The sequence below is a fragment of the Lactuca virosa genome, chromosome 9 (assembly GCF_052849685.1).
Source record: "Lactuca virosa cultivar CGN04683 chromosome 9, Lactuca_virosa_CGN04683_v6, whole genome shotgun sequence".
NCBI lineage: Eukaryota > Viridiplantae > Streptophyta > Magnoliopsida > Asterales > Asteraceae > Lactuca > Lactuca virosa.
Genome location: NC_136434.1, coordinates 213,437,185 through 213,509,273, shown reverse-complemented (window position 1 = coordinate 213,509,273; position 72,089 = coordinate 213,437,185). Strand labels below are relative to the sequence as shown.

Sequence of the window (72,089 nt, the reverse complement as noted above, 5' to 3'; positions counted from 1 at the left end):
GGTGGCCCTGCATGAAGCGGGACGTCGCCTGGTACGTTGAGAGGTGCCTGACCTGCAGGAAGGTCAAGGCGGAGCACCAGAGGCCGCACTGCAAGATGCAACCGTTGGATATTCCCGTGTGGCGACGAGGACGCTAGCGGCTGATGGCTTAAGCTAGTGGCACCGTTAACGGCTAGGAACAACAGCAACACCTGCCCGACATCGGACTTCATCTGCCTAGGTTCCTCCGGCGGCAACTTGAGGTGGCGTAGAATCGGAGATAGCGGCAGCAGCAGGTTCGTGGTGGCGGCTTCAGTGGTCGACGGTCTCAGTGGTGGTGTTGCGGCGCCGGAAGGTGAAGAAGTAGGGGTGATGGTCGGTGAGGGAGGTATAAGGCGGGGTGACGGCTGTGCTCTTGCTAGGGTTAGGGTTACGGGGCCTTTGATACCCGACTCCACTCAAAGTTTTTCCATAATGGCAACAACAGTCCCTCCCCTTCCTTTTTGTTTCAAATGTAATCCAATATTTACCCTTTCTACCCTGGCTTTGGAAACCTCCTTCAAATTAAATCCGATATTTACTCCTCAGCCCCCAGCTTCCAAAATAATTTCAAATAAAGTCCCAAAAGTTACCATTTAGCCCCTGCCTTCATAATACTTACAAAACCAATCCGGAACTTACACTTTTAGCCCCCTACTTCCAAAATTATGAGAATTAGCTCTCCGAGACCAACCTTTGATATATAATTATTTATTTTAGGGCTACTATTCATTCATTAGTTTTTATCTATTTAATTATTTAATAAACGGGGTGTTACACCGCTTTCTCTTTCTATTTTGGAGCATCTTTCAATTTTAGCCATGCTTTCACATACGGAAAAGCTTTGCGGGTTGGCGTTATATTTTCTGTAACATCCGGATTCCCAGGTATATTAATTATTTATTCATTTTGAGGACTATTGAGCAACTCGGCGAGTTGGTGCTACAACTCGTCGAGTAGAGTCGTGTTTGGCCACGTGGGATTAGTAACCTACTCGACGAGTTAGAGAGTTGACTCGCCGAGTAAACGCTGAGTGATGAAACTCTAAATCACCGGGTTTGGGGCATATTTAAGGACACTTATAGCCTCATTTGCGGCTCACCAGCTGCCCAACTTCACTGAGAGAAATCCTAATCAGCCATTGAGCTAAGAGAGAGAGTATTGAGCTAACCTTGAGTGTTTGGTGCATCTTTTGAAGAGAAGGGAAGGATTCCAAGCCAAGGGACGAGAAGGGGCTATTAGATCCGTGGATATCTCATCCAAGAGATCTGTGAAAGGTAAAAAGTCCACACCTTTCTCATTTTATTGTGTAGATCTCATGACTTTGGAGTTTAGGGCTTTTTCCATCTAATATTGGGACTTTGAGTGTATTGAGTTCATATAGAGGGTTGGACTTCAGATCTGGACCTTGTGAGCTCCCTAGAGTCCAAAGGTCCCTGCTTTATTCAGCCACAATCGAGCTCTTGAGTGAAAAACCCTTAATAGAGCATGTTCTTGGCATTTCAAGCCCTAAGTGCCATGCAAGGACATAAAGCTCTTGGCTTTACGTGATAAACGAGCCTTGAGAGTTTAGATCTAGGGTTTAGGAAGGTTTTCTACCTAGAAATCGTCTGAATGAGAAATGAGTTTGAATGAACTCGACGAGTCGGTTAGGGTTTGTTCCGATTAGCCTGATCATGCGATAACTCGGCGAGTTGGGGGATCAACTCGACGAGCTGAGCTGGACTTTCATGAGACTTCTGAGGAAACGAGGGGACTCGACGAGTTGCATAAGTACACTCGACGAGTTGGGTCAACTTTGACTGTTGACTCGAGTTTGACTTCTGTTGACTTTAGGGTTTGGTCAAACATGAGGAATGGAGGCCATGGAGGGGTAAAATGGTCTTTTACTCACTCCAAAGAGTTAGAGAGAGAGAGAATAACCTTTGGTTTACTTAGAGTTGTGAATAGAGTATTAATTAGAGATATTTATCGTATGTGTTAGGCGGAGGCTAGAACGGTGATTCGAGTTCGAGGTTGTCCGAGTTCTTACAAGGTGAGTCTTCTCACTATACTTACCTAGAGTGGTAACCTTTGTGTGACTGGAGGGTCTTATGTGCTTATATTGAGTATTGTGATATCCTGCATTATGTCTTTGTGATTTATGTTGTGTATTATTATGAGCTTTACTGAGTTAGGACCGGAGGGTCCACCCAAGTTGTGGGACCGGAGGGTCTTCACTGAGACGCAGGACCGGAGGGTCCATGACGAGTTATAGCCATGAGAGGCTTATGAGACACATGACCGGAGGGTCTTATCTGAGTTATAGCCATGAGAGGCTAATGAGATATGTGTGGTATTTTGGGGAACTCACTAAGCTTCATGCTTACCGTGTTATGTGATATGTGTTTCAGGTTCTTCTCAAAATCGCGGGAAGGCGCCGGTTTGATTGCACACACACACGAGATGGAGTTATGTTTTTGAGGATCCTGGGTTTTGTGTTTTACATAATGTGACAATTGGATATTTTTGTTAAATGTGTTAATGACTTTTATGTGAAATTAAAATGAAAATTTTGTTTGAAAATTTACAGTGTTACAAGTTGGTATCAGAGCCTTGGTTTGAGGGATTCGGATGTACTTTCGGTGTGTCTGAACTCAAACTGAGGATTTGAGAAAAAATTTCAAAATAGATGATTTTTCTAAATTGAGAAAGAGTTTTAAGAGAATACGAGTTGGAGCAGTGTGTACAATCAGCTAGAGCCCGAATGGTGATTTCCCAAAATACCCTTACTTATTTGTGTTATGAGATATTTATGAGATATTAGTGATGCATGCTAGAGGATAGGCTAGGTATTTCATATTCTAGGGCTAGAAATTCCTGATTTGTGATGCCTTAGCCTAGGAGTTGTTGCTATCTGTTATATGCCTTGACTATATGCTAAGAGTATCTAGCAGGAATCTTTTAGAGAGAGCTTTGAATAGTGGAGTAATCTAGGAGAGATACCTAGATGAGCATTTGAGGAGTCTACCGAGGGAGTAATGAGATACCCGCGAGAGGTAGGGTTGCCTGAGTTCGGTGATACCTTTTGAGTGTGATTAGAGCAAGTGGAGTTGTAGCCTGGAGTGGTTTTACGTGTTGGTGGAGATTATTGGATCCCCGAATGTTGCTTGCTTTGTGCTTTGTGGAACTGTTGATGATAGGAGTCAGCTACCGAGTGAATATGATGATATTCAGGAGGTAGATGGTTGGCATCATAAGGAGTTCTTCAGCAGCTGATGGCGGAGAAGTGTGAGAACCTAGGAAGAGCCTAGGAAGATACCTTAGTCTGATGAGTACGCTGATAGAGGAGAGTATTCGCTGGAGAGCGACCATGTGTAACGGGATTGGTGATCGAGAGGGTTGAGCAGCTACTTAGGAAATCTGGGACGATCCGTGTGGAAAGTATGGGTAGATGTGGCAGGTAGTATGGGCCCATACTACTGAAAGCAGATGACCCATACTCGAAGCAGGGAGAATCCCATGGGTTCTAAGTAGCAGATTGAGAAGATAGAACATGGTTCGAGTACCATGATTCGCAGCAGATTGAGAAGAGAAAACATGGTTCGAGTACCATGATTCGTAGCAGATTGAAAAGAGAAAACATGGTTCGAGTACCATGATTCGTAGAGAATTGAGAAGAGAGAACATGGTTCGAGTACCATGATTCGTAGCATATTGAGAAGAGATAACATGGTTCGAGCACCATGATTCGTAGCGGATAGTACTTATGACTTTACCAGTTGTCCTGTTGTGATTGTCTAGACAGAGGACGGATATGATAGAGTGTGGGGCCAGAGGGCCATGTTGAACGAGTTTGAGTGGGACATACCTGGAGAGGGTAATCGAGTTAGTTATGAGAGATTTCATTGGTGAGATGCCAGTTGGAGTCGCAAGACTCAGGGACGAGTAGAGATGAGACCTTATTACGGTCAGAGTTGAGAAATCGACCGATAGTTGAGATGTCACTTTTTGTGACGAGAGTTCCGCTATTCCTGTTTCATGGGAGAAGTAAAAGAGATATCGAGCTTCCGGTTTCAGAGTTCGAGGTAAACCCTATGGGGTAGCATATGGTTGCGACCTTTTCACCAGAGTATTTGAGCAGCATGTCTACTGCGAAGTAATTCTTATACCATGAGAGAGTCGTTAGTGGGGACTGAGATGAAAGAGGACAAGAAAGTACCTTCCTGGGTGAGGCATACTTTTTAGCAGCAGTTGCAGGTGATTAAGAGGAGTATACCGGGGCGGTGGCCCTCGTTGCTTATGTTGTGTATCGGCTGTGAGAGTGAAGTCTCCTGTTGCTATGATGATCCACACGATGGGACGTTGGATGAAGGATCGGAGACGAGGTGTGTGATTGTGCATTATTTCCAGATTGAGAGTCAGAACTAATTCGGGACAGTTGGAATATCTGGCGGTGTGTCGGTCTGAGATTTCGAGATGACTAGCGGCAGTCATGTTAGGAGGATTATGATATTTTTGTCTGGGTTACGGGATACTTGGAGTTATTTGGTTATTATCCGGAAGATCATCGAGTGCTGTGTGGTACATTTCATGAGACGGAATTGGTACATCTGGCGAGCCAGTCTGTGGGGTAGACTGTGGTATGTCAATTGGTGATGGTTCGAACCCTGAGTGGGGGAGAACTGGTTCTTTTATTGAGAGGATCAGAGATTTGTTTAAGCGCGGTTAGAGAACTGGATATGGAGATCTGCGATACGAACACATGAGGCTTGGGTTATAGGTGGATGAGGTAAGGTGCAGAGCGAGATAATGCAAGTTGTATGTGTTTAGAAGAAGACAAGGTTCAGATTGTCACCTAGGTGTTCTCAGTCATCTTTGATTCCTCCGTGCTTCAAATCAGGAAATGAGGTATTTCGAAATTACGAGATGTGCGAGAAGGAGATCCATGGTCGTAGCGAGACATCGTGAGAATTGTGAAGGGGTACCGAGGTATCCAAGTATGAGACTCTAAAATTTTGGACTATGTTGAGACTCGAGTTATGAGATGGCAAGTGGAGTACCGAGTGACTATTGTTCCAGTGGGAACCCATCAGTTAATTTTCACCGGAGTGGGACTGTCTAAGGGTGTACCTGTGTTGAGAAAAGTGCCTTACCTACGAGAATTTATATCAGGAGTGGTGGTGCATAAGTTGGGTGGGTGTGTGCACCTATCTATGTTGGGCGGTGGAGCATGAGTTAGTGAACTCAGTGTGGTGATGACTTGATGATGAGATTATGGGGTAATAAGAGAGCAAGTGGAACCGAGTGGGAGTCATCACTTGGGATTATCAGGGGGAAACCATGGAGTGAGCCCATGGTGAGTCAGTGAGTGAGAGAGTGTTGTAAGACTACGGGGAGCCGTAGCATCTATGAATCAGAGAAAGGGTATCATGTGACTGCGGAGAGCCGTAACATACGTGAGTCGGAGAAAGGGTATCATGTGACTGCTGAGAGCCGTAGCATACATGATTCAGGAAGAGAGCATGAAGTGACTGCGGAGAGCCGTAGCATACACGAGTCAGAGAGAAAGTATCGTACGACTGCGGGAAGCCGTAACATACATGAGCCCGATAGAGAGTCGTATGATTATGAGGAGACGTAACATACATGAGTCAGAGAGAGAGTCGTATGATTACGGGGAGCAGTAACATACATGAGTCGGAGAGAGAGTATCGTATGATTACGGGGAGTCGTAACGTGCGTGAGTCAGAGAGAGAGTATCGTAAGACTGCGGGGAGCCGTAGCATTCGCTAGGCAATAAGAGAGTACCATAGGACTACAGGGAGCCGTAGCACTTGTTAGTCAGTGAGAGAGAGTGTTGTATAACTGTAGGGAGCCGCAACCTTACTAGTCAGAGTGAGAACGCAGAGCGGCTTGAAGGATTGGGTAGCCTTACCAGAGGAGTCTGTGAGAACCTGGTGGCCCAACCAAGAACGAGATTGGGGTCGCGGCAGTGATCGAAAACCATTGTGTTTTGAGTTAGAGAGGGGTTGTCGCGAATCGGATGGATCGAGGTGTAATTGTGACATCCCCATTTTCACGGCCAGAAAAGACCGATTTTGTTTATGTTTTATAAAAATCAGAGTACCTCTTTTAGTGAAAATGTTGCGGAATTTGTTCCCAGTAAAACATGATAAATACGTTATCAAAGCATTTCCGAAGAAATATATTTTTATTCATTTTAAAACATTTGGGATGTCATCGTCAATATAGAAACATAAGCATATACAGAACTTACATTCATTTACACTAGTGATCTACATCTCTTTAATCTCTCAGTGTAATGTAACTTCGTATCGACACCTGTGATACAAATAAGCTTGAGTAGGTCAGGTTGGAAAACCTGGTGAGTACATAAGGATTTCAATCCCACAATGTTATCATATATATAATTTATAACTCACAAAATATACAATTTCACCATATATAATATATATATATATATATATATATATATATATATATATATATATATATATATATATATATATATATATATATATATATAAGCAACTCTTACCCCACCCCGTTAATCAGTGGTGGACGCAGACTGTTTTAGTAGGGGTGTCCCTCGTACTTCAAGCGGGTGCACCTAATAGAAAAAACCAAAAAAAAAAAAAAAAAAAAAAATTTACACTGCGTGCCGAAAATTGAGCAGTGGCCCGGGACCCCAAATGCCCCACTAAGGTCCGCCACTGCCGTTAATCCTTACAACGAGACTATCCATACTCTCGGACCTTAAATTTTACCTCTTACTTAACCCATACTCTCGGATCTAATTCATGCTCTCGGATCAATAACTGTGCCCATTCCATACTCTCGGATTAGGGACAAGTGTCTATGTGTAAATCCATTCTCCCGGATTAACGACGAATGACTATGTACTATCCATACTCCCGGATTAATGACAGTTAGACTATGTCCAATCCATACTCTCGGACTAGGGACAATGACTATGTCTAATCCATGCTCCCGGATCAATGACATATACTAAAGTTCTATTCTATGAGTATAACTCACTCGTACTCGTAAGAAAATACTACCCAATATTCCTCATAATTAATTTAGGTTTACTCTTTATCCTAAATCATCATATATAATCAGGCATGTTCTTTAACACGTATTTCAGGCAACATCAATTAACTCGCACATAAACATATAATTAATACTTCAATCAATACTTGTATTAAAATCATGTTCATGAAAGGGACTATGCACTCACCTGATAAGGTGGTGACTCGGTACTCGGACGGCACTTCGTTTACTTTAAACAACTCCTTTGACAGAACCTAGTATCATTACCACTAGAGCTTAGTCTAATGCTCGACGAGACTAATTAATAGTCTAACTATTATTACTATTATATAAGCGTTAACACAATTTCACCCACTATGTACAGACAGGGGCCAGACATGGAACACCGGAGGGCAGGATCGTTTTGGCATATTGCACTTCTGAAATCCAGCAACCCAAGCGGCCCTCCAAACCAGATTCCCCGTACCGTGAGTGGTTAAAAAGATATTATAACGACACGTATATAACTCATAATAATAGCCCAAATATTTATTATAAGGTCTTAATAACATTACTATATTTAAAATAGCGTAGGCGTATCTTACCTACGAGGGGGCTTGGCTAGAAGCCGGGCTCTACAGGGGCAGAACTTCCGAGCCGAAATCTCTTCTTCTCGGAGCCGTCGGGCGCTCCGGGGCTTTCTTCTAGCGCTAGGGAGTTTTAGGAGGTTTAAAGAGAGTGTAGAGAGAAGAAAGAATGGGAAAGGTGTGAAGAAAATGAGGGTGGGAGAGGTTCTATTTATAGGGTGAAATATGGCTGAACTTGGTGCCACATGTCACCATCTGGTGGCAAGACTTGGGGAGAAAGCAATGGCCAAGATTGTGCCACATCACCCATTTTCGCACAGCACACTTCCGACTTCTAAAATCCGTAACTTTCGCATACGAGCTTCGTTTTTGACGTTATTTATATCCACGCGTAGGTAAAAATATGATCTACAACTTTCATTTTGACTCCGTCGGCTAATTCTCGACCGATCTTAAATTTAACAGTAGGAGGAGATTATACTGTTAAATGACCCCGAAAAATTCGTAACTCTTTCATACGGACTCCATTTTCGTCTGTCTTTTTATCGTTGACTTCATATTAATGAGATATTCAACTCCCATTTAGGTCACGTAGGCCAAAAACAGTTCGATCTAAAATTCGAGTTTCGGGTAGTGCACTGCTATGCCAAATGTTAGAAAATTCATAACTTCCTCATACGAAGTCAGATTTGGGCGTTCTTTTTATGCACGCTCTCGGTTTAACGTATACTACAACTTTTGTTTAGATCAATAAGTCCAAAAAGTCCTCTATCGTAAATTCACTATTTACGTCTCCCGGTGTCGTTCCGGTTTTGCCGTAAAACTTCGACGGGCCATAACTTTTTCGTTATAACTCGGATTTCGGCGTTCTTTATATGTAAGGAACCCTTGTAACATATACTACCACTTGGTTAAGATTACTCATTCTAAATAATATTTCATCAATAACTCATTTTTGATGCTTATTGTCTCTAAATTGACTAGCCCGAATCTATGGGCGTTACAATTATCTCCCCCTTAGGATGATTACGTCCCGGAATCATCAACGAAACAGGGCTGTATAATGACTCCATACGTTATCTCTTCATCCTAGGTAATAATCGTAATAACTATGTTTCGTCGAATGCGTATCTAACTCCTGGTCTTCTTGACTGCAAGCGGTGCTTGATCTTGCACCCGTTCTCTATGTCTTGTTACACTTTCAATCATGAGCTTCATGTCACAAACTCACTCTTTATCAGAGACTCCTTCTTATTCTTAACAAACTTAAGATAAGTTTATTTGATTTCCATGATAGACCGATGGGTCACGTTCTAATGAACTCTCATCGTATGTTGCAACGATCAGACTCAGGTCTCTTAGAGTCAAATTCCGAAATGGAATATACTTTCCTTCATATTCTAATGTGATATAATCACATTTTAACATGTAGCATTTCTAGCTACCAACTTCTTTAACTAGCGCGATACTTCTATTGACCGCTTCGATTATCTTTCACTTCAATCTTTTGGCTTAAATTAGATGTTACATCGAACTTGGTTCTCTGAACCACGTAACATAATCATTTTAGTCGGACTCCATTTGATATGACCACTAGGGTCGAAACAACAATCATCTTCTTAATCATTACCGAAACGATGGTAACGACATACTTGAATAAAACGAAATCAATTACTAGCTTCTTGGTAACCTTGTGACTTTCACTGATCCAAGTGCGAGTCCTGTGCTTTCGGTAGTATAGGCCTCTACTACCATTCATACCTACTCATACTCGTCCCAAGTATTGTCTCGCAATTTTCCAAGTCATCATACAAGAAAATCACACAACAGCTTAACACATCAGATAGTAAAACGAAGGTTTTATATTATTCCTTGAAACGATTACATGGGTGTTCAAGTTCACCCTAGATTATGCCTCTAATAGGCTACACCTTAAGATACTATAACTTGATCTTCGAATATCCATCCTCACTCCTGATTCCTTGCATTGTCAGCTGCTTCGTCTAGTTACATATGGAATGCTCTTGCCTTCGGTTTTGGTGGCACATTTGGCTTTGCAACTTCTTCTCTCCTTGGGCAGTTTTGCTTGTAGTGTCCTTCTTCACCACACCTAAAGCAGACTTCTCTCTTGGTTGTGCATTCGCTGGCATAATGACCAGTCTTCCCGCATTTGAAGCAGGTCATCTCTTTAGAGCATCTCCCAATGTGCTTCCTTCTACACTTGTCACACCATTGTACTCCTTCTCTAGACTTTGAGAATTTTCTCTTCTCGTCGGACCTTATGGATCCTTCAAACTTTCTCTTATCGCCAACTTCAACCTTGTTGGTGGCTCTTCCCTTGATCATATCTTCAATAGACTTGGCAGCCCAGATAGCTGCCTCTAGAGTAGGGGCCTGACGTACCGGCACCGCATACTCCCAGGGAAGTCCCTTTGCGTACTTGTCGAATTTTGTCAGCTCGTCTGGGACAAGGCGCAAAGCAAACTCCATTTTTTCCGTGAAGTTGTTGGTGTATTCATCGATGGACATGCTCCCTTTCTTCAAAGTTAGGAATTGGTTCTCTAGCTCGAGCAGGTTTTGGGCTGAGCAATACTTGCGCTTGAAATGCACCAAAAACTCTGCCCAAGTCAGTTGCAGGGGCTCATTGGGGCTTAGAGTCTTCCCCAAGGTGTTCCACCAGCACACAACGCCTCCTCGGAACTGACGTACTGCAAATACGGTCTGTAACTTGCCTCTGCATCCACACATCATGAAGGCCAACTCCATCTCCGAGATCCAATCCATAACTCCGATCGGATCTTCCTTTCCAGTGAAAGTCGATGGCTTGCAAGTTAGAAAATCCTTGTACTTGCATCCGTTCCTCTCGTCTCCGTCATCTTGGTTGTTTCGTCGAACTATTGGTGGGTTGGCTTCACCAACGGTCCCACTGTAGTTCCCTCCTTCCGACTGCCCATCATTCAGTTCGGGCTGTTCGATTGGTATTGTAGCTTCCTCTCGATTCTGTTGAAGAAAACGTCTGGTTTCCTCCATTTGACGATCCAACATCATTTGGATCATCGCTTGTACTCCGGCCATCGTGATGGGCTCAGGAGTGGCTACCACAACAGGTATTTTCTCAATCACTGGAGGTTGATTCCTGTTTCCGTTCGCGTTCCCGACTCCACTTCAGGTTCTTGCATTTCGATCTATACACCAATTCAGACGTTCGGTGTGTAATGACGAGAATTAAGATAGGAAAGATTTTATTTACGATCGACGTGTAAATCTCCCTATCACTCCGAAAAGTTATATGCCAGTTCTAATACCGCAATTAAACGTTTAAAAACCTGAACACATAAAGTTTCCAGATCCGGTCGGCAACAGACCATAGATCCGATCATATAATGCATATCATAAATCATTTAGCACATAAAAGCATGTTAGGTATTTTCCCTAAATAAGCTAGTGTTTGTGTCTATTCAGGTGTATTACCTAAATTTTATTAGACACACTCCTCACAATCATTGCTTAGAATTCTAAGTTTAAGTCTAGAAATAAATCCATATTATCCATATTCCTAGTTCGCTTAAACAAATGCTCTGATACCAACTGTGACATCCCATTTTCACGGCCAGAAAAGACCGATTTTGTTTATGCTTTATAAAAATCAGAGTACCCCTTTTAGTGAAAATGTTGCGGAATTTGTCCCCAGTAAAATATGATAAATAAGTTATCAAAGCATTTCCGAAGAAATGTATTTTTATTCATTTTAAAACATTTGGGATGTCATCGTCAATACAGAAACATAAGCATATACAGAACTTACATTCATTTACACTAGTGATCTACATCTCTTTAATCTCTCAGTGTAATGTAACTTCGTATCGACACCTGTGATACAAATAAGCTTGAGTGGGTCAAGTTGGGAAACCTCGTGAGTACATACGGATTTCAATCCCACAATGTTATATTATATATATAATTTATAACTCACAAAATATACAATTTCACCATATATATATATATATATATATATATATATATATATATATATATATATATATATATATATATATATATATATATATATATATATATATATATATATATATATATATATATATAAAAGCAACTTTTACCCCACCCCGTTAATCCTTACAACGAGACTATCCGTACTCTCGGACCTTAAATTTTACCTCTTACTTAACCCATACTCTCGGATCTAATTCATGCTCTCGGATCAATAACTATGCCCATTCCATACTCTCGGATTAGGGACAAGTGTTTATGTGTAAATCCATTCTCCCGGATTAACGACGAATGACTATGTCCTATCCATACTCCCGGATTAATGACAGTTAGACTATGTCCAATCCATACTCTCGGACTAGGGACAATGACTATGTCTAATCCATGCTCCCGGATCAATGACATATACTAAAGTTCTATTCTCTGAGTATAACTCACTTGTACTCGTAAGAAAATACTACCCAATATTCCTTATAATTAATTTAGGTTTATTCTTTATCCTAAATCATTATATATAATCAGGTATGTTCTTTAACACGTATTTCAGGCAACATCAATTAACTCGCACATAAACATATAATTAATACTTCAATCAATACTTGTATTAAAATCATGTTCATGAAAGGGACTATGCACTCACCTGATAAGGTGGTGACTCGGTACTCGGACGACACTTCGTTTACTTTAAACAACTCCTTTGATAGAACCTAGTATCATTACCACTAGAGTTTAGTCTAATGCTCGACGAGACTAATTAATAGTCTAACTATTATTACTATTATATAAGCGTTAACACAATTTCACCCACTATGTACAGACAGGGGCCATACATGGAACACCAGAGGGCATGATCATTTTGGCATATAGCACTTCTGAAATCCAGCAACCCAAGCGGCCCTCCAAACCAGATTCTCCGTACCGCGAGTGGTTAAAAAGATATTATAACGACACTTATATAACTCATAATAATAGCCCAAATATTTATTATAAGGTCCTAATAATATTACTATATTTAAATAAAAACTATATTTAAAATAGCGTAGGCGTATCTTACCTACGAGGGGGCTTGGCTAGAAGCCGGGCTCTGCAGGGGCAGAACTTCGGAGCCGGAATCTCTTCTTCTCGGAGCCGTCGGGCGCTCCGGGGCTTTCTTCTAGCGCTAGGGGAGTTTTGGGAGGTTTAGAGAGAGTGTAGAGAGAAGAAAGAATGGGAAAGGTGTGAAGAAAATGAGGGTGGGAGAGGTTCTATTTATAGGGTGAAATACGGCTGAACTTGGTGTCACATGTCACCATCTGGTGGCAAGACTTGGGGAGAAAGCAATGGCCAAGATTGTGCCACATCACCCATTTTCGCACAGTACACTTCCGACTTCTAAAATCCGTAACTTTCGCATACGAGCTCCGTTTTTGATGTTATTTATATCCACGCGTAGGTAAAAATAAGATCTACAACTTTCATTTTGACTCCGTCGGCTAATTCTCGACCGATCTTAAATTTAACAGTAGGAGGAGATTATACTGTTAAATGACCGCGAAAAATTCGTAACTCTTTCATACGGACTCTGTTTTCGTCTGTCTTTTTATCGTTGACTTCATATTACTGAGATCTTCAACTCTCATTTAGGTCGCGTAGGCCAAAAATAGTTCGATCTAAAATTCGAGTTTCGGGCTATGCACTGCTATGCCAAATCTTAGAAAATTCATAACTTCCTCATACGAAGTCAGATTTGGGCATTCTTTTTATGCACGCTCTCGGTTTAACGTATACTACAACTTTTGTTTAGATCACTAAGTCCAAAAAGTCATCTATTGTATATTCACTATTTACGTCTCCCGGTGTCGTTCCGGTTTTGCCGTAAAACTTCGACGGGCCATAACTTCTTCGTTATAATCGGATTTCGGCGTTCTTTATATGTACGGAACCCTTATAACATATACTACCACCTGGTTAAGATTACTCCTTTTAAATAATATTTCATCAATAACTCATTTTTGATGCTTATTGTCTCTAAATTGACTAGCCCGAATTTGCGGGCGTTACAGTAATGCACACGTATAATCGTGGAACATGGGTAATGAGTTGAGTGCTAGATTGGGACGATTGGTTCCAATTCTGCGTCAGACTAGACTCTAATGAGTGAGTTTGGCTCTATCTGTGTGGAGGACGAGCAGGTTGGGATTTCGGGTGGATCTCATTCTGAGAGGGATGTGTTTATGTCTGATGTTTTTGATGGGTTTTGCGCATTCTAACACTCCTAAGTGTACATGCAACCCTAAATACCTTGGATCTATGTTTTCTCTATTATACATGCAATTATGAACTTTCCAAGGTATTACCCTATCTAGCATACAATATTTGATACTTGGGTAATCAAATGGATAGAATACATACCTTTGTTTGATGTAGCTTGTCTCCATGAAGCTTGAGTGCCTAGTGCCCCGAGTGTGACACCTCAAATGGTTCACACAACACCAAATGCACATGGAATGACTTGAGAGAAATGAAACACTCCTTGAAATCGTCTAGCCCTCATATTCACACATTAGTGCACGATTTCTTGAGCCATGGGATTCTTTTATATGGTGGCTATTAGGGTTACACCATGTAACTCATAACTTTACCCATTCCTTATGCTCCATGGATTTTAACCTCCATGGAGTATCCATGGGTCACTCCATGGACTTAGTCCAACATAAGGAATCTTGGATCACAAACCCACATATATAAGAATGAATGATTTACACAATCAACCCATATATTTAATTAGTCTCCTTTTGATCACTTAATTAATTCCAAATTAACTCTTGATCAATACTAATTAAATAACCTTATTAATACATTAGAACTTATAATATATTAACCAACCTTAAGTGTTATTTCTCTCATTATAGTCTATCCAAATGCATGATGCCATGCAACCCAAATGGACCATGCCGGGTCGGGTCAAGTCTTACCAATTATAGTTATGGACTTAGACATTAATCCAACAGTCTCCCACTTGGATAAGTCTAAAACTATTATTGCGTATGACTTCAGGAACCGATCAGCAATCGTAGCTCTCAAAAGCTTCTGTCGAACTCTGACCTTGTCGATGAACTCTGACCTTTGTCAATGACTTGTCCATTAGATAAGGGATCATATATTCCTCCATTCTAGATATCATATGGACTGAGACATGGATTATCAATCATTCTCTCTGTCCATTTGTTGTTTCCCGATTTCCGATTCATGATGACTGACTGATTGAACAAATCAAATCAGTCCTGGCTTGGCCAAGCACTCACATGTATCATCTTTAAATCATCGAGGGGCCCACAGATATCGCTTTTATCCCGAAGGTAAAAGGAATGGATAAACTTCGACTCATATGGCTTGTTCTACTACTTGTTGAATTATACACAAAGGCACGTTTTATAACATCGAGTTACCGAATGCGTTTTCGTGCAATCAATGTACAACCAACTCATAGTAACAACTCATATCTCTAGGTTTGAAGAATATAAGATATTATCGTCTCATGATCACTCGTGATAAAATCCATGAAGTGATTCAAATGAGCGCGGGTTGAATCCAATACTCAGAACTTATGAGCACTCATGAGTGTTGTAGCACCACTTTGTCCACCAACTTGGACCTCTACAAACCAACCCATGACAGTCTTGATTCATATCTACTTCCAACATATGACCGACTGTGGATGGTTTGAATAACTTAATCATTCAGGAAGAGCGACTTAGTTATTCTGGAAGTCAAAACATGCAAAGTGAAACACAAGAATAAATGAATCAAATATGGTATCAAACCCTATGAATATAAATAAACACTTTTATTTATTACCATACTGATTACTCATTATTCATTGTTTCGGTTTTATCAACTTTATACTTGAATTAAAAACACTAGTTGTCCCATGCTCCAAGCATGTACACTATGTTTTTCTTAAACAATAGCTTTGCCATACACCAAGTATGCACTCTATGTTTGTCTATGATCCTTACTTTGTGAAATAAACCAATTGAACATAATTTCAATGATTCTAATTTCACACTCCCAAATCCTTATCGAAAAATGTGATAATTTCAAATTCCTATCATTTATCGAAATCTGTTTAGATTTTAAACTTATATGCACTGACCCTCCTGTAATGAATATGTACAAAGTCACAAAGACTTGTCAACAGTCATTATAAGGTATTCCAATGGAGATCAACTCCATGGAAACTAAGTCTCATATTCAAAGTACATTGCTTTGGACATGCTTCTTGCATTAAGTTTTCTAATCTTACACAGATAACTTCCACCTATGGAGACAACTCCATATTCTCATTTTGACTATCACTTCTGAATAAGAGATGCCTCTTTTCAGAATATGTCAATATGGTCCTTCCAAAATTAGCACTATACTTCCAACTGTCCCTGAGCAACCAATCTTTGGTAAACCTCAAATTATCCTCGACAATTGCTTAATCATTTTAGTCATATCCAATTCTAGACCTTTTCCCTTCTTAATGCCTCTCGGCATTTGGAAAAATTTAGAAATGACAAATATTATAGCACATGCAATCGATCCTGTACCCAAAGCAAATGGTACACGATTCATGATGTCTCACATAAAGACATGATTCTAGACCAGTCTTTTGCTACAATATTTTTATTTGCCATGTTTTCAAAATTTGACTATGAAGAGGGATGTCGTAATCATAATCGAATTTTGAGAACGCAATATATAGAATTTCCTTAAGTTGAACCAATCCAACATGAAATTTATATATATATTCTTGACTAAAGATGATTAAGGTCTCAATCTAAGCCTTTAGAACTGAAATGAAATATATCCTCTCCCTTAATTATAGCAAAACAACTTTTTTAATCCCTGCAGCCTCACGAATTGAAACTTTTGTTTTCTATAATTAACATTGCTAACTTGCAACACTAACAATAATTATCATGCTCCCACTAACATGATGATTATTAGCATAACACTTATGCTCCCACTAGCTTTGACATGTACTCAGAAATCAGTTGGACTTCTAGAAATCAATACTTTATTGACTTCCTTACCAAAGTTCAGATTTCTGATACGAGATGCTTTGATAAAACTTTATCAAAATCATACACCTTTCCTTAGATAGCATGCATGTGTGTCTAAACAATTTCAGAACTATGAAAAGGGATGCCGTAATCATAGTCTCAATTGTTTAGACCTTTTGCCATCTGCTTCAAATCTACTTGGTGGAAGTGTTTCCTCACCATCATTTTCATGAATCGGAGAGAAACCTTATGACCCTTAGATTTTATGGTGTATGTGTTCTTATCCATGTGAATCATCAAAACCATAGTCACAAGACAAGGATAATGACAAATCCAAACTCATATGGACTGAACTTATGCAATCTTAACTTCTTGCCACCTGGCAGTACAGGGCCTGCCATTGCTTCCAAGTTGTTATGCAACCAATTGAGAACTTTCAGAACTCCTATGCAAAGCCAACTTTAACTGGAATGGGCACAGAATATGTCAACATGATAGGTTATAAACCTCAAGTCGTGTGCTAGTGAAGAACCTCAGGTTTTATTCTTGATTAGTTCTTGAAATTCTTTTTAGGATCTTTAAGACTCCCACTGTCCTCTTGACATATAAGACTATCTTGCCAAATATTCAAGAGATAGTGCGGATTCTTTATCAAGACAAACACTTCACACAATTGGCCTTAGTTGGTCTTTGTTTAATCCAAAACATCACAACTTACCAACTTCAAATGTACAAGAGTAGGACACTTTTACTCTTACATTTGACAAGTGTTATAAACCTTTCTTTAAGATATGTCACTCAACTTATAGTCTTGGAGTATGACTCTAAGACTTGTTTTGAAACGAAGTATGACTCATCTTCTTGATTTAACCATTTCAACAATTCATGACTCCTCTTCTTAGTCATAAGAATGCACTAAGATGTCCTTAGAAGACCAATTGTGATGTGGTTCTTTAATCATTAAGATGATCACAAAACATGATACTAAAGTACTCTCCCATCTTTTCAGATTTGAGAAACTTTTATCTGTCTGCCTAATTTGATTCTTCCCATTCGTTCTGCCATACATTGAGACTTTTCCAATGTTTCAGAATTATACTTAAACTTGTAAGTATAACCATATTTACTAAAATTTAGTAAATCATGACGAATAGTCTTAACGAGCTTTGTGGTGGACTTGACCAGTGCACAAGAATGTGTACTCGATCCCTTTAGACCTTAACTTGACTCACACATCCATGTGAACAAGTCTTAATTTTCCAATGCTTGAAAGTTCTCATTCATCATACTATTCAACTTGTATGATTCCAAGTTTCTATCCAACTGAAGCCTTGGGAATGAGAATCTTTCCTTATTTGGTAAATTATGACACTACCACAAACGAAAGAATCAAGTCCATTTTTTTTTCAAATATTGCTATCAATGGAATCATATAAACAACCATTTTTCACAAATGCCACTTGTAAGGATATTTAAAATAAATATAAAATTAAAAACTTTTATTTTATTTCAAAACTTTGCGGAAAAAACTTATCCTTATAGTGCAAATGCATACGGAAAAACTTGTTGTTATCTATTCCTAAGCAATATATCATAACTCCTAAGTAACAGCTTCAAAATTCTGATGCGATCGAAATCCACCTACGCGATCAGAATCAGCATATACTTCCTTTAAGCTTTCTCTCTATTCTTTGATTCTTAAAACATGAACATGTGACCCAGTCACATCATGTAATGAGGATCTTAGAATAGAAACTTAACAGAGTTAGATAATGGACTCTACCTGAAGTAGAGTCAGACTTATTGACTTTAACATCCTTAGGTAAACTTGGCAGCTTTGCAATCAACGCCCCTTCCTTTGGCAAAATAAACATATGGACCCTTTGGTAATAGGACTATCTCAGACTTAGCCTTTCTCCTTACCATTTGGTCAACCGGGTTGACTATGGCCAATCCCTTTCCATTGGGAAGAGAATGCTTTTTCTGGATTTCCAGTGTCACCATTGTCACTGTCCATAAAGTTTTTGGGAAGTTGATCTTCTAATCAAATTTACTTTACTATCGTTCCAAATCATTGCTGATTCAGCAGCACCAAGTAAATAGATATGATCATTAAGGTTCATGTCATAGTCTGTTTCATAGTAGTCCCAAAGGAACTCACTATGTGACTTAGAAAGTGATTGAACATCCAACTTTCTCAAGACTTTGACACCCAACTGTCCCAGCTTGTCAATATGTGACTTCATCTCTAAGATGTGATCACACATAGACCTTGCTTTCCATTAGGGCTTGAGTGACCTTGAACTTGTGGGTTAGGGAGAATAATTGGAGGAGGTGGAGGAAGTAAAGTTCCAAGAGATTTGGGAAGATCATAGATGTCTGAACTAGACATCTTTTGGGAGATATTCAAGATAGTTGATCTAAAGTCCTTAATATAACACCCAATATGAAATATTAAGGCTAGGATCCAACAACCTATTTATAACTGGAAGAGGGATTTCGTAATCCGAGTTATAAAATAGTTGAAGGTAGGTAAATGACGATTTACTAATTTCCACCATGAAAAACGAAATAATGTAATTAGGTTTTTAATTGGATTTGAAACTCCTAGATCTTTTGAGATTCATTGAACTTTTCAATGGCATGTTTCAATCTCGAGTGTGCCCTTCAGGTTTTGTGACTGGGATGCCGAGGATCACAAAACAAGGTGTGAAGTAACCATGCAAATATACTTGGTACCCTTAATATTTACCCCTCAATCGATGTGCCGGTTAACCACACGAGCTCCACCGATACTATGATAAATATTAAGTTACCCTTTGCCTACTTTGTTAAATCCAGGTTAGTGTGCCGGTTAACCACACACGCTCCACTAACGGTTTAAACAAAGTGCAAAGTGTAATTTCATGGATTAGCACCTTATTCACATTTTCCTAAGTAACTAAGATTGGGAATTTATAAGTGTTTAGTTACTTAGTATTTATCATTAATACTTTTAATGAAGGGAGAATTATAGTCCTTGTCCTACCCATTCGGCTAACGACCCTCCACCAGTCAAGGAAGCGGTGGGTGAGAGTGGACACCCATTAAACTGCCATTTTATAGGCAGTAACCTTATACCCCCCTTATAGACCGGCTTCGTGAATGAGGCCTATTAACGGTAAGACTGACTTGCTCTTATACATATATTTATTATTAACTTATAATATTATAAAGTATAAGGGTTGAATTTTAACTTTTAAAATTCTAAGGGCTAACTTGGAATTAAAGTATTCATGGGGAAAACTTTACAAATTCCAAAACTTGAGGGCAAGTTTTGAAAATATTCAAAACTAATTAATTCCATAACTTATGTGTTTAAAGTAGTTTTAATTTAAAAAAAAACTCTTCAAGTTCCATAACTTGAGGACAAGTTATGGAAGACTTTAAACTAATAAAAGAATGTAACTTTTCTTTATTTTTGTAACTTATGGAACTAATTAAGGTTACACATTTTATCATTTAATGAAGTGGCTCTTGAACCTCCATAACTTGAGGACAAGTTATGGAGTCATAAAACCATTTAATGAGGACAAGACTCTTCATTTTTGTAACCATTGCCAACCTTTTATGAGTTTTATGAAACTTAAATGTGACTTTTCATATAACTTGAGGATAAGTTACAAAAACACATTTTAGAATCAACTCTTAGATTAAAATGGATTGAAAACACATAATCAATTAACTTTTCTATTAATCTAATAAATTCATATGAACAAAGATAATTCACATCAAATTTTTTTTTCAAGTAATTAGCATAACTTTTAAACTAATAAAATTCGATTTTTCAGCTAATTTTGCAAGTATAACAAGAAAACAAGCCTTGGCTCTGATACTACTGATGGGTTTTGCGCATTCTAACACTCCTAAGTGTACATGCAACCCTAAATACCTTGGATCTATGTTTTCTCTATTATACATGCAATTATGAACTTTCCAAGGTATTACCCTATCTAGCATACAATACTTGATACTTGGGTAATCAAATGGATAGAATACATACCTTTGTTTGATGTAGCTTGTCTCCATGAAGCTTGAGTGCCTAGTGCCCCAAGTGTGACACCTCAAATGGTTCACACAACACTAAATGCACATGGAATGACTTGAGAGAAATGAAACACTCCTTGAAATCGTCTAGCCCTCATATTCACACATTAGTGCATGATTTCTTGAGCCATGGGATTCTTTTATATGGTGGCTATTAGGGTTACACCATGTAACTCATAACTTTACCCATTCCTTATGCTCCATGGATTTTAACCTCCATGGAGTATCCATGGGTCACCCCATGGACTTAGTCCAACATAAGGAATCTTGGATCACAAGCCCACATATATAAGAATGAATGATTTACACAATCAACCCATATATTTAATTAGTCTCCTTTTGATCACTTAATTAATTCCAAATTAATTCTTGATAAATACTAATTAAATAACCTTATTAATACATTAGAACTTATAATATATTAACCAACCTTAAGTGTTATTTCTCTCATTATAGTCTATCCAAATGCATGATGCCATGCAACCCAAATGGACCATGCCGGGTCGGGTCAAGTCTTACCAATTATAGTTATGGACTTAGACATTAATCCAACAGTTTTAGACTTGAGTAGTCTAGTTCGTTGGTTTAGGAAGGACTGTGAGACGCATGGAACTAGTGAGTAGTAGACGACAGAGGTCGGGAGTGAGGCGACCTTAGATGGGGTTGTAGTATTCGCTTGGGGTAAAGCGAACTTCGTGACTTGTGAGTCACGACGGACAGAGATAGTCATTGTGAGAAGGAAGCCGGTAAGTCGTTTTATTGGGTACGCAGTGGGTAACCTTTGGAGGTTCAACTATTGGGTCGAGATTTGACCTGGTGCTTAGTGTTGAAAGGGATACATGAGAGGGAACTGGGGCTTATGCTCATAGAGGTCTGAGGATACTTCTGAGCGGGCACGATTATTTTCTTGTGTCTGAGGACAGAGTTTGAGGTTTCTTCTTCCAGATGAGTTTTGATAGCTGTCTAGGTGGTGGGTCCTTGGTAGGATGTGACCCTTCCGTTCCTTTTGAGATATGATCTGGATCGATTGGTATATCTTATATGAGTAATCGGTAGCCAATTATTGGTCAATGACTTGTTTCCATCAGTCGCAACAAGAGAATCAGAGTTGAGCCAGATTCATAACACCTTCCACGTGTCTCAGTTGAGGAAGTGTGTCGCCGATGAGATGGCAGTGGTACCATCAGAGGACATTCAGGTAGATGCAAGTTCGAAATACATCGAGAGGCTGATTGCGATCTTGGGTCGGAAGGTGAAGGTTCTGAGGATCAAAGAGGTGCCCCTGGTTCAGGTCCAGTGGCAACATCGGAGAGGGTCCGAGTTGACTTGGGAGCCGGAATCCGAGATGCGAGAGCAACACCCCGAGCTATTTCCGAAGAATGACTTCGAGGGCGAAGTATGATTCTAGTGGGGGAGAATTGTAACATCCGGACTTCCAGGTATATTAATTATTTATTCATTTTGAGGACTATTGAGAAACTCGGCGAGTTGGTGCTACAACTCGTCGAGTAGAGTCGTGTTTGGCCACGTGGGATTAGTAACCTACTCGACGAGTCAGAGAGTCGACTCGCCGAGTAGACGTTGAGTGATGAAACCCAAAATCCCCGGGTTTGGAGCCTATTTAAGGACACTTATAGCCTCATTTGCGGCTCACCAGCTGCCCAACTTTACTGAGAGAAACCCTAATCGACCATTGAGCTAAGAGAGAGAGAGAGAGTATTGAGCTAACCTTGAGTGTTTGGTGCATCTTTTGAAGAGAAGGGAAGGATTCCAAGCCAAGGGACGAGAAAGGGGTTGTTAGATCCGTGGCTATCTCATCCAAGAGCTTCTGTGAAAGGTAAAAAGTCTACACCTTTCTCATTTTATTGGGTACATCTCATGACTTTGGAGTTTAGGGCTTTTTCCATCTAATATTGGGACTTTGAGTGTATTGAGTTCATATAGAGGGTTGGACTTTAGATCTGGACCTTGTGAGGTCCCTAGAGTCCAAAGGTCCCTGCTTTATTCAGCCATAATCGAGCTCTTGAGTGAAAAACCCTTAATAGAGCATGTTCTTGGCATTTCAAGCCCTAAGTGCCATGCAAGGACGTAAAGCGCGTGGCTTTTTGTGATAAACGAGCCTTGAGAGTTTAGATCTAGGGTTTGGGAAGGTTTTCTGCCTTGAAGTCGTCTGAATGAGAAATGATTTTGAATGAACTCGCCGAGTTGATGAGCCGACTCGAAGAGTCGGTTAAGGTTTGTTCCGATGAGCTTGATAATGCGATAACTCGGTGAGTTGGGGGATCAACTCGACGAGCTGAGCTGGACTTTCATGAGACTTCTGAGGAAACGAGGGGACTCGACGAGTTGCATAACTAAACTCGACGAGTTGGGTCAACTTTGACTGTTGACTCGAGTTTGACTTCTATTGACTTTAGGGTTTGGTCAAACATGAAGAATGGAGGCCATGGAGGGGTAAAATGGTCTTTTACTCACTCCAAAGAGTTAAAGAGAGAGAGAATAACCTTTGGTTTACTTAGAGTCGTGAATAAAGTATTAATTAGAGATATTTATCGTATGTGTTAGGCGGAGGCTAGACCGGTGATTCGAGTTCGAGGTTGTCCGAGTTCTTACAAGGTGAGTCTTCTCACTATACTTACCTAGAGTGGTAACCTTTGTGTGACTGGAGGGTCTTATGTGCTTATATTGAGTATTGTGATATCCTGCATTATGTCTTTGTGATTTATGTTGTGTATTATTAAGAGCTTTACTGAGTTAGGACCGGAGGGTCCACCCGAGTTGTGGGACCGGATGGTCTTCACTGAGACGCAGGACCGAAGGGTCCATGACGAGTTATAGCCATGAGAGGCTTATGAGACACATGACCGGGAGGTCTTATCTGAGTTATGGCCATGAGAGGCTAATGAGATATGTGTGGTATTTTGGGGAACTCACTAAGCTTCGTGCTTACTGTGTTATGTGATATGTGTTTCAGGTTCTTCTCAAAATCACGAGAAGGCGTCGGCTTGATTGTTCACACACACGAGATGGAGTTATGTTTTTGAGGATCCTGGGTTTTGTGTTTTGGATAATGTGACAAATGGGGATTTTTTGTTAAATGTGTTAATGACTTTTATGTGAAATTAAAATGAAATTTTTGTTTGAAAATTTACGGTGTTACATTTTCAAATTGGTCCGAAGCCGCCTTGAAGACATCGAAATCGTTTGACCCGCTTTTTCGTATGTTTAGGAGGTTGTTGTAAATTTCTCCAAATTTCGTGCATTTTAGTTGAATATCGCGCCACTTCGAGCTAATTTGATCGCGATTTCGTTTTTCACTTCCCGTTAAATCATAGAACACCGCTCGAACTTTCTCCCAAAAACAACCGTACGTTTGACTATCTCCTTCAATTGGGTATTGGGAAGCCGAAATCCATGCCTCTGCTAGCTTTTTTTCTTCCTCTTTTGTCCATGGGACCTTTTCTTGGGTGGTGGTGGGTCGGGCCATTTTTTTCCATTTTTATATTTAGGTTGAGGTGGTGGTGGTGAAGGTTGAGTTTCCGAAACAAAATCCGACGAATGTGGGGGTTGTGATGGTTGTGGTTGGAATTATTGTTGTTGGAGTTGTTGTTGTCAGAATTGTTGGAATTGTTGTTGTTTGAAGGTCGTGAAAGTTTGATATTGTTGTTGAAAAAGTGGTGTTTGTTGGATAGGGGAACCGGTTTGAAGCAAATTGACAAAACCACCTTGAGGTGATTCCATGGTCGGGAGTTGCCGAGGGATTGTATCAAACGCAAAAGCGTTATCGGGTTTGCGATTTATATAGTTTGGAGGGGTATTTTGGTTGGGATCCATGGTTTTGGTTGTGAAAATGTTGTGTGTATTTTGTGTATTGAATGAGAAAATAATGGTGTAAGAAATAATGGTTGGAAGAAGGTATTTATAGGTAAAATTGGTATGTAAAAAATGTTATTTAAAAAATAATAATAATAAAAATAAAATTTTAAAAATTTGGCCATTGGAACGGCTAGTCAAACGGTCAAGAAGGGGAAAGAGCCCTATTGGGCGTTGCGTTTCATGGTCCGGAGAACGACTCACAACGAAAACGGTCGACCACGACCGGCCGGGATGGTGTGCACGGTCGTGGTTGTGGTCCAACTCAAGCACGGACGATTCAAGCTATGTCTACCGGTTGGTCTTAGGGATGTGTTACCCACCACTAACCATTATAGTGGTGTCATATCATCATCATACTCTCTACTATTAATCATACCATTAAACAAACCACTCCATTTTATTTTTTAATTAAATTTAATTCAAAAATACATACAAAACATATAATTTTTATTTAATATTAGTTTTTCATAAAATTAAAATACCACATTATATTAAACAAATTACATTAATAAAAATAAAAAATAAAAATAAAACACCTAAGAATACCGAACATAATAACTAAAAAACTACCCCCTATATCTATATCGGGATCGAACTGACTCTTTTATCGCGAGAAAAATCTGCAAATCTTCACCTTCGAGATTGTCCACTTTCATCTTCAAAATCTCCATGTCGAATTTTGTTTGAAGCGTCGTTTGAGCCTCTTGGAATGACGTTTGCGTTTCTATCATTTTTTTCCGCACCCAACTCAACATCTCCGCCTTTGTTTCTTGAATGTGGACATATCGATCAAATTTCTCTCCAAAATGATCGATGAAACTAAAACCCGAAGCCAACGAACCCCTTTTTTTGCTTTATTTCTTCCAACCGGCCGATGAAGAGGTTGCTCGTCTTCAAGATCGAGCGGATCATCGTTGATGTCGATGTGTGTTCGCCTGTCCGATTGTTGGGAAGTTGCATTCGGGTTTCTTGAACACTTTGAACCCGAAGAAGTTTGCAAAGTTCCTTCCATTTTCTCTTTCCATTTTGGAGCGTTTTTTTAATTTTAGCCACGGTTTCACATACGGAAAAGCTTTATGGGTTGGCGTTGTTTTTTCAAATTGATCCAAGGCCACCTTGAAGACATCGAAATCGTTTGAGTCACTTTTGCATATGTTTTGGAGGTTGATGTAAATTCCTCCAAATTCGGTGCATTTTAGTCGAATATCACACCACTTGGAGCTAATTTGATCGGGATTTCGACTTTCACTTTTCGTTAACGCATAAAACACGCTTCAAATTTTCTCCCAAAAAACGTTTGAAGGTTTTATTATCTCCTTTAATTGGGTCTTAGGAAGATGAAACTCACGCCTCTGCTAGCTTTTCTTCTTCCTCTTTTGTCCATGGGACCCTTTCTTAGGTAGTGGTGGCTCGGACCAGTTTTTTTCTTTTCTTCTTTTTTGGTTGAGGTGGTGGTGGTGAAAAGGTTACGTTTCCGAAACAAAATCCGACGAATGAGATGGTTGTTGTGATTGTGAAGGTGGTGGCTGTGACGATTGTGGATGGAATTGTTGAAATTGGTGGAATTGTTGTTGAAAGGCCGGGAAATGTTGGTATTTTTGTTGGAAAAGTAGTGTTTGTTGGATAAAGGAACCGATTTGAAGCAAATTGACAAAACCACCTTGAGGTGATTCAATGGTTGGGAATTGGCGAAGGGTGGTATCTAACGCAAAAACGTTATCGGTTTTGCGATTTCTAAAGTTGGGGGGGGGGGGGGAAGGGGTATTTTAGTTGTGATCCATTTTTGATGGTTGTCAAAATATTGTGTGTATATTGTGTATAAAGAAAAAAAATAATGGTGTAAGAAATGAGGGTTAAAAGTGTGGTATTTATAGGTAAAAAATGTTGTTTAAAAAAAAAATTGATTTTGAAACATTTAGTCGTTCAACGGCTACTTCCCTCCCATTGGCCGTTTACCATCGTTCTCCCGACTACGAAACACAACGAACACGTTGGACCATGACTGGCTGGAATGGTGTGCACAGACCATGGTCGTGCCATGTACACCGGTTGTTCTTAAGTTATTAGACAATTAGTTAGACCATAGAGTATATGAGAAAAATCTTTCGCTTTTTAACTGTCACGTCATCTTTTTTTCATTCTCATTTTTCTCACCAAAAGGCAGGAAATTGTCTTTTTTCACCTCCTTTCAGTACATTTTATTATTTTTCCTTTTTTTTAAATATATTTTATACAAATATTTTACTCATTCTGTAGGGAATTAAAAACCATGAATTTTGATATATTTTTTATAATTTTTCAATAGGTATATAATTTAATAAATATTAAGAAACAAAAAAAAACTGACCAATCACAGGAGGAGAGAGAGTGTGGGATAGACTCCCCTCACTCTTTTCCCGCACTCATTTTCCCTCATCCTCGGTATGGTGTTCCAAGGTGAGGGAAATATTCCCTCACTCCTTTCCCGCTTCATACCCACTAGCCTTATTGAAAAATAATAGTGGTATTTGTACAAAAAAAAATAAGAAATCAAAATTACCGTCAATAGTGAAAAATTATTATTTGTTGCATAATACATTTTTATGTTTTCCCACTTAGCCATTGAGATTTCTGTATTTCTGAAAGCAGTGAAGGAGGAATATAATATAAAAATAGAAATATTCACCTATAAATATTGATATCAAATACATTCAAACTAGTAAAAGTCGCTACATGTATTACCATATTGAATTATGTAGAGTTTGTAATTTGTGTTGTGTCAACTTGTAATAGATTTGTTCGTATTTGATAATGTCTTTACTTTGTGTGAGTCATGTTGTGATTTCACACTTTTTGTTACCTTAAGTTCGCAACTTAGCTGTTGACTTGAGATGCCTTTCTAATATTCCTGTGAAGCCTATATATAGGAATATTGATTAGAGGAACGGGTAAGAGTTTTCACATAGAATAGTTCTTTACTGTTGTATTGAATTGTTCTGACTTACTCGTTAATGAAAGTGAAATCTTATTTACTTCGTGTGTTCTTGTGAATCTTATTTTTGTTTGAATTGTGAATCTAACCGTTCCTTCAATTGGTATCAGAGCGGGTGATCATTTTAGCTTTTTCAGATCTCGATTTCATCGTGTTCATTGTGTTGTTCCAGATCTGTTCATCGAACTCTAGATCCGTTCCGCATTTTGAAAATCGTTTTGCAAATTGATCTTTAATTCCTTATTTGAATCGTTTGATTTACCTTTTTAAGTTCATTGATCTTATTCACATTTTATTTCATTCAAAATGTCAAAAGAGGATTCACACTCAATCACGTTCAACCTTCCAAGCTTTATCTGTTCTACATTGAGAATTCCTATTTTGTTTCCTGAAGCCTATGAAGTTTGGGTTCTTCACTTATAAGATTATGTTCTAGGGATTGAAACTTATGGATCTAGCATCTGGCAAGCAATCATAGAAGGAATGCACAAATATTCCATGACGAAGAAGGAAGTCAGAACTCAGGAAGATTTTGAATCTATCATTATTGATGATACTCAAATTGATTCTGTGGAGAAAGACAAATTGATAAGAAACCTAAAAGCTTTGAGAATCATAAGGTTTGCTCTTCCTCCTGATACTTTTTGTTTGTTAGTTTTTGTCAAACTGCAAAAGAGATATGGGATAGATTGAAAGAATTATATTTTGGAGATGTTGATCTCACTCATTCTCTGCAAACATCAGTTCTGATGAAACTATTGAACAAACTGTCAATCAATTTAATCATCTTGTAAGTCGTATGCTAAAATACAATTTGAAGAGAGAAGTCATTGAACAAAAGGTCAGATTCATGAATAATTTGAGGTCAAAATGGAAGTCAATTATTCCTACTGTCAAAGCACACGAACAATTCAAGAATTACTCTCTTGCACAAATTGTTGGTGTATTGAAGTCTCATGAACATGAAGTAATGAAGGACACAAAGCTGGTTACAAGTGTTGGTTCATTGGTCTTGGTGACAAAAAGTGAAAGTTTAAATAAAAAGAAGACAAAGATTATCGTGGAAGATTCTAAATCTGATATCTCAGTTGAGGAACTTACAAAAGAAGACAAAGTTCTGATGGTAACAAATCCAAAGAAATTCTTCAAAAAGAATTTTTCTCATTTCAAAAACAACAAAAACGAATCTGCTGGAAACAACCACATGCAAGAAAGTTCAAATTCGGAAAAATCCAGGAATGAGAGTTACAAAAACTTTCAAAGAGATGATGAAAAGACAGAGAAGAAGCTTCTTGGTGACTCAGGCTTTGACTGCAACTATTGTCAGGGAAAGAATCGTTTCGCAAAGGAATGCATGTTGCGAAAGAAGAACGAGAAGAAAGAAAAAGATGAAGCTTATTACATGAATCAAATAACTTCGCAAGAATTCTAGCAAACCATCTTTGGTGATGAATAAAGACAACAGTGATGATAGTAATGTGGAAGTTTGGTTAACCGAATCGGAGGGCGAAGAAGTTTGCAGACCAACTCATGGAGATTGCTTGATGATGAAGGATGATAAAAAGAGAGGATCGAGATGTTTCATGGTTAAAAGAGTTAGTTCAGAAAATCAAGGCTAATTCACAGACGAAGGAACTGTTTCATATGCATGTTTTTCCATGAAGACGGTGAAGGAGGATGTCACAAAGTGCGAAAAGGTAATCGATAAGGTACACTTAATTCTTAAATCTCTTGACATTCCTGTTTCTCGTTTTGATTCTGAATTAACTGATTTACGTGACACTGTTTCTGATATTAGTGATAGTTTAAAGAGAACTTGCATAAGAAATTCTAATCTTGATGACACTCTTAGTAGGATTTCATCTAAGAATAAAGAAAGACGTGTGCAAATAGAATCCTTGGAATTAGATCTTGTTAGGTCTAAAGATGATGTAATAAAACTTAAGAAAGACTAGAATTATACTGAAACAGAGAAATATTTTTTGTCTCATTGCGAAACGTCTTTACACTAACATCACACATTTGCATCTTGAATGTGAAATAGGAAAAAGTTTGCATAATATGATTTTACCTTTCTAAGAATTGAAAGAAGATGAAATTGATGTTGAATGTTATAGGTGCAAATCGATGGTATCATCAAATGAATCTGTTGGTGATTCTTACAAGGTTAGACTTGAAAATTTTGAATAATACATTAAGTCCAAAGAACATAAAAAGATGATGAATGATGTTTTAACTGAAAAGGACAAACAACAAATAAAAATCAATTCAATTGAGAAATATAACTTCGTGTGCAAGAAATTGACTTCAGAAGAAAATCTCAATTCTGAGAATATGTATGAATTTGATGAAAGCGAAATGAGTGAAATATCAGTTGAAGATGAAGTTGATTGTTCATCTTTTGCAAATAATAATGAGCAACCAAAAATAAATTTGATTTTTGAAGATTCAATTGAGTTTAAATAATTTGTTCAAAATAATGGAATGGAAAATGTAAAAGTTCAAGCAACTGTTTTTTCCAAAAATTCAAAAAACTCCAAATTCAGAAAACTCCTGTAGCAAGACTGGAGTCCGTTCGCATATTTTTGGCTTATGCTGCTCACAAAAATTTTGAAGTATTTCAAATGGATGTGAAGTGTGCATTTCTTAACGGAGAACTGGAAGAAATCGTTTATGTTGAACAACCTTCAGGTTTCGTAAATAAGAAATTTCCTGATCAATGTTATGTGCTAGATAAAGCAGAATATGGTCTGAAGCAAGCTCCACATGCATGGTATGAAACTCTGACTAAATTCTTAAAACAATCTAAATTTAAACAAGGTTCAGTTGACCCTACCTTCTTTCATAAGAGATTAGGTAATCATTTAATGATTGTTCAAATTTATGTTGATGACATTATTTTCGGTTCAACATGTCCTGATACGACTGCTAAATTTTGCAAATTGATGGGAACAAAATTTGAAATGATTTCTATGGGTCCAATTAACTTTTTCATTGGTTTAAATATTAGACAGAGTTCGGAAGGCATATTCATCAATCAAGAAGCTTTCATGAAGACTTTAATTGCTAAGTTTAACATGAATGGTGACTCAAAGGTTACGGTTCCGATGATCTTTGGAACAAAGCTCACTCCTTCTCTTGATAAACCTGCAACAAATATTACATTATACATACAAATGATTGATTCTTTACTGTATTTAACATCTAGTTGTCCTGACATTATGTTTGCAATTTTCTATTGTGCGAGATTTCAAGCAAATCCACGAGAACCACACATGATGGCATTAAAGAACATTTTTCAATATCTTCGTAAGACTAGTTCTCTTGGATTATGGTATCCCTCTAACCCTGGGTTTTTTGTTAATGCATATTCTGATGCTGATCTCGGAGGTTGTGGTCTTGATTACAAAAGTACATCAGGCGGATGTCAATTCTTGGATGGAAAATGGGTCAGCTGGCAATCAAAGTAACAAACTTGCGTATCTTTATCAACTACTGAAGCTGAATATATCGCAGTAGCCTCGTACACTTCGCAAATAATCTGGATTCAAAGTCAGCTCAAAGGCTATGGAATTAACATGAAACGTATTCGTTTATATTGTGATTCAGAAAGTGTAATACGCATTTATCATAACCTTGTTCAACATTCAAAGACAAAGCACATCGCGTTACGATATCATTTCATAAAAGATCATATTGAAGACGGAAATGTTGAAGTACATTTTGTACGATCATCAAATCAACTTGTTGACAGCAGTGGCGTAGCCACATTAGTACAAGGGTGGGCCTTGGCCCACCCACCTAAATTTGAGGTTATATATATATATATATATATATATATATATATATATATATATATATAATTTTATTAACTACAAAAGACTAGGGGAAGTGAATTGTCATATGGCCTACCCATTAAAATTTTCAAATTATACACAAATAGAATACCTTTTGTTGCATATATTGTTACATTTTGTTATCATTTGAAGTATTTTACTACCGTTCATATTTTGTAAATTATTTGGCCCACCCTAACACAAAATCTTGGCTACGCCACTGTGCTGACTATCTCTACTCATTTCAGACTTTAGAGATTTCCGTTTGGCCAATATTTCGTAGGAGAGGTAATATATTTCTTTTAACGAATCTTGGAAACTGATGACGTCTTGGGTATATACAAATCCAAACATAGGGTACCTTTTCTAACCCTTAAGGAATTGACGGTTCTCTCAACAATAAGTTTTTATTAACCCTTGATCTTTCGAGTCTATACCAACTCGAAGTTAGGTTTCTCAAAAATTGTTTTTATGATCATTCTCATTGTCAACTTAAGAGTGTAAAAAACTCGTTTTCTTTCCAAATCTCATAATTCTTACACTATTCACACACAATGACGCATATCCCGAGACATCTTTTGTAAAAAACAACTAGGATGTAGGTGTGCAAAAATTCTGTGTTTATTATCTCTTGGTCATTATTACCATGATCTTGGTGAAACCTAACAACCATTTCCAAAAAGGAATTGATGATGAACATTTTTTTTCTAGTATGAAACAAATGAATTGACGGTTGAAATTCTTATATTTCACAATGCTATATCTTTTAATGTTCCAAATATTTTAATTTTCGTTTGCGAGGCCTTCATGAGATTAATTGATTCCAGATTAATTTCTTCCCAATAAGGTCCAATTTTATTTTTTTCAAATTATGAGATTTCCGTATGAACATTTTTCTTATCTCGATGTTACTTTCCAATCACCATAGCATTTTTGCTGAACTTGATTTTGGCTACACTGGTCAATCAAGTTTTTCCTTTCATATCTCTGTACTTATGTTAAGTTGCATCTATGATCAGAAATGATCCTACCCATGAAACCTATGAAAAGATGCCTTTTGTAACTTTTTAACAAGTTGACGATCGTAATACAACGTGAAACCACACAAGCACTTCATAGTCTCTCTTGACTATTTAAGGAAGAGAATCTGTGCTCGAGATCTAACTGCTTTTATATCAAAGATTCTTTGATATCATTACTTATCGAAATTTTTCTTGAATTTGCTTCTATATTTTCATTTGGCATACATATGTACTGAAATCTATGATTTCTCAAACTCTGGGTTCTATTTGGTTACAAAAATCTCAATGCGCTTACGAAAGGACAATACTGGTTGTAATTCCAGTGGATACTATTTTAATTTGCGAAAATTGAAGGGTGGATCAGTGATTGTGAAACTGCAATCCAAAATGGCATGTTTCTTTTAAATTTTCAAAATTCCAAGCGCGTGTTTTAAGGGTATGACATCATGATGAACAATAGTCAGCGGTTGAGTTTGTTACAAAAGTTTTATGAGGTGGCAACGTTTTACTGGACCATTATTTTTGGAATGATTGGCGTGATTCCATTTGCTGATGTCTGAGATGCAAAACGATTCATGCGTGGTGGCGGTTTTTTTCTCTCTCCATTTTTAAAAACGGTTCAAATTCAAATCACACAACTCTTTCTCCTTATATAAACCCTAATTGTTCATCTTTTTCCTCTCTACACTCAAAAACCCTAAAAAGAAAATTTTGATCGACGATTTTCTGCTCAAATAAAATGGCTTCTTTTGATCTTATCTCTTTCATGGAACAATATTCAACATCTACAATGTTGAACATCAAGCTTAATCAGAACATGGTCGCTGTTCTCGATCCATCAAAGTACTCTCAACTGGTTCAACCCTTGACCGTCTGCTTGGATCATTCTATACTGAAGAAAGATATGGTTATGGTTGAGGATGTCCCAATTTCTCAACTATCTTTGGTATATTCAAAAAGAATTTACAACAAGAAGATGGGGATAATGAACTTTGAAATTCAAGGGCTAAAGACGTCCATTTCCAAATCGAATTTCTGCAAGTTGCAAGGGCTTCCAATTGCTGAAGATCTGATCGCTCCATATAAAATGTATGCATCATACATTATTCAGCTATATCAACAAATGGGGTAAAATTCTGATTTATCTGTTCTTACTCGCTTTAAGAAGTTTGCCCTTCCTCCGATTTGGAATGCTTTGTTTACAATTATGTTCAAATGCATTTTTGAGAGATCAAATGGGTCTGATAATGCAAGTTTATTGTTTCACACTTTATTATATGGAGTCTGATCTGGAGAAAATGTTGATTTTGGAACTATCTTGTAGGATCAATTTGTTCAAAGTCCTCATTCAAAGACAAATGACACTGAAATTTCATGTGCCCGTTTTTGGTTAATTGCGGTGCGAAATGCTATGTTCCATTATCATGTTCCAGATATGCAAGATGATGTTATTGCTGACATTCCTAAGATGCAAACCACAATATTTTCACTTATGATTCAAAGAATTTCATGATTGTGGGTTCAACTTCTCACGCCATGTTATCTAGGGTTCCTGCTCATAATCCTATAAGTGTTGAATACTTGGGAACTGCGGTTAATACTGGGGGCGATGGATCTGAATCAACTCATGAAGGAGAAATTCCAAAGAATAGAGCAAAAATTTTTAAGAGAAAAGAGAAATATGTTGTTTCTAAGATACCCAAAAAGCAAAAGATGAGAAGACCTACTCAAGTTGTTATTGAAGAAGAGTCAAGTGAGCATACTGAAAGCCTTGATCGTAATGAAAAAGAATTTGCTCCCAACAACGAAGAAGATTCCGTGAACAATAGGCTGAAAACAACAGTTTCGGAGCCAATTCAAATGTCTACTCCTATTGTCTCTTTGCATTTGGAGACTGAAGCAAAAATTTTTAAATAGGTTGTTGATGATCCTTTTCTCAACCTTTCACAAACAACTCTACACCACCGGTTATTTCTTCTTCTTCTCAATCTACTCCAATTCCAACAAGTACAGTTTTTGATCATGTTTCTCATTTCTAAACGAAACCATTTGAGATTCCCATATTTAGTGAGGCAACTGCTACTTCTGTATCATAAACCACAACTAATACAGAACCTCCACCATCGGCTTTTACTTTTTAATCCCATCGGGCGGAGAATACTAGAATAGAACCTCAGACATCCCTGGTAACACATCTGATGTGGGGCCAAATGTCAAAAGTAGTGTGAATTTGTCTCAATCTAATGTGTCAGCACGAGAATTTACATCAACTCAATCTGTTACTGATAATGTTGATGATGGAATCCTTATGAAAGAAGATTCAAAGTCCGTTGATGATTTTGTTGCAACTGGTTTTACTTTTCAAGTGGAAAATGATGATGATGATGATGCTCCAATGATAAAGGGTGACTTTCGCAAACTAAACAAGAAGTTAGATGAAATTCTTTCTCAATCCTCTAATTTCATGTCTATAAAATATGAAGAACTGATCTCTTCTCATCAAGAAAAAATTCAGAAGCTTATTCAAGCTAGTGCTGACAATCTTTCACAACACAAGAAGCTTGTTGAAGATTCTTCTCACTTGGTTAAGGAAACTAGTTTGCAAGTATCCAAGATTATCTCAAAAATCAATACTATTCCATCAAAGCAAGGGACTTTCATGAATTCATTTCAGACATCCTTTGACAAAAATGTTTCTAAATTGAACAAGGCGATTCTTAGTTTTGGAACTTTGTTGAAGAATGAAAAAGAAGCTTTGGATGATCTTCGCTTTGGGATACAAAAAGATAATGTTGATCATCACACTTTTATTGCAAATTCCATTCTCAGCTTACAGACATGTCTTGCTCATGAGAACAAAATAATGGATGCTCTGGCTGATTCAACAACGAAAATCAAGGTTCTTAGGGAACAATTGAAGACTTTTGTTCTTGATCTTGGCAAAACAAACGAAGTGCTATTGTTGGTGAAAGGGAAAAAATTTCAGATTAACCATCGGTTAGTGAAAATTGTTGAAACGAAAGATGCTCCCTATGCAGATTACTATTCGCAACTCATGGATGCAAATCTAAAGCCAATTCTCTCTAAGTGGAATGATATTTCAAATGTTACGAGTAGAAGGGCTACTTCGCAAAAAGGGGAAGAAGGAGGAGTGTTTCTGGAAGTTAACATCAACAATCCTTATTAAACTACTCCAATGGAAAAGCATAATGATAAAATTCATTTCGAGAAGAGAACTTTGGAAGAAAAAATGAAGGATTTAAGAGAAAAGCAAACTGGCCAAAAGGATAATGTAGATTTTGGTTCAGGGAAAATGTAAAGATTGTGTCTGAAAGGAAGATGAATCGAATCTAAATTGAAAAAGGAACAACAAGCCGAACAAGCGAAACATGATGCGTTGATGGATGGGATCAGTGCCATAAATGCAAAGATTAATACTGAGGAAGCTAAAAAGAAAAATGTTGAAGCAATTCTTGAAAACAAGAAAGCACTATTTCCTCCTTGGACAATTAAAAGAATAGAAAATGAAGCTATCAACAATCCAAAACTTTATTGGTTGGAGCCTCAAACCTCATTCTTGGTTGAAAATAATTTGTAATGTCAAATGGACTTACACATTACTACAAAAGCCTTCCCATTCCATTGTTTTGAAAACATACAGAAGGTGCCTATGAGGAATGCGAAAATCAATAGAAAATTGTTCAATTTCTATGTGAAGCATTCAAAACCTCAATACGGATCTTGGAATGTGAAAAATATTGTTGGTCTGAAGGTTGGGAAATCTGAAGGGGTTGATGGTTTTACAAACATTCACTTCAAAGTTGTTCATGGGCACAATCATGAAGTTGATGAGTTTTCTCTAGCTGATCTTCCAATGATGAATTCGTTTGATTGGATCATAATTCTCAACATCATTTCAAATGAACCTATCAAGTATGAACCTATTTGTTCACATATGAAGAGATTGATTAAGGCGTATATCGTTGCAATCTTAAAGATGGATGTTGAAATTTCATCTGTTTTGAACAAGAGGCCTATCATAAAACCTATGGATCCTACTGGAAATCTTGATTCTATGAAGGTTGGGTTTATTGAAAACGAAAACTGGGGAGTGGTATTCAAAGTGAAAGAAAATAATGTTCTGAAAAAGTGCATGTTTTATTTGATAGATAAGCACTTGTATTTGTATGTGGCTTTAAATCATATTTTGTCATTTGCTGAGAAGTTCAAGAGCAATTCTTCTGATGATGTGATATGTGTTTCTGATATGATCAAGTGGTGGATCGGAGTTCTTTCTGTTTTGTTGAACACAATGCCAAAGGTGTTTGATGTTGTAAAGAAACCGGAAGTAAAGACAACTGTTGCAAATTGACACAAAGGGGGAGATTGTAGAGTTCGTAATTTGTGTTGTGTCAACTTGTAATAGATTTGTTCGTATTTGATAATGTATTTACTTTGTGTGAGTCATGTTGCGATTTTGCACTTTTTGTTACCTTAAGTTTGCAGCTTAGCTGTTGACTTGAGATGCCTTTCTAATATTCCTGTGAAGCCCATATATAGGAATATTAGTTAGAGGAACGGGTAAGAGTTGTGCGCATCGAATAGTTCTTTAATGATGTATCGAATTGTTCTGACTTACTTGTTAATGAAAGTGAAATCTTATTTACTTCGTGTGTTCTTGTGAATCTTATTTTTGTTTGAATTGTGAATCTAGTTGTTCCTTCAAATTACCTTGTAAATCGTATATAAAATTTGTTTTTTTCAAATGTCAACAGTCCACATATAATATGGTGACGATTATATCATATCAAGTGTACCATAATAAGGTTTTGATCCGAACAATTATGTATGAAGGACGCAAACAAAAATAAAATTTGAAAGTATATATTACTTGGTGCAACACCACATAAATTAAAAACATATTTGTAATTTGAAACCACAATAAATACTATAAAAATCTAAGATAATGTAAATCTATCATGATTAATTGTACATACATATTAAATGATGTTGATAGTAAGAACGTATAAATTTTTTGAGTTACTATTTATAACATTTAAATAAATTAGAAACACTAAAAAATAAAAACTAATATATATATATATATATATATATATATATATATATATATATATATATATAAGGAACCAAAAACATAACTTTAAACTATAGTAAGGGACCAAAAATATAGTTTATAAAATACAGGTATTTAACCTTAAAATTATGAAAAAACGAAAACATTTAGATAAATTTTTTTTAAGAGGAAGCAGTGACGAATGCCTTAAGGGGGATTAATGGGCTACCGTTAATATACTAGTTTTTGTTATAAAAAACATATCATATTATATTATATTAAGTAGGGTTATTTGTTTTATTTATATCGTAACCACTTACATGATTTAATACGTTATTAAATTTTATTTTTATGTATAGGTTATTTGTTTTATCTAACGAGTTCGTCAAAAGTTGTTTACTATTTTCTTATTGTTAGCGAATTTGGTTTATTTTAAAGTAAAATGTATTTGTTATTAGAAAATGAACTTAGTCACATAGTGACAAAAAATGATAAAATTCACATGCTCTTCAACCATATAAATAAATTAGTGTTATACCTGTCGGTGGTCGGTTGACCGATATAATACAAATATATTCATTTTACTTTCTTTTATAACATCATACTTTCATTTGTTTCCATTATAGCAGTGTATTATGACACATCTATCCGGTTATAATTATATCATTCATATAAGGTTGATCATTTTTGTGGACAACGAATTGAGAGCGATATTTATTAATTGATTTGTTTATTATAGCATCATACTTGAAAGTACAATATCCATCAATTTTAATGTGATAGTAGTTGGTAGAAAAAAAGAAGAAAAGGAATACGTAAAAGAGTCAATCAAATGTCACTCCTATAAATGAGTTGTCGGTACTGGACCTTGCGACGTGTCCCTCACCCATGATGGACCGACTCAAACTTCCAATACCATTGCTCCAGCTACCCATCTTCTTCCTTTTACCCCATCTTCTTCCTTTTACCGTTTCATCCCAATCTTCTTCTCTCCACCGCCTTTTCACCTAATATCGATGTCTCCACTGCTAACTTCCTATATATGGTCATTTTTTTTCGCTTTCCCCACTTTCATGCTTTCCAGATATTTCTCCTTTCTCATCCTTAATATTGATCTCCACCTCTCTGTATCGTCGCCCCTATCATCGGTCGGACCGGCTTAAGTGAGGAAATGATGGCCTTTTCCCTTTTGTTTCTTCTGCATCCTCTACTTTCGATTCTTCACAACTTCTGACACTATTTGGAATTTGCGTTTTCCTTCTTCAATTGAAGCTTCAAACGGGTCTGAGGCCTCGACCGCTCACTTTATCCTCTCTCAAATCGATTCTCCTACCTCCAACCTCCAACGCCGACGGTCGGTGTTGTTATTCACCATCGATGGTGGCGATGCAGCCAAGGGAGAGAAACCCTCTCCAATTCCCTCATGCATCGATAAGCAGACAGGAAAAAAAAGAAAAACATTCGTTGGCGCTGCTGGCCACTGTGGTGCTCCGACGGGCTTGCTAACAATGGTGATCCTTCCTAACCAGCCATTTTGTTTCTTATTTTCTGTTGGGTGTTTGATTTTTCGTTTGATTTTGTTCTCTTCCTGTTTTACATCTTTACGTCTCACCCATATCCGTCTTCTTTCACTTTTGTAGGATAACCCAATCGATTGTTCATATTCAACATCGATCTCATCCTTCTCTCACTTAAATACCAAACCGATGAACTCAGCTGGCCAGGAAGCTGATCTCAGGGTCTTTCAGTTATTTTTTACAGTCGACAACTGCATCAGGTTATATGAAGCATACAAGATGCACGTTGTTATTGCAATTGATTGTTGTTGCTGCAACTGATGGTCATCGAACACAACTGCCATCAACTAATTTGGTTCAGGGGGAAACAAAAGGTGAGGGAAGACAGGAAAGAGTGTAAGAGCAGTTTGATTCCATCATTTGTTTCTGAATTTCACGATTTTTAGTGTTTTCTAAACTTATTGATTCTGTTCTTTGTGCTTTTTAAGTTTTGAACACCAGCTGCTCGACAAAACTCCTCAACGAAAAATCTGGTCAAGAGTGTGTTTGTACTTGGAAAACTGTATCATCGATCTCTTCTTCCTAGATTAAACTTATATTTCTTACAACATGGTAAATACATTGGCACTTTTGTAGAATAACCCAATTATGTTTTTGCTTCATTAGGCAAACACGCGTACATATGGTAGGGGTTCATTTTGATATCAGGTTGTTCAAGACCAATGGCTGACAGAATTTTAGAGGTTAGTTTGATGACCATTAGTGTCTCGATCCCTCTAATCCCTAGATTTGTAATCATGATAACTTACATCTCGATTATGTGAATCATACTACCAACTCTGTAAGACTGTAACTACAAGATTGATATGCATTTGAACTTTTCAACACAAGTTTGATTTACTATAAGTTTTGTAGCTGATTCGTTTCAATTGCATTACTTTTACTTCTTTCTAGGGACACTCCATCGTTATGGATTCAACTTCACCCAGTCAAGTATACTTATAGTTGTTGTTGATTTCATATTTCACAGATTTTTTGTTTGTTTCGTTTCGTTGCAGGTTTAATGAAGATTTCAACACTTCAAACTTCTGTTTGTAAGTTTTTTTTTTTTAATATTCTTTTGCGCTTTTTATTCATTATTGTGCTTTTTATTTATTATTGTTCTATAGTTGTAAATTTTGTTCTCTAATAGAAAAATACCTTTCAGTAAACCCAAACAACAAAGCATACTTGAAGTCAAGATTTAGAGTGGTATCAGCCACTTGGTCAGGTGTGTGGAATCTGTCGTACATGAGACTAGAGGAAGGGAAACAATAGCCAGTACTCTGTAGGAGATTATGTGGGTTTGATTTCATTTCCAGGAAGAGGAATGAACAAAAACCCATTCATTAAAATCAAAAAGCACAAGGATTTGGAGGTAATTCCAATTCCAGTATAATTACAATCGTTGTCCTTGGTTGAATTTTCGTGTATGTTAGGCTTTTCATAAACTTAGTTTTTTTTTTGTTAGATTTGTTGGCAACTTTCAGTGCCAGCCTTCTTGCAATCAACACCTTTGATTTATTTGACCATTTGATTTTGTTTACTCTAACATTAACATCTCTTGGCAGCCTCACTATCAGCCTTCTTCCAGTCTTCTGTTACAGGTTTGAAGTGTAGTTCTGGTCAAACAAATGCCTTGGAAAGAAGGGGCAGTTTTGGTAATTTGTTTTATCATGGTGTTTCAGGTTTCTTTGTGATTGTTTTTTTGCCCTTGTGATGATGGCTGCCTTGGTGGTTTTCTGATATGTTTACGGTTGCTCATGTGCTCTTGATTCAACAGACAATATCTACACATTTTTGCGTGGAATGAATCTTACAAGTGGAGAATTCAGTATCATATGAATTTTTAGCGTTGGAGAAATTGATAGCTGCATGGGCTGTCGGTCTTAGTCTTAAGTTGAACAGGATGGGAAGATGGATGGGGCTGTTGAGACCTGCTGTATAATCTCTTTCAATTTAGCAATGTACATTCTTTTTTTTTTATTCTTTTTTTATAGCATACTGCAACACTTTGATATCTTTTCTTATTAACACGTTGTCCTGTGGAAATTCTATCCAATTATTGGATTGTATTTTCTTATTATAACATTTACACGTTTGTAAATGGACAAATCTCCTACAATGGCAACGTACTTTATTGTGGCTAACAACTTAGGCAATGTACTTTACTTTGACGCAAAAGCAACACCTTCCGCCCCCCGCAATGCGGGGGGGGGGGGGGGGGGGGGGGGGGTGGGGAAACTTTCTAGTTAAAAATAAAATTATGTTGGTGTTATGTGTAACGTCCAATTTTTCACAACTAAAATTTTCATTTTTAATTAAGGTAAAACATCATTTTTGTGAAAACCAAAGTTAAGAAAACTCATGTAACATCCCAAAAACGCAAGCAAAAATTTTCATTTTTAATATAATATAACATCTACTTTTAATAAAGTTATATTCAGGATAAATCATTTGTTCATAAACCATTACATAGAAATCAGAGTCATAATGAAGATACTGCGAAATCTCGAATCATAAACTGTTGTGTGTGTACAGTCACGCCTTTGCCGCCTGATAAGTACCTGCAAAATAGTTAATCCACAATTATAAACACAAAGTTTAACGAGTTTCCAAAATATCTCATACAACACAACATAATAATCAGTTATGTTCTTTCAGCAACCCTGAAACTACCCGCAGTCTCGAATGTCACATACAACACATAATATAATCAAGAGTAAATTACACGAATGGTCCCTATGGTTTGGGGTAATTTGCGCACTTGGTCCCTAACTTATTTTTTTAAAACTCGGAAGGTCCCTAATGTTTGTTTTTGTTACGCGCTTGTGTGACAACCCGAACATTTTTTCCGTTTAAGTTAGCCATTTTTTGTTAAATAAATCACGAATTTTAATTGTTCTGTTAAATTCTTATGGTTTAGAAGATCCTTTTTATAAGAGTTGGAAACAAAATCACGCGAAAACCCGAGTCTCCTTCGAAAATCAGCGGATTTCGGCCCGAGTGGTGTTCACGGCCGTGAACCCGATCACGGCCGTAAACCCGTTCACGACTGGCCCCACCACCGACCATGATAACCCCCTATATGTGTGTGTCCTACACTCATTTACACTTTTCTGGCCGAAAACTCCCCCGTTCTCTCTCTAACCTCTCATCCGGAAACACAAAAATACCCTCTTTTCTCCCTGAAATCATCAAGAATCACCCTTGGGTGTGGTTGTGGAACATCTAAAACGCGTTTTTCATCTAATCCAATATTGTTGTTCTTGAGTTCACGGCTGTGAAGCCTTCATATCTTCATAGTTCATCAAGAACAGGTTGTGAACCCTTCAAACCTTCAAAGGCTGTAAACCCTTCAAGAGCAGTAAATTGTTCACAGCCGAGAACAGTTCACGGCCGAGAACAGTTCACGGCTGTAAACCTTCTCAAGCCGTGAACTTGGCTGAAAACCCGCTCTCTCCAATTCAATTGAGTCCTGGTAACATTCCTAAACCAAAAGTGTGACAACCCGAAATCTTTATCTGTAAATCAAATCTATCCAATAAAAGTCAGACTTGTTTCTGTTATCGCTTTATTGTATTCAGGGTCAGTTTGAGAGTCTTTAAGCCTACTACACTCAAGGGTTGAATGTTGGGAAGCGTTATCTTGGAATATGTAGTTTGCAAACGAGCCTGGAACACCTTCAAAGGGAGTTCACGGCCGCAAACTAGGTTCACGGCCGTGAACCCATGCTTGGGCCGTGAACCACCCTCCATATATATATATATATATATATATATATATATATATATATATATATATATATATATATGATTCACACATTTTTCTCCTCATTTCTTCAAGCTCCAGCCGTGAACATACCCATTCTCTCTCAACTATCTTCAACCGTGAACACTCTTAAAGGCCTCAAAATGTAAGTATTTCATCCCTTACTTGTTCATGCTTAGAAACTGTCACACCCCCGAACCAGACGGCGGAAACGTCCGGGAGCTTGTGTGTGACTTCATCTTGAAATATCATTACAGTGAATATAACTGAAACATAACATCATCATCATCACACATGTAATATAACAACATTCATTGTTTACATCGAGTATTGTATTTGAATATTACATGCCAAAATAGTAAGAGTATGATGAAACAAAATATAACACAATATCCATTAGTTTGTTTCGTTCATCCTGCTTCAACGGTTTCCTGAGAATACAAGTTATTTTGAAAACGGTCAACATAAAAATGTTGGTGAGTTCATAAGCATGTTTGTGAAAATGATTTGTATAACTTTGAAAACCACCAGAAAATCCTATATTTTCTGCAAACTGTTTAGTTTGTTTGTGTCAGATCTTGTATTAATGCATGTATGTTATTGTTTATTTGACTAAAAGGGTAAAGAGAATGTAGAGAGAATGTAAAGAGCATGTAAAGAGAATGTTCCCAGGCAACCCGATGTTGTCTGTAAAAGAGAAAACTGTCATACCAACCCCCGAGGTTGAGTACCAGTACGGGAATGTTTCCGAGTAATCCAAAGAAAAGAGAAGGGTCTTCCGTAAACTTCATAACGTTAATTCCTCTAAGTGAGTTGTCATAACCATACTAAATAATGACAATTTCGCCTGTCTTGGCATTGTTGGACGCCGATTTTGATTTTGATTATAAGGTTTTCGTCACCCTAGACTGAGTTAGTCTAACTGTAGCGAACAGCTCAGGTGTGGGGTGTCATCCCCGTATAGATCTATACACAAATCCCCGCTCTCCCTCCAAGAGACTCTGGTTATAACTACAGGCTACGATCGTACACTTAATAGGTGCCAACTGACAAAACTCACTAGATCCTTAATCGAATTTACGCGAAGAAAGGTATAATCTCACTACAGGCCCAATGAACCATGAAAGTGAACCACTAAGGCATTGCTAAAAATGAGCCACTAAGGCCGAATAACCTATCACACATAAAAATGGGCCACTAAGGCCCAATAACCTAGAAAATGATCAAATTAATCCGGTTGTTAGTTTATCGTTGGTTTTGGTTCAAGTATTCACTAAAATAGCATAAAAGCCCACTTTTAGTAAAAATGACGTTCTTGGCCCAATAAGCCAAAATTTTACAATGAAGGCCCAATTTTTGTAAGAATAACACTTTAGTCTCCATTTTGTTCAAAACTTGTGTTGATGACTAGTTTGTGGTAAAAATAACATTTTAAACCCATTTTTGTCAAAAATATCATTTTTGGCTTATTTTTGTGAAAATACACATTTTTCTGGTTTTGAGCTTTTCTGACCTAGTTGTTGGAAAATTCATAGAAAATTCATCGTAAGTAGAAATTTGGATCCGTAAATTCTGAAAGTTTGGAAATTTTGTATACTTTGTTCACAATTTTTCTCATAATTTTTGATGGCCTCAAACTAGTGTGAAATTACTTACCTTCACAGGTTGGTCCGAAATTATTTCAAATATGAAAGGCAGTTTTGTAAAATTCGCCAAAAATTGTAGAAAAATTGTATGAAAACGTGAGAGTAGTCATTTTAAAGGTATAAATCTGAACTTTATCCATGTAAAACAGTTTTGAAAGATATTTCCATTAGCAGGGTCAAAATTGTTCGATATTGGGCTAAAACTTTCCTGTCAAAAGCTGATTTTTGAGTATAAGTTATAGATCTTTGAGCACAACACTCATTTTGCTATTTTAAGTGTATAATTCCCAGATCTACAAGTTTATATGTAATATATGTGATAAAACATACTTTTCTCAAGGTTCTTTTGAAGATCCAAGTGATAAACTTCAAGTTCTTAACATATTTCAAGTTCTTAACACATAATCAACAAATAATTCATGGAAAACACACATAGTCATGCATATACACATAGATCTACACAAAGCAACTTGTATTCTCCCCCAAAATCATATGAAAACCGAAAACAAGGGGTATGAACTCACCTTTGCTTGTTGCTCACGGTTTTGAAGGAAGAAATGAAGAAAATTTGGTCCTAGCAAGCCTTCTTGGGTGGATCTCGATCTTAGGGGTTTCTAGGATGATGATCATGAGTTTATATGAGTTAAGAAGAGAATTTTGATAAAACAAAGAATCTAGATCATGGATCCAAGCATCAACTTAGCTAGGATGATGATTTTTATGGAAGGATCTCCTTGAAATGTTCCAAGATCTCGAAATTTTGATGAAGAAGAGGAGAAGTTGTTATGAGTTCTTGAGAGGAAACTTAAGTGAATTGTGTGTGTGTGTGTGTTCTTTCTTTGGGCCGAGAGATAAGAAGAAGAGAGGGAGGGGAGAGAAGTGAGCTGACATTGCATGGATGTCCACCATGCAATAAGAAGGTGGCATCCTCACAAATTTCCCATAATTTCCCATTTTGTTATTATTTCCTTCACCATTCTTATCTCTTCTCTTTTTTTTATTAAACATGGGCCGATTTGGGCTAAAGAGAGAGAGGAGAGGAATCATCTTGGGCCCATGCTCGAATTTATGAGGCTCAAATAACATTTTTCGGCCCAAATTAGCATAAAGGAATGGATTTGAGCCCATTAAAGCTAATTGAATTTGTTATGGCCCAATAAGGCCCAAAAGGTTAAGTTTTTATGAAAGTGGTCCAATTAGAGCCCAATTAGGGGTTCCAGGCCCAAAATAGTCAAATTGGAAGCTTATTGGTCCATTAGGCCCAATAAGAAAATCCTAGTCCAAAATGGACTTGAACCGGGATTTTTAGGGTTTCCAACCTTTTGTTGACTATTTGAATGTTTGTATAGAGTATTTGATGGAATTTTGTTGTCATTGAATAAACACCATACATGTTTTCAAGTCTTAGCTACAATGTCATTCTTTGTTAAGTGTTTACAACGTATCAGAATTCCTAGTTGTGACAGAAACCCCTTGATTCTAACCTTGATTCACCACTTTTTCATGACCATCTTCATCGTCTTCAAGTGTTCACGGCCGTGAACCCTTCATAGGGCCGAGAACCCTTCATAATGGGCTGTAAACTCTTCAAGTATTCATGTGTTCTTGGGCCGTGAACATATCTTGGGCTGTAAACCCTTCATGTGTTCATGGATCGTGAACACATCTTGGGTCGTGAACCCATGGTGGTTTGGCCGTGAACCCTTTTTTGTCCCTCATTCTAGGTTCTAACACTTCGTTGTAAGTGTTTCCTACATCCTAAGGGTGTTTCCTATGCTTGTTAGTGATTTTAGACACTAATTGTAGGTCTATACATGTTAATATGTGCTTAATAGGACTGTACTGTGCTCGGGATTCCACTTAGCATACCAAGCATCTTATCTTCGTCATTCATCCAAGTCACTCACAAGCAGGTGAGTTCATACCCCTATACTTTCACTATTTTAACGTTTTCAGGGGTAATACAAAGTGATTTCCATGTTTAGTACAACTATACGGTTTCCACTTAAAACTGATGCAATTAGTACAACTATACGGTTTCCACGTTTATAAAATACTTAGATATTTTATCCCTTTTGTAACACGCTGAGCATAAGGGACGTTTACAACTTACAACTATAATTGCATAGTTTTCAGAAAAATACATGAACCAAGTACTTAATGCACATGCAAACTATAATAGGTATAGTTTGGGATTTCAATACACAGTCTGATCATTTCAAAATTTTACATTCTCTATCATATAAACTATGGCAGATATAGTTTATGGTATACATTACTACTTACTGGATACGAGAGTACCCTACTAAATAATTAATAAGTATAATTATTTTCACTCTATAAAGCATACATACGGTTTCCAATAGCGAGAATGATACTAAACAACACGTAAACTAGTCAATATAGGATTGTGAGACACTACTTCAATTTGTACCCTTCGGAGTACTAAACTAAATCCTAACATAGTATAACCAGAGTCTCCTGGAGGGAGAGCGTGAGATTTGTGAATAGATCTATTTGGGACCGAAAATCCCACACCTGAACTGCTAGCTACAGTTAGGCAGGCATGCCTGGGGTGACAAATGTCATATATCCGACACTTGAAGAACGTCGTAAAGGTCACTAGGCCATATCAAGCATGGTTATACGACTCACAATTGTATAAACAAACCTTTTGTTTACGGGATTTCAACTCTTCAAATAGTTTTATTTTTATTAATAAAACACACTATACATACTGATGGTATCCGGAGTTTTCAAACAGAACAATCTATACACACTGGTGTTATCCAGGGTTTTCATACAAAAAAGGGTTTTACATTCAAAGCTGTAATATACAATTCATCGGGTGGTAATCAAGCATTCAAACAAATGTTTCATGGAACACTATATCAAACACATATGTTAGAAAATATTGGATTTTCTTGGAAAGCATACATACTCTATTCACTGATTCATTAATAGGTTTTCACTACAAAAATATACTTATGAACTCACCAGCTTAATGTTGATACTCTTTCATAATTGCTTGTATTCTCAGGAGATCAGTAGACAGGTACCTCCCGCAGTTTTTGAGAAGACGGAGCGTATAGAGTCACGTCTTTTACATTTTGTTATACTTTTGATGTATATGAATATGAATCAAACAGATGTAAATACCTTTCTATATATATATAATCAATGTAATGGTTGTGTTTACTTTGATTACTATGATGCAATTGTTGTGATACTACACATGACGTCATCCACCCCCGAACGTTTCCGCCGTTCCGGTTTGGGTTGTGACAGATTGGTATCAGAGCTATTGTTTATAGTGAACTAAGTATACCGAACCTTACATGGTATACAACTATAAACACTAAAGGGGCTAAAGTTATTTGAAGCTAAAAGTATACTTTAAAAATACAAGTATTTTTACGAAAAAGTATACAAGTATACATACGTACAAGAAGCTATGACATAGTAAGAACTACATAAAAGTATTTAGGACAAGTTGGACACTACAATTAAACTTGGGCAGTTATGTAGTCATATGTAGGGCCAATATAACATGATCAACTATATTTGTCCGAGATATGACCAACATGTATTTGGGAGTGACTGTGGTGTCGCGACAAGTCTAAAACTCACCAAATCCTATACTAATGAAAGCACATGGTTAAAATACTATAGGAGTATTTTATGGTACTACAACACTGCACAGAGTCATCGTTGCTAGTACAAATCCTTATAATCTAAAGACCTGCAAATCCTTGTTAATGTTAGTAGCTATCATTATAGGTATTTTTATCGTTATAGGATTAAAATGTATCTTGCTCGAAAATTTTCGATCCCTGATCATATAGGAGGCTTATTGTCATTTTCCCCTTACATCTTTTTAGAGAAAAGATGCCTCCCAGAAAGAGACCCAACAAGAAGAACAACGATCCTTCGTCGCCACCACCTCCTCAGTTCGACCCTGCCATGTTCCAGGAAGCAGTTACAACCGTTGTGGCTGCCACGATGGCGTAAATAAATCCTGGTGGCTCTAGCGGATCAGGAAGTGGTACCCATCCCCAAAGTCTGGAGAGTGGTCAGGGACACCCGAAGGAGTGTTCCTACAAATATTTCATGAACGCGAAGCCCAAATCTTTCGACGACAATGGAGGAGTCATTGCCCTAACCCGGTGGTTCGAGAAGATCGAATCAATTTTCAAAATTTGTGCATGTTCTGAGGAAAACAAGGTGAAGTTTGCCGCTTGCACCTTCACCGACAGAGCACTGACCTGGTGGAATAGTTGGGTCAAATCCCTAACCCCACTGATAGCAAATGTCATGGGTTGGGAGAGTTTAAAGGAACTCATGCTTGCTGAGTACTGCCCAAGGGGCGAAATGCAGAAGTTAGAGCACGAGCTTTGGAACGTGAAGATGAAGGGTTCCGACATTGCTACCTATACAGCTAGATTCTGCGATCTGGCTCTTCTCTGTCCGGGAATGGTCACCCCGGAAAGCAAGAAGATAGAGAGATACATTTGGGGATTGACGCCCCCAACTCAAGGAAATGTCTTGGCTGCTAAACCTACCACTTTCGACAGCGCCAAGTGCTTAGCACAAACTCTTATAGATCACAGGGTTGATCTTGATTAAGTGACAGCCGCTCCCGAACCACCAAAGGCGAGTGGTGGAAAGAAGAAGTTCTGGAACAAGCGCAAGGGCTAGTCCTCGCAGGAGCCCTCCAAGAAACAACAAACAGTGGCAGTCCACGCTGCTACCACTCCTTCCGTTGTTCCTACATCTCAAGAACCTGCCAGTAGATATGTTGGTACCCTTCCAAGGTTTGACAAGTGCAACTTTCATCATCACAGACCCTGTTATGATTTGCATTGCGAAAGCTGTGGCAAGAAGGGGCACACAACGCGTTTTTGCAAGACACCAGCCCAACCAACCAATCAGGCTCCTGGCGCGGGTGTTGGTCAAGCCTGTTATGGCTGTGGGGAGGTCGGGCAATTCAAGAGGAATTGCCCTAAGGCAACAACAGCTGGCAACACGGGGAGAGTGCTAGCAATGGGCCAGGGGGAAGCAATTGCTGATCCCACCGTTGTCACGAGTACATTCCTCCTCGACAACTCTTATGCATGCATCCTTTTCGATTCTGGTGCGGAGAGAAGTTTTGTTAGTCATGCATTTAAACATCTACTCAAGCATAAATCCCAAACTTTAACCGAAACATTCACCGTCGAGATGGCTAACGGAAAGAAAGAGAGTACTAACAACGTATTCATAGGCTGTACCCTTACCCTAAACGATCACTCCTTTCCAATTGACCTCATGCCAGTTTCCATAAAAAGCTTCGATGTCATCATTGGCATGGATTGGTTGATCCCTAATTGTGCTGACATACTTTGTTAAGAAAAAGCCATACGTCTCAATCTGCCATTCGGCGAAGCCCTCGTTATTTACGGTGATAAACTCAGCTCAAACCTTCGTATCATCTCACGCATCAAGGCTCAGAAATATCTGCGAAAGGAGTACCATGCATTCCTAGCCCATGTCGTTAACGAGAAACAGGAAGTTAAAGACCTCGAGAGCATCCCCGAAGTCTGCAACTTTCCTGATGTCTTCCCCGAAGATCTTCTCGGAATCCCTCCCGAGCGCCAAGTCGAGTTCCATATCGACTTAATTCTCGGAGCTACTCCTGTAGCTAAATCCCCATACTGCTTAGCGCCAGTAGAAATGCAAGAGTTATCCAGCCAGCTCAATGAGCTACTCAGCAAGGGATTCATCAGACCAAGTTCCTCACCCTGGGGAGCCCCGGTCTTGTTTGTGAAAAAGAAATATGGATCCTTTCGGATGTGCATTGATTATCGTGAACTGAACAAGCTTACCATCAAAAACCGTTATCCCCTACCGAGAATCAACGACCTCTTCGATCAACTTCAAGGAGCTAGTTATTTCTCAAAGATAGACCTGAGATCCGGGTACCACCAATTGCAAGTCCATGAGAGTGATTTTCCCAAGACAACATTCCGAACTCGCTATGGTCACTACGAGTTTGTAGTAATGCCCTTTGGTCTAACTAACGCACCCGCAGTGTTCATGGATTTGATGAATCAGGTGTGCTGCCCTTTCCTAGACAAGTTCATGATAGTATTCATTGATGATATACTTGTCTACTCTCGGAGTGAGGAAGATCACAAACAGCACTTGAGGCTAGTGCTGGAAACATTAAGGGCGAAGAAACTTTATGCAAAGTTTTCCAAGTGAAAATTTTGGATCAGAAAAGTAACTTTCATTGGTCACGTGGTTAGCGAGGAAGGCATACACGTGGACCCTTCCAAAATCAAAGCGATTAAGAATTGGTCAGCACCGAAGACACCCACAGAAATTCGACAATTCTTGGGTCTCGCTGGCTATTATCGCAGATATATCCAGAACTTCTCCAGGATTGCTAAGCCCTTAACCACCCTGACTCAGACAGGTGTAACCTTTAGTTGGGGAGAAAAGCAAGACACTGCGTTCCAAACATTGAAGCAGGCCTTACGCAGCGCACCTATCTTATTCCTTCCAGAAGGGACGAAGGACTTCGTTGTCTACTACGATGCATCTAATCAGGGCCTAGGCTGTGTGCTCATGCAACGAATAAAGGTTATTGCCTATGCCTCGAGACAGCTGAAAGCACATGAAGTTAATTATACAACTCATGATTTGGAGTTGGGAGCAGTGGTCTTTGCGTTAAAAATTTGGAGACATTATCTATACGGAACCAAGTGTACAGTCTTCACCGACCACAAGAGCCTACATCATATCTTTGATCAGAAGGAGTTGAACATGAGGCAACGGTGATGGGTAGAGATACACAGTGATTATGAGGGCGAGATACGCTATCATCCCGGCAAGGCAAATGTGGTAGCGGATGCCCTCAGCCGGAAAGAGTATTCAGGTCGTAGAGTGAAGGCACTGACAATGACCATCCATTCCCATCTATCCGCTCAAATCAGAGCGGCTCAGTTGGAAGCCTTAAAGCCAGAAAACATGTCGGATGAAGCTTTGAATGGAATGGAAAAGAGCCTGGAGATCAAAGATGATGGAGTCTACTATTTCATGAACCGAATCTGGACCCCAAAGTTTGGCGGGTACAGGGAGGTTGTCATGAACGAAGCTTACAAGACTAGATACTCCGTTCACCCAGGTTCGGATAAGATGTACCTGGATCTCAAACAACTCTATTGGTGGCCAAACATGAAAGTATAGATCACTACCTTCATGGGCAAGTGCCTGACTTGTGCCACGGTGAAGGTGAAATATCAAAAGCCCTCAGGTCTACTTCAGCAGCCAGAAATACCTGAGTGGAAGTGGGAAAGGATTGCGATGGATTTATCACTAAGCTGCCCAAATCTCCGAGTGGGTACGATACCATCTAGGTAATTTTCGATCGATTGACTAAATCCGCCCACTTCCTGCCAATCAAAGAAAACTTCAAGATGGAGAGACTTACATGAATCTACATCCAAGAGATAGTTCGTCTGCATGGTGTGCCTGTGTCCATTATCTCCGATCGGGATAGCAGGCTTACCTCGAGATTCTGCCAGTCCCTGCAGAAGGCTCTTGGAACTAAGTTGGATATGAGCACAGCTTACCATTCACAGACAAACGGGCAGAGTGAGAGGACCATTTAGACGTTGGAAGACATGTTGAGGGAATGTGTTATAGATTTTGGCAAGTCATGGGACACTCATTTGCCTTTGGCCAAGTTCTCCTACAACAACGGCTATCACACTAGCATCAAAGTTGCGTCGTTTGAAGCCCTCTATGGCCGTAAGTGCAGATCCCCTTTGTGCTGGGCTAAGGTGGGTGACACGCAGCTAGCTAATGGTCAAGTCCCCGACAGCACACTCATAGGCCCGGAAATCATTCGCGAAACCAATAAAAAGATCGTACAAATCAGAGAGCGACCTTGTGAAAACTATACAAAAGATTTCAATACACTTAAAACTGATGCAATTAGTACAACTATACGATTTCAACGTTTATAAAATACTTAGATATTTTATCCCTTTTGTAACACGCTGAGCATAAGGGACGTTTACAACTTACAACTATAATTGCATAGTTTTCAGAAAAATACATGAACCAAGTACTTAATGTACATGCAAACTATAATAGGTATAGTTTGGGATTTCAATACACAGTCTGATCATTTCAAAATTTTACATTCTCTATCATATAAACTATGGCAGATATAGTTTATGGTATACATTACTACTTACTGGATACGAGAGTACCCTACTAAATAATTAATAAGTATAATTATTTTCACTCTACAAAGCATACATACGATTTCCAGTAGCGAGAATGATATTAAACAACACGTAAACTAGTCAATATAGGATTGTGAGACACTACTTCAATTTGTACCCTTCGTAGTACTGAACTAAATCCTAACATAGTATAACCAGAGTCTCCTGGAGGAAGAGCGTGAGATTTGCGAATAGATCTATTCGGGACTGACAATCCCACACCTGAACTGCTAGCTACAGTTAGGCAGGCATGCATGTGGTGACAAATATCATATATCCGACACTTGAAGAACGTCGTAAAGGTCACTAGGCCATATCAAGCATGGTTATACGACTCACAATTGTATAAACAAACCTTTTGTTTACGGGATTTCAACTCTTCAAATAGTTTTATTTTTATTAATAAAACACACTATACATACTGATGGTATCCAGAGTTTTCAAACAGAACAATCTATGCACACTGGTGTTATCCAGGGTTTTCATACAAAAAAGGGTTTTACATTCAAAGCTGTAATATATAATTCATCGGGTGGTAATCAAGCATTCAAACAAATGTTTCATGGAACACTATATCAAACACATATGTTAGAAAATATTGGATTTTCTTGGAAAGCATACATACTCTATTCATTGATTCATTAATATGTTTTCACTACAAAAATATACTTATGAGCTCACCAGCTTAATGCTGATACTCTTTCAAAATTGCTTGTATTCTCAGGAGATCAGTAGACAGGTACCTCCCGCAGTTTTTCCTAACTTCTATTAGTTTTATTTTAAAGTAACAAAACTACTATACATACTGGAGGATTCCAGAGTTTTTCCTAACTTACTATATATACTGGTGATAGTCAGGGTTTCATGTAAAAGGATTTTTCATTCAAAATAATAATATACAACACATCTAGTGGTAACCAGGCATAGGAATAACTACATTATGGGATACTGTAACAAACCACACATGTTAGAAAATATTGGATTTTCTTGGAAACATACAAACATTCTCACTGATTCATTAACAGGTTTTCATTACAAAAACATGCTTATGAACTCACCAGCTTTAATGATGATACTCTTTTCAAAACCACTTGTATTCTCAGGAAATCAGTAGACAGGTACCCCCGCAGGCTTTTGAGAAGACGGAGCATATAGAGTCACGTCTTTATATTTTGTTATACTGTTGATGTATATGAATATGAATTAAACAGATGTAAATACCTTTTATATAATCAATGTAATGGTTGTGTTTACTTTGTTTATTATGATGCATTTGTTGTGATACTACATATGACGTCCTCCACCCCCGAACGTTTCCGTCGTTCCGGTTTGGGGGTGTGACAGTTTGGTATCAGAGCTATTGTTTATAGTGAACTAAGTATATCGAACCTTACATGGTATACAACTATAAACACTAAAGGGACCAAAGCGCTCTGAAACTAAAAGTACACTTTAAAATATAAGTATTTTACAAAAAAGTATACAAGTATACATACGTACAAGAAGCTATAACATAGTTAGAACTACATAAAAGTATTTAGGGCGAGTTGGACACTACGGTTAAACCTGGATAGTTATGTAGTCATATGTGGGGCCAATATAACCTGATCAACTATATTTGTCCGAGATATGACCAACATGTGTTTGGGAGTGATTGTGGTGTGCGACAAGTTAAAAACTCACCAAATCTTATTCTAATGAAGCACATAGTTAAAATACTATAGGAGTATTTTATGGTTCTATAACACTGCACAGAATTGTTATAAGTAGTACTAACCCTCCCAAATGAAAGACTTGCAATTCCTTGTTTATGTTAGTAAACTTTTATTGTAGGTCTCTGTTATCGTTGTAGGATTAAGATATATCTTGCACGAAATATTCGATTCATGATCGTATAGGAGGCTTATCGTCATTTTTCCCTTGTATCTTTTTAGAGAAAAGATGCCTCCCAGAAAGAGATCCAACAAGAAGAACAACGATCCTCCGCCGCCACCACCTCCTCCGTTCGATCCTGTCATATTCCAGGCAGCAGTTACAACCGCTGTGGCTGCTGCAATGTTGTAGATGAATCAGGGCGGTGCTGGCAGATCAGGAAGTGGACCCAATCCCCGTAATCTTAACGGTGGCCAGGGACACCCGAAGGAGTGTTCCTATAAAGATTTCATGAACACGAAACCCAATTCATTTGACAGCAATGGAGGTGTCATTGCCCTGACGCGTTGGTTTGAGAAGACCGAATCAATTTTTGAAATCTGTGCATGCTCTGAGGCGAGCAAGGAGAAGTTCGCCACCTGCACCTTCACCGATAGAGCACTGACTTGGTGGAATAGCCGAGTCAAATCCCTAACTCTTCCAGTGGCCATTGCTATGAGTTGGGAAAGCCTGAAGGAACTGATGCTCGCCGAGTACTGCCCAAGGGGCCAGATGCAAAAGCTAGAGCACGAGCTCTGGAACCTAAAGATGAAAGGTTCTGACATTGCTACGTATACTTCTAGGTTCAGCGACCTGGCTCTTCTCTGTCCCGGGATGGTCACCCCGGAAAGCAAGAAAATTGAGAGATACATTTGGGGATTGACACCCCCAACTCAAGGGAATGTTTTAGCTGCTAAACCTTCCACTTTTGACAGTGCCAAGTGCCTAGCTCAGATCCTGATTGATCACGGGATCGATCATGAAACAGTAGCAGGTGTTCCCGAACCACCAAAGGAGAGTGGTGAGAAGAAGAAGTTCTGGAACAAACGCAAGGGCAAATCTTCGCAGGAGCACGCTGCTACCGTTCCTGCTGCTGTTCCCACTACTCCAACAACTCCCAGCCGCTATGCTGGAAACCTGCCCTTGTGCAACAAATGAAACTTCCATCATTTGGGAGTTTGTAGAGAGATGCAATGTGACAAGTACGGCAGAAAGGGGCACACAACTCATTTCTGCAGGACACCAGTCCAACCAACCAATCAGGCCTCTGGAGCTGGAATAAGCCAAGCCTACTATGGTTGTGGAGAACCCAGGCACTTCAAGAGGAATTGTCCCAAAGCAACAACTGATGGCAGCACAGGAAAGGTACTAGCAATGGGCCAGGAGGAAGCAGTCGCTGATCCCACCGTAGTTACGGGTACGTTCCTACTCGACAACTCTTATGCATGCATTCTTTTCAATTCTGGTGCGGAAAGAAGTTTTGTTAGTCATTAATTTAAACACCTACTGAAGCATGAATCCCAACCTTTAACCGAAATATTCACTGTCGAGATGGCTAATGGAAAGAAAGAGAGCACTAACGACGTATTCATAGGTTGTCCCCTTACCCTAAACAACCATTATTTTCCAATCGACCTCATGCCAGTTTCCATAAAAAGCTTCGATGTCATCATTGGCATGGATTGGTTGAGCCCCAATCGTGCTGATATCCTTTGTTATCAAAAAGCCATATGCCTCAGTCTGCCATCTGGCGAAGCCCTTATAATCTATGGGGATAAACTCAACTCAAACCTTCATATCATTTCATGCATCAAAGCCCAAAAATATATGCGAAAGGAGTGCCATGCATTCCTTGCCCATGTCGTCAATGAAAGACAAGAAGTTAAGACCTCAAGAGCATCCCATAAGTCTGCAACTTTCCTGATGTTTTCCCCGAAGATCTTCTTGGAATCCCTCCTGAGCGCCAAGTCGAGTTCCGAATCGACTTAATCCCTAGAGCTACCCCTAGCTAAATCCCCTTACCGTCTAGCGCCGGTAGAAATGCAAGAGTTATCCAGCCTGCTCAATGAACTACTCAACAAGGGATTCATCAGACCAAGTTCTTCACCTTGGGGAGCCCTGATCCTATTCGTGAGAAAGAAGGATGGATCCTTTCGGATGTGCATAGATTATCGTGAACTGAACAATCTTACCATCAAAAACCGCTATCCCTTGCCCAGAATCGACGACCTCTTTGATCAACTCCAAGGACGCAGCTACTTCTCCAAGATAGACCTAAGATCAGGGTACCACCAGTTGCGAGTCCATGAGGATGATGTTCTCAAGACAACATTCCGAACTCCCTATGGTCACTACGACTTTTTAGTAATGCCCTTTGGTCTGACCAACGCACCCGCAGTATTCATGGATCTAATGAATCGGGTGTGCCGCCCCTTCCTAGACAAGTTTGTGATAGTGTTCATAGATGATATACTTGTCTATTCTCAGAGTGAGGAAGATCACAGACAACATTTGAGGCTACTACTGGAAACCCTAAGGGCGGAGAAACTGTATACAAATTTCACTAAGTGCGAATTCTGGATCAGAAAGGTAACATTCCTCGGTCACGAGATTAGCGAGGAAGGCATACATGTGGACCATTCCAAAATCAAGGCGATTGAGAATTGGTCAGCACCGAAGACACCCACAGAAATTCGTCAATTCTTGGGTCTCGCTGGCTACTATCGCAGATTTATCCAGAATTTCTCCAGGATTGCTAAGCCTTTAACCACCCTGACTCAAAAGGTGTACCCTTTAGTTGGGGAGAAAAGCAAGACACTGTGTTCCAAACATTGAAACAGGCTTTATGTAGCGCACCCATCTTGTCTCTTCCAGAAGGGACGGAGGACTTTGTCGTCTACTACGATGCATCCAATCAGGGCCTAGGCTGTATGATCATGCAACGAGGACAGGTTATTGCTTATGCATCAAGACAGCTGAAAGCACACGAAGTCAATTATACAACTCACGATTTTGAGTTGGGAGCAGTGGTCTTTATGTTAAAGATTTGGATACATTATCTCTACGGAACCAAGTGTACTGTCTTCACCGACCATAAGAGCCTACAACATATCTTCGATCAGAAAGAGTTAAGCATGAGGCAATGGCGATGGGTAGAGCTACTCAGTGATTATGAGTGCGAAATACGCTATCATCCCAGCAAGGCCAATGTGGTAGCGGATGCCCTCAGCCTGAAAGAGTATTCAGGTCGTAGAGTGATGGAACTGACAATGACATTCCCATCTGTCCGCTCAAATCAGAGAGGATCAGCTGGAAGCCTTAAAACTAGAGAACATGCCGGATGAAGCCTTGAAGGGAATGGAAAAGAACCTAGAGACCAAGGGAGACGGAGTTTATTATTTCATGAACCGGATCTGGACCCCGAAGTTCGGCGGTTACAGAGAGGTTGTTATGATCGAAGCTCACAGTACTCGATACTCCGTTCACCCAGGTTCGGAGAAGATGTATCTGGATCTCAAAAAGCTATATTGGTGGCCAAACATGAAAGTAGAAATCGCTACCTTCGTAGGCAAGTGCCTGACTTGTGCCAAGGTGAAGGTGGAATATCAAAAGCCCTCGGGTCTACTTCAGCAGCCAGAAATACCTGAGTGGAAGTGGGAAAGGATTACGATGGATTTCATCACTAAATTGCCCAAGTCTCCGAGTGGGTACGATTCCATCTGGGTAATTGTCGACCGATTGACTAAATCCGCCCACTTCCTGCCAATCAAGGAAACATTCAAGATGGAGAGACTAACACGAATCTACATCCAAGAGATAGTTCTCCTGCATGGTGTGCCTGTGTCCATTATCTCCGATCGGGATAGCAGATTCACCTCGAGATTTTGGCAGTCATTGCAGAAGCCTCTTGGAACTAAGCTGGATATGAGCACAGCTTACCATCCACAGACTGATGGGTAAAGTCAGAGGACCGTTCAAACATTGGAAGACATGTTAAGGGCATGTGTTATAGACTTTGGCAAGTCGTGGGACACCCATTTGCCTTTGGTCGAGTTCTCCTACAACAACAGCTACCATACCAGCATCAAGGCTGCGCCATTTGAAGCCCTCTATGGCCGTAAGTGCAGATCCCCTCTGTGCTGGGCTGAGGTGGGTGACACGCAGCTACCTAAAGGTCAAGTCCCCAATAGCACTCTCACAGGTCCAGAAATCATCCGTGAAACCACAGAGAATATCGTACAAATCCGGGAACGACTAAAAGCTTCAAGAGATAGACAAAAGAGCTACGCCGATAAGAGACGAAAACCTTTGGAGTTTCAGGTTAGTGATCGCGTCCTGTTGAAGGTCTCACCCTGGAAGGTCATGATACACTTTGGAAAGCGTGTAACGTTAAACCCAATATACATAGGACCATTCGAGATCCTCGCTAGGATCGGTCCCGTAGCATACAAACTTCGTTTACCCCAAGAACTTAGTAATATTCATCCCGTCTTCCACGTCTCGCACCTTAAAGAGTGTTTATCCGATGAAACCCTAGTGATCCCTCTTGATGAGATCGAGATCAACGAAAACCTTAATTCCATGGAGGAACCAGTCGAAAACTTGGATCGGGAAGTCAAACGAACGAAACAAAGTGGCATACCGAGAGTGAAGGTCCGCTGGAATGCCAAGTGGGGACCTAAATTCACTTGGGAGCGAGAAGATCAGATGAAACAGAAATACCCGCATCTTTTTCCAAGTCCATGATTGTATTAGCGTTTGAATTTCGGGACGAAATTCCCTCTATCGGGGGGATGATGTGACAACCCGAACCTTTTTCCGTTTAAGTTAGCCGTTTTCTGTTAAATAAATCATGAATTTTAATTGTTTCGTTAAATTCTTATGGTTTAGAAGATCGTTTTAGTAAGATTCGGAAACAAAATCGTGCGAAAACCCGAGTCTCCTTTGAAAATCAGTGGATTCCGGCCCGAGTGGTGTTCACGGCCGTAAACCCGTTCACGGCTGGCCCCACCACCGACCATGATAACCCCCTATATATATATATATATATATATATATATATGTGTGTGTGTGTGTGTGTGTGTGAGATACCCTCATTTACACTTTTCTAGCCGAAAACTCCCCCATTCTCCCTCTAACCTCTCAACCGCAAACACAAAAATACTCTCTTTTCTCCCTGAAATCATTAAGAATCACCCTTGGGTGTGATTGTGGAACATCTAAAACGCGTTTTTCATCTAATCCAGTATTGTTGTTCTTGAGTTCACGGCCATGAACCCTTCATATCTTCATAGTTCATCAAGAACAGGCCGTGAACCCTTCAAACCTTCAAAGGCCGTAAACCCTTCAAGAGCAGTAAACTGTTCACGGCCGAGAACAGTTCACGGCCGCAAACCTTCTCAAGCCGTGAACTTGGCTGAAAACCTGCTTTCTCTGATTCAATTAAGTTCTGGTAACATTCCTAGACCAAAAGCAAGTGTTTTTCCAACACTATAATTAATGGTTTCGCTAATAGAATGCATATATGTATTTAACTGTTATTAGGATCCCGTTAAGTGTCGCGTACATCAACCCGAGGGTCTTCATTCCCAGTTTCGTTGTATGACACTTTCACGCAATTAACGGTGAGTTCATACGCCTACACTTTTAATGTTTTTAACTTTTTTAGGGGGATGATACAAGCAAGACATGAATAAATATTATGACTTATATAAACAGGATTAAAACTCATATGATTGATTCAAACCAAAGATTTTTATATTTTATAAAAACATTTAGATATTCATCCATTTTGTAAAATGCTGAGCATAAGGGAAGTTTTCAATATAATCGTATAATTTTTGGTGAAAAACATGAATTGAATACATTAACCAAAATATAAACTATAATAGGTAGAGTTTATGGAATAATTACCTTATCAATGTACGGAACATAGATTCAATGTCAACAATCATATAAGCTATATAGTGTATAGTTTATGGGTCATAAAAACAGTCAATTAAATTCAATGGATTCATTTTATTCTACACTTAATCGTTAGTATAGCATTTTATGAGTGAGCATTCTTCGCGTACTTACTTAAGTACTAACAAAAGTCCTGATATTATAACCAGAGTCTCCTTGAGGGAGAACGTGAGTTTGTGTATAGATCTATACGGGGTTGATAATCTCGCACCACAACTGTTAGCTATAGTTAGGCCGGCAGGCCTGGGTGACAAAGTCATTTCGATTCCAACACCTGAAGAATGTCGTTCAGGAAATTCAATGGTCAAATATGGTTATAAAAACTCATTATACTAAATAATACGATTAATGTATGAATGGTAATAACTTCTATTAGTTTTATTTTAAAGTAACAGAACTACTATACATACTGGAGGATTCCAGAGTTTTTCCTAACTTACTATATATACTGGAGATAGTCAGGGTTTCCATGTAAAATGATTTTTCATTCAAAATAACAATATACAACACATCTAGTGGTAACCAGGCATAGGAATAACTACAATATGAGATACTGTAACAAACCACACATGTTAGAAAATATTGGATTTTCGTGGAAACATACAAACATTCTCACTGATTCATTAACAGGTTTTCATTACAAAAACATGCTTATGAACTCACCAGCTTTAATGTTGATACTCTTTTCAAAACCACTTGTATTCTCAAGAAATCAGTAGATAGGTACCCTAGCAGGCTTTTGAGAAGACGGAGCGTATAGAGTCACGTCTTTATATTTTGTTATACTGTTGATGTATATGAATATGAATCAAACAGATGTAAATACCTTTTATATAATCAATGTAATGGTTGTGTTTACTTTGATTACTATGATGCAATTGTTGTGATACTACATATGACGTCCTCCACCCCCGAACGTTTCTGCCGTTCCGGTTTGGGTGTGTGACAGCTTGGTCCTTACTTTTTGTTTTTGTTTTGCGATTGGTCACTGTCTTACCGAAAAAGACTATTATCTAAATGGGGATGTAGTCGGTAGGGTAATGTGAGGGGGTTGGGGTTGGGGGTGTGTTTATTTAAATAATTAAGAAAATCAAGGGAAAAATAGTCTTTTTAGGTGAGACAGGGAGCAAATGCGTAACAAAAAACAAACAGTAGAGACCTTCCGAGTTAAAAAAAATAAGTTAGGGACCAAACACACAAATTACCTTAAACTATAGGGACCATTCGTGTAATTTACTCTATAATAAACTATGGGTTAACAACAACCATGGGGACTATCGCAGTCCCAGTGAGCTAACAGCACACACTATGGATTAACAGCACACCTCCCGGGTTATCAGCAACCCTGGGGACTATCAGCAGTCCTGTGGACTCACAACGGTCCTAGATTTATCAACAACTCAATTCACATATAATAATAATCAACAAATAAGACCCATCTAGTCAACATATACTACCACACAGGCAAATATAGTGAGAATACTCACCTCGCGAATAGTAACTAGAACTACAACAACTCTCACACACAGGGTAGACATGAGCAACAAGACACCTAACAGCAGTAAAGACATTCCCTTTCAGCCTACATCATGAAACCCTAGCTTGACCCAAAAAGTCAACCATGGTAAAAGTCAACCATTGTCAACTTCAGCCAACGATCATGTCGTGATTACCCATAGGTCACGTCATGAGTGAACCCAGACAAAACAATCGCAAGCACCTTCCTCTCACGACGTGACATGCTATTCCTCACGTCATGAGATACATTCTGGATAACTTTGAGCATTAAGCTCTTAATCCTTTAAGCTACTCATTGAAACTTTCCAGGGGTTTTCCCCAACCCTAAGGACCATAAAAATCATAGCTTTTCAGTCATGCATGTGCAATGCATGACTTAAACACTAATTAGGTCAATAAGGAGAAAATGACGTCAAGACTCATTCTTGGAGTCTAAAATCAACAGCAAACCTCAGATCTGAAACTTATACTAGAGAAAAGCCTCAATGATCCATAAAGTTGCTAAATTTATGGATCCCATGCATGCTACCCAACCCAACTATAAAAAGGAAAGCATAAATCTTAGATCTAGCATGAATAAGAGATAAAGGTAGGAGATTTAGGACTAACAAAGGTCCAAAACCACTACAAGATGATGAGGAAGGAGCTTGTTTGCTAAAAGGATGCACCCAAGGAGTCTTCTTCTTTTTCTTCTTCAAGGAATCAAAATTTACCAAATAAGCTCTTCAAGGTCACAACGAAAGCTATCTTCGATTAGGGCAGGAGGAAGGTGATGGAGGCTGAGGATGTGCAAACCCTAGGCCCTCACTTCCTTTAAATACGACACAAAACACGATATTAGGGAAAATTCACTCTCACATTGTGACAACCTAAATGTCACATCGTGAGCCACAAAGATGGACCCACTTCTCATCCCGATGTCACGTCGTGAGGTTTCTCCCCATCATGTCACGACCAACCATAAACTTGGGGAATTTCATACATTGACCAAATCAAACTTTATCAGATCAGATACATGCAAAAGTTGTTACAACTCTCCCCCACTTAAACTGGATTTCATCCTCGAAATCCATATTGGTTAGAATCTTTGAAAACAACGCCAACATATTCCATAAACTCCTTCTAACCACTTCGAAATCAAGGCATCTATACAGAAAACTTGAGAGACCACTTGGAAACCCACAACTGCCAACAAATAACACAATAACTTGAAAATACTCAACCGCAACAACTATCTTTCTCTCCATAACTATAATACCTAACTCCCAGTGAAAACCACTCAAACCGTGCAGTAAGAATACTCAAAACATATCAATCGTGGATTTCAACCAATCCCAAATCCGGAAATTGTGCCCAAAAACTTGAAATACACCCTTGACTTCATGACAAGTCCTCACTAACCCACTACTCCCATAAGCGAAACCATGGTAAAAACCAACTTGTGTGACATCCAAGCTCCTAAAACAGCTCAGATGTATAATCATCATCCAAGACACCCAAGAGACTTATAACTACATGCATCATCGGCCTCCTGTTATTCAAACAAGCATGCCACCACCCCTATGTCAATCCGAACATCTATGGGCTATCGATAACCTTGGGACTATCAGTAGTCTTGGAGTCATCAGCAATTCCGTAAGTACTCATAACAGCCATGAGATACTAAAACTCACCTAGTCTATCATGTCCCCAACAATGACATATGTAAAATAGTGAGATATTTCATGCGAAACCTTATCATAAAACGGACACGAGTCCACTAAGAAGTATATTAATAACACACTACTAGTACACCACCATGACCTTTCCAGCAAGTCAACACCCTATAACTGCTCGACCCAACATGTCGGTGATTGGGCCATCAGTGACAACACTATACTGCTCAAACACCGCCAATGCCACACGATTAGAAAACCAACACATGAGTCTCTACTACACAACAACCAGACCCACTTAAAAAAGTGAAAAACATGATGGCACACGGAACATCGTGACGTCATCCCAGCTCACCATTCCTGCCATTACCCAACCACAAACATGAAGACTCATAACCAACATCCAACGGGAAGAAAGACACACTTCCATCATCCCACTGACCAGTAAGAACCTATGCAACAACCTACTCAACACGCTGCCAAAATACATGAGCCCTACCCTTCTGATACATGCACTTTTCTACAAACAAGCTCCCACTGACACATCGACAAACGAAACATGACTGTGCACCACTGGAGCAAGCTAGACAATCGAACCTTTGCTTCAAACCTGAAATCACAGCATTTTACACCCTCCAGGAGGAAACACATTTCTTCCCGGCCGATTGTGTTCTCTCTTAATAGTGGTCTCTCCCAAAAAGGTAACGTATCTGCGACTCAAACGAAACAACGAACCTCAACCGCTACTGATCACATTCTTCTAACTGTTGGGTTTTGAGCATTCTAACTCTCCTAAGGTGTACATGCAACCCTAAATACATTGGATCTATGTTTTCTCTATTATACATTCAAACTTGAACTTTCCAAGGTATTACCCTAACTAGCATACAAAACATTGATACTTGGGTAATAAAACAAGTTAGAAGACATACCTTTTGTTGTAGTTGGAAGCCTTGGACATTTAAGAACTTAGTGCCCCAAGTGTTGCACCTCAAATGGAATCACACAACACCACCAACAATTGGAATAACTTGAGAGAAGAACACTTGCACTTCATGAAATTGGCTAGCCCCCCTTGCCAAGACTCTAGGTCTCATTTCATGAGCTATGAGGCTTCTTATATAGTGTGCACATTAGGGTTACACCATGTAACTCATGACTTTCCACATTCCTCATGATCCATGGGTTTTAACCTCCACGGAGTATCCATGGGTCACCACATGGGTTTAGCCCAACATGAAGAACTATGGATCATAAGCCCACTTTATAAGAATGAATGTTTTACCAAATCAATCCCCATTTATTTAATTAGTCTCTTTTGATCACAAAATTAATTCCAAACTAATTCTTGATCAATACTAATTAAATAATATGATTTTATATTAATATATTAGAACTTATAATATATTAATAAATCATAAATGTCCTCTTCTCATAAAAGTCTATCCAAATTGTTCCGATGTCATGCAACCCAAATGGACCATGCTACTCTCGGGTCAAGTACATACCAATATTAGTTATGGGCTTAGACATCTAATGTCACAACCCGGAAATTTCTATCTTGTAAGGTCAAACTCATCAACCGAAGGTCAAACTTATAAGTTTCTAAGCCTAGTGTTTGTAAGGGTTGTGTGTTAGGGAGTGAACCACTAAGGAAACGAGATCGGAGTATTGCATTCGGGCCATAAACCTCATCAAGTGAGGTTCACGACCATAAACCATGTTCACGGCCGTGAAACCTCCTTAGGGCATGAACTCTAGGTATATATATGAGTTTGGTTCATTATTCCTTCACTTCTTCTTCTCTTGGCCGCAAACACCCCATTCTCTCTCAAGTATCATACTCAAGAACACCCTTTTCTTCCCTTAAACACCCCTTTTCTTTGTATCTCCTTAGAATACAACTTAGGATCTTCAAACACTTGCCAAACAACAAGATCTTCAAGTGTTCTTCCTTGAAGTTGGACCGTGAACCCCTCATCATGGTCTGTGAACCCATCATGGGCCGTGAACCCCTCATCATGGGCCGTGAACACCTCATGGGCCGTGAACACCATCAAGCCCAGCCGTGAACTCCCTTTCAGCCTCCTAACTTACTTCTAACACTCCTTTGGTGAGTTATTCTTGCATCCTAGGTTGTTTCCTAATCACCTTTGTAGTTAGATTCACTAATTTCCTGCCTATATGTATCCTTACATGCTATTTAGGACTCATTTGTGCTACGGGACTTCGTCCGTGAGTATAAGATCCTTATTCCAGTCTTTAATCGAATCACTCACATAAGGTGAGTTCATACCCCTATAATATACCTTTTCAAATGATTTTAAATGCTTTTTAGGGGGGGGGATACAAGTAAGACACAATAAATCTTGTGTTTGTAAATGTAATTTTACTTATTTCGTTATCTTGCTGTCAATATGATTAAGAACATGAAACTTGTTAAAACACGAAATTAACTTATAAACTATGATAAATATAGTTTATGGATCATATGAATCTTTTTGATAAAACTATCAGTTGTTTATAAAAAGGTTTTCGTATTATTACTTGTAAAGTCGTTAATCTAGTTTGTGAGACGCGTCTTCGGTACTTACATATGTACCAGTAGAAGTCTACCTTTATGATCCAGAATCTCCCTGAGGGAGAGCGTGAGTTTGTGTATAGATCTATATGGGACTAATAATCCCTCACCTCTACTGTTAGCTATAGTTGGACCGGCAGGTCTGCGGGTGACAAACGTCATAAAACGATATCGACATCCGATTCTCGTCATATCAATCAATATGGTCATATAACTCACAAGGAGAAATAACGATATATTTACGTATTAATATACTTTCTTAAACTTTCACCAGGGATATTAACTATATGGTACTCAGTATATACAATAAGGTTAGATAAAACTGAAGTCCGGTAGACAGTGGAATGTGTGACTTCCGCCTTACATCCTGTTCCTTGTTTGGTTGTGGGCTTAGGGTAGATTCACCCATTCAACTGTCTGTTCGATCTCGGTTATATACAACTCGTATGTATTAAGTGATCATAGGAGGGTAGTATCGTCGTATCAAGTATTCAGGGAAAACAAGTCTTCAGCCAGTGTAACTAATCCACAAAACGAGATATCATTAAAGTAAATACTTGTACTTTTCGGTCTTGGAACGAGTAAGACTACCAGTCGGTTTTATAGAAAATATAGGATTTTCTATGGTAAACATTGTTATTTAAAGGTAATCAGTTTTTGATAGAACTTTCTGAAAACAATAACAATTATTACTGAAAACAACGTTTTACATTAAAGTAAATGGAAATATGAACCTTATTCCAAAAGGTTCAACTCTTAACAAACTAGTATAACATAAAGGACCTTTATTGGTTAATTCTATAATTTCTTAGTTTATACATCAAACTTATATATAAATGATATCTGATAGGCAGTGGAATGTGTGATTTCCGCCTTACTTTCTGTTCCTTGTTTGGTTGTGGGCTTAGGGCAGATTCACACATTTAACTGTCTGTTCGATATTAGGTTGTATATAGCTAGTATAAACTAAGTAATTGTAGAAGGAACTATTGTGGTTATCATTTTACTAAAGGAAATATATGATTTTCTTAAGGAATATTTTCATCAAATAATAAAGAACTATTACAGTTAACTCCGTAAGCACCTGGTGAATACGTTAGGGTTATATACAATGAGGATCTAACAAACAATGGAATGTGTGACTTCCGCCTCATTTCCTATTCCTTGTTTGGTTGTGGGCTTAGGGCAGATCCACACAATCGATTGTCTGTTTGATCTGGATTGTATATAACTTGTATTCACTAAGTACTCATAGAAGGAATTGTAAGAGTCATTTTTACTTATCATGCATCATATCAGAAAATATAGGATTTTCTGGAGGAACAGGCAAACTTTTCTAAAGAACATTAAGTATAACTTTTCTATCAAAAATACTTATCAACTCACCGGCTTAAATGCTGATCTACTCTTTCAAAATAACTTGTATTCTCAGGAAACTAGTAGACATGTACACGCATTGGGATTCAGAAGATGGAGCATAGTAGCTTCATGTCCTTGTTTTGTTATTTACTTTGGTAGTCAATCTTTTGTGAATCGAATACAATGTAAACCTTTAATATTAATGTAATGGTTGTTGTTACTTTGATTACTATGATGCATGTGTTGTGATATTGAGCATGACGTCCTCCGCCCCCGAACGTTTTCGCCGTTCCGATTTGGGGGTGTGACATCTAATCCAACAGTCTCCCACTTGGATAAGTCTAATAACTATTATTGCAAGCAAGACTCCAACCCGACTAGCAATCGTAGCTCTTAAAGCCGCTGTCGAACTCTGATCTAGTCAATGACGTGTCCATTAGATAAGGGATCATATATTCCTCCATTCTAGATATCATATGGACTGAGACATGGATTATAATCATTCTCTCTGTCTATCTGTTGTTTCCTAATTTCCGATTTATGACGACTAACTAATTGAACGAATAATATTAGTCCAGGCCTGATGTCATCACTAAATCATCAAGGGGCCCACAGATATCACTTTTATCCACATGGGGTAAAAGGAACGGATAAACTTCGACCCAAATGCTCGCTTGTACTTACTCATCGAATTACACACAACGATATGTTTTATAACAACCAAGTTACTGGTGCGTTTACATGTATCAATGTGCAACCGACTCGCAACTACAACTCACACGTCTCCGTTTGAATAATATAAGATATTATCATCTCATGATCACTTGTGATAAAATCCAGGAAGTGATTCAAATGAGTGTGGGTTTAATCCAATACTCGAATCTGATTCCAGGAGCACTCATGAATACTGCAGATATGTCTAAAACATCTAGACATACTACAGACCCATTCATGACAGTCTTGCCTCAATACCTACTTCCAAAGTATGATCGACTGTGGATGGTTTGAATAACCTACTTATTCGGGAAGTCAAAACATGCAAAGTGAAACACAAGAATAATACTAATCCTATATGGTCCAAAAACTTTTGAGCCATATTGATTACTCATCATTCATTGTACAATGTTTCGAATAATCAACTTAATACTTGAATTAGAACAATAGTTATGCCATGCTCCAAGCATGCACACTATGTTTGTCTAGACAATAGTTATGCCATGCACCAAGCATGCACGCTATGTTTGTCTATGGTCCTTAATTTGTGAAATAGATCAATTGAAAAACATTTCAATGATGCTCATTTCAAAATTCCAAATCCTTATTGCAAGTGTAAGAATTCCAAATCCTTGTCACTGCTAGAAGGTGTTAGATTCTAAACTGTCATGCAATGATTCTTTTGTAATGTCTAGGTGCCAAAAGTCACAGAGACTTGACCAATGATATTACAAAATATTCCTTTGGAGATTGTTACAGGACAATTCCATGGAAATGGAGTCTCAAATTCAAAGTATATTCCTTTGAACATCATTCTTTCATAAAAGTTTCTAACTTTCTCATCTATTCTTCAACTCCCAATATGGAAACATTCCATATTCCCATTTTGACTATCACTTCTGAACAAGAGTTGCCTCTCTTCAGAATATGTCAATATGGTCCATTCATTTTTATACTACCAGTTGTCCTTAAGCGACCAATCTTTGGTGAACCTTAGATTGTCCTTAACAGTTGCTTAATCACTTTAGTCATATCCGGTTCTATTCCTTTTTCCCTCTTAATGCGCTAGGCATTTGGAAAATTTAGAAAACGAGAATATTATAGCATATGTAATCGATCCTATACCCGAAGCATATGGGACACGATTCATAATGTCTAACATAAAGACATGATACTTGATCAATCTTTTGCTATGATATTTTTTATTTGCCATGTTCTCATAATTTTGATTATGAAGAAGGATGCCGTAATCATAATCAAATTTTGAGAACACAATTAACATTTCCATATATAGAATTTCCTTATGTTGAACCATTCCAACATAACATTCATATATATATTTGACTAAATTTGATTAAAATCTCAACCTAAGCTTTTAGAATTGAAATGAAGTATAGATTCCTCTCCCTTAATTATAGCAAAACAACTTTTCAAACCCTACAACTTTGCGAATTGAAACCTTTGTTTTCTATAATTAACATTGCTAACTTGCAACACTTACCATAATAATTATGCTCCCACTAGCACAATAATTATTATCTTACTAGCATAACACTTATGCTCCCACTAGCCTTGACATGTATTCAGAAATCAGCTGGACTTCTAGAAATCAATACTTATTGACTTTCATTACCAAAGTTCAGATTTCTGATACGAGATGCTTCGATAAGACTTTATCTAGACTTCTCAAACTCATACACCTTTCCTTAGACAGCTCACATGTGTGTCTTAACAATTTAAGAACTTACAGCAATAAGTCTCAAATGTTTAGACTTTTTTCCATTCCTCACAATTCGAATTATGAAAAGGGATGCCGTAATCATAATCAAATTTGAGAATGCAAATATCACAATTGCAATCTCCTTAAAATCTACTCAGTGAAAGCATTTCCTCACAATCATGTTCATGAATTGGAGAGAAACCTTATGACACTTAAATTTTATGGTGTATGTGTTCCTATCCATATGAATTTGTCATAACCATAATAACAAGACAAGCTTAGTGACAAATCCAAACTCATATGGACTAAACTTGTTCAATCTTAATTTCTTGCCATCTGGCAGCACAAGGCCCTGCCATTGCTTCCAAGTAGTTATGCAACAACTGAGAACTCATAAAACCACATGCATAGTCAACTTTAACTGGAATGAGCATAGAAACAAGAATATTTCAACACGATAGGTTATAAACCTCAAGTCGTGTGCTAGTGATAAACAATAGGTTTTATTCTTGATTAGTTCTTGAAACTTGTCAAGAACTTTAAGACTCCCACTGACCTCTTGACATATAAGACTCTCTTGTCAAGAACCATTCCTTGACAAACAAATATTCAAGAGTTAGTGCGGATTCTTATCAAGACAAACACTTCACACAATTGGCCTTAGTTGGTCTTTGTTTTATCCAAAACATCACAACTTACCAATTTCAAATGTACAAGAGTAGAAAACATTTTACACTAAATTTGATAAGTGTTTTAAACCTTTCTTAAGATTATGTCACTCAAGGTTACAATCTTAAAGTATCACTCTAAGACTTGTTTTGGAACGAAGTATGACTCATCTTCTTGATTTAACCATTTCAAACAATTCACGATTCCTCTTCTTAGCCATACAAATGCACTAAGATGTCCTTAGAGGATTAATTGTGATATGGTTTTCCATAACCATTAAGATGATCATAAATCATGATACTAAAGTACTCTCCCATATTTTCAGATTGAAGAAACTTTTATCTTTCTGCCTAATTTGATTCTTCTCATTCGTTCTGCCATACATTGAACCCTTTCCAATGTTTCAGAATTATACTTAAACTTGTAAGCATAACCATGTTTACTAAACTTTAGAAAATCATGACGAATAGTTTTATCGATCTTTGTGGTGGATCTTGACCAGTACACATCCAGTGTACCCGATCCCCTAGTCCTTCACTTGATTCACATATACATGTGAACAAGGAGTTAGTCTTAATTTACCAAAGATGAAAATTCTCATTCATCATGCAATACAACTTACATGATTCCAAGTTTCTGTCCAATTGAAACTTAGGTGATGAGAATCTTTCCTTGTTTGGTAAATTTTGACACTACCACAAACGAAAGAATCAAATCCATATTGATAACATAGAAACATACAAACATCAATTTTCACAAACGCCATTGCAAGGGGATATAATAAAACAAAATTTTATTTCTTTATAAAATGCGGAAAAAACCTTTCCTTACAATGCAATTACAAATGAATACTATGTTATTACATATTTCCTAGCAATCTATCATAACTCCTAAGCAGCAGCTCAAAAATCCGATCTTGGAACCATGCGATTGAAATCCATCTTCGCGATCAAATTCAGCATACACTTCCTTTAAGCTTCCTTCCCTTTGCATGATCCTTCAAAGCATCAAAATGCAACCTTGTCACATCATGTATTAAGAATCAACAATTAGGAAGTTAATAGAGTTAGATGGTAGACTTACCTAAGGCAGAGTAAAACTTTTCTATTCTACCTTTTCAAGTAGTCAGGGCAGCTTCGCAACCAATGCCCCTTCTCTCGGCAACAGAAATATATGGACTCTTTGGGAATGGTACACGGAACAATCTCAGACTTAGCCTTTCTCTTTCCCTTGGAAAGAGAAATCTTTTCTGGACTTCCAGTGTTTCCATTGTCAATGTCCATGGACGTTTGGGGAGTAGATCTTCCAATCAAATTTTCTTCTCCAGCGCACCACATCATTTCTGATTCAGCAGCAACAAGCAAATAGTTAAGATCAATAAGGGTCATGTCGTGGTCTGTCATATAGTAGTCATTAATGAACTCA

The 72,089-nt window shown here is 38.3% G+C and overlaps 2 protein-coding genes across 2 annotated transcripts; one reads left to right on the top strand and one right to left on the bottom strand.

Moving 5' to 3' along the window:
• Positions 1 to 23,912: 23,912 nt before the first annotated feature.
• LOC145140269 (glutathione S-transferase T3-like) lies at positions 23,913 to 24,251 on the bottom strand. Its single transcript, XM_079073813.1, has one exon. It carries the CDS (start codon positions 24,249 to 24,251, stop codon positions 23,913 to 23,915), a length of 339 nt encoding a protein of 112 aa, XP_078929939.1.
• A 6,437-nt stretch (positions 24,252 to 30,688) lies between these two features.
• Positions 30,689 to 31,081, top strand: LOC145140268 (putative mitochondrial protein AtMg00240). Its single transcript, XM_079073812.1, has one exon. It carries the CDS (start codon positions 30,689 to 30,691, stop codon positions 31,079 to 31,081), a length of 393 nt encoding a protein of 130 aa, XP_078929938.1.
• The last annotated feature ends 41,008 nt before the right edge of the window (positions 31,082 to 72,089 follow it).

Excerpts from the sequence above, each read along its gene's own strand:
- LOC145140268 (XM_079073812.1), top strand. The coding sequence starts at position 30,689 with ATGAATGGTGACTCAAAGGTTACGGTTCCGATGATCTTTGGAACAAAG.
- LOC145140269 (XM_079073813.1), bottom strand. The coding sequence starts at position 24,251 with ATGGCCCGACCCACCACCACCCAAGAAAAGGTCCCATGGACAAAAGAG.